This window comes from Vigna unguiculata, chromosome 9, assembly GCF_037176805.1.
Source record: "Vigna unguiculata cultivar grain cowpea cultivar isolate G323 ecotype 2 chromosome 9, ASM3717680v1, whole genome shotgun sequence".
Lineage (NCBI taxonomy): Eukaryota > Viridiplantae > Streptophyta > Magnoliopsida > Fabales > Fabaceae > Vigna > Vigna unguiculata.
The window spans coordinates 8,940,870-9,012,958 of record NC_140800.1 but is presented as its reverse complement, the minus strand read 5'-3'; the positions used below and the strand labels follow the sequence as shown (position 1 = coordinate 9,012,958).

Genomic DNA, 72,089 nt, shown 5'->3' with positions numbered 1-72,089 from the left:
AACATTTAATTTGACATTTGTATTTTCTCTACCAGGATAATGGTAGGTATTTGTGAGTATTGGCAATTCTTGTTTGCCATACTTTGTGTATTGTTCCACCACGAAGGGGGACTTTACTAATTTAGGGCCTGAAGGCCCTTTCTTTGTGTTTTGTATAAATTCCATTTTGGAATATTTGTACCTGCAATATAGAAGTAAACAGGTTAAGCAATAAAATGTGTAAGCCTTTGTAGGTGTTGCTCCAAAACCAAGATGTTGCCCTTGTACGAGGCAAGTGTAAAAGCATATTGGAAAGGATTGTGGGGGAATAATTCATTTCTTCTTCTCCTTAATTTGGTTAACTTTCTCTTAAACCTTTTTATTAGTTTAGATATTTCGATGGCAGGATTAGGACTAAAATTAGGACTAATTCCTCGTGGCCATAATGTTTGTATTCTGATCCTGACCCGGAATCCAGGAGGGATTTCAGGATCTTCGATGTGTAACATATTCATGTATATGATTGTATAGAAGACTCTTTGAGTCTTACTTTTATATGATGTACCTGGAAAGGATATCAGCAAACATATTGTCAGATCTCTTAATATGTTCAAAATTTATAATTTTTCCGGAATTTATATAGTCTCTAAAAAGTAACCATTGCCTGTGAGGTTTTTTGTCATTATTTATTTGGTTTTTCCCATAAGAAACGATTGCTTCACAATCAGTTCTAATGGTTATTTCTGGTTTGTTTATCAAAAATAATTTAAATGCTTCTAAGGCGTGTATAATTGCATTGACTTCATAATCAGTGCTGGTCTGATAAATTTGTGGTTTCACAGTATATTTTCCAGAAGCGTACCTGCATATTTGTTCATTTTCTTTTGACAGATATTTATTTTTCTTTCTTTTTAGGATGGCATCCTGATTCACATCCATCACATTCAAGTACTAAATAATCTGAATCTAATGATAATTGTAGGGTAGGTAATTTATTTACCTTTTGTTTTATGTTTTGAACTAATTTTATATCTTCAGAATTAAACTTTCTTTCTCCTTTTAAAGAAGTTTTATTGTATAAAGGAGCAGTGTATTTTCCCAAGTCTGGGATAAAACTCCTGGCATAATTTAAAAGTCCTAAAAAGGATCTTAGGGTTTTTATGTCTTCCATTTTATCAGGAAAGTCTAGAAGTGTATTGAATTATAATCTTTTTCTAAATATTTAATATTGAAAAAATGAAAATATCCATATTGAGTATTTAATAATATTACATTTATTTATCATAATTTTTTATTATTTTATAAAAATTAATTAATTAATATTGAAATAGTAAGAAAATAAATACAAATATAAATTCGTTATCCCGTAGAGACGTAGATGAAACAAAAATTTAATACCCTTTCGATTTAATTACAAAAATGAAAATGATATTTTTTCTAAAAATGAATATGAATCAGCGAAATTGTTTGCCATGTCTTTACACCTAAGGTAATGATCAATAATTTAGGTGCTCATGAATATTTTCATTTTCATAGTTGATATTCATAATGCCCACATAAGCAGGAATGGGTCCAATTCGATTCAAATTCAAACTCGAAAGGGGTTAACTCTTAAATTTCCAAATTATATTTTAGGAATCTTTATTCATGTTACAAATATTTAGCATAATTACAATGATTTTCCCGGCGCTGGCTGTTGTTATAGCATGTAAATGTCACCTAACCAGGGTCATAAGCATAAATCATTTAACATTTCACATTAATTCACATAAAGGATCACAAAATATACTCACTTTGACATTATCAAAATAATTAATACAGAAGAAAAATATTGTTTCTGTGGAAAAAATCTCCACCCTTCACAACATACAGTATGGAAACATTTATAGACACCAACAACAACATTCGATGCAGTATGGTTTGATTAACAAGTGTATAAGTAACATGACACAAACACAAAAATATGGCAAGTGACCAAGCAAAGAGAAATGCAGCCTATACAGAAGCAAGCTCAACAAAGAATCACAAAAATTCAGAAATGCAAACTGGAGATTGTTTACACCACTTCTGTCACGCTGATCTCTTCAGCACCCAGAGTTTGCTGCAAGATTAGAGAACAAAAAAAAAAAACCATGAGCTATATATTTTACTACATCAACAATTTTAAAGAAAACTAAAATTGCTACTTAGCAAGACATATATACCACATTTTCTTTGTTGCTCTTTGGTGCGGTAGCTGCAGCTGTGAGCAGAAAAATAATTATGGTAAGTGTTATGCTAAAAGAATTGCTACAATGGATCATAAATATTGCTTTGCACGTATGGGAACTTGCCTTCTTTGACATCGGATTTCTTTTCCTGCTTCTTGACCTTGTTTGATTCTTGCTTGCTTGGCTTATCACATTTTTTAACCAACCTATTATTCCTTTTGTCTAGAGAAGGCCTTGGAGTTGTGGTGTTGGTGCTGAAATTCCCTCTCAATCTGGATCCAGGATTACTCTTTTGACATGTCTCTTTCTTTGTTGACTCTGTTGAAGGTGTGAGTTTGGTAGAATTTAAGCTCCTGGGTCTCAATTTTCTACTCTCAGTGGTAGAAGACGAGCTATGGACATCATCATCAGAAGACCGAGTTCCCTCTTCGGGCACATGTGAAACAGTTTCAGACAACTGCAACTGCTCCATGCTTTCTGAGATGTTATAGCTCTCAAACAATGCTTTCACAGTTTCACCAAGGCCATCGTCAAGTTGATGTCTTCTCACATAAGATTTTAGCCCTTCTTGCATTGGCCCCAGAGGCTGTCATTCATAATCAAAGAAAAATAAATCATTAGAAAAATTTGCTGCATTTGCACACAAGTTTGCCAATATGTCATGTGTATTGATGATTTGATTTGTGCAGTACCTCACATCCTGCCTCCAAAGCTAGTTTGAAGAAGGCAAGTGAAATTGAGTGGTTGGTAGCAGTTTCAGAGAGCTTAATCTGGTTCAGCCAATATGAAGCCGAAGTTAAAAGATTTAACTTTGTTGTCTTGGAAATTTCAGAAATGGGTGTTTTGCTTCTGCTTTGACCTAAAGCACTCCTCCCAGTTCTAGTCTCTGAGATTGGGGTAATGTTGCCACCCAGCTTCGGTCTCGAAGTGGCTGGTGCTTTGGTAGGAATTGAGAGCCTTCTGGGTGGCTTGGTACTACTACCAGACTTGTCCTTGCCAGAAAAATCTACAACACTCACACTTTTACTTACACTTGAAGCACCCACACTTCTGACCCTGAAAACAAAACACATAAATATGGCAAAATTGACTCCTCCAATCATAATTTCTTATATTTCTGACATTTCTAGCGACAAAGAACATAACTTAAATTATCTGAAAACAGAACAATTACCTCTTTGATTCATAAGGATTGGAGCAATTGGGTGTATTATCTGGCTTCTCTTCCTTGGATTTATTGGCAGAGCGAAGCGCATACTTTTGAAGCTTGGGTCTGACAGTGTTCCCTGAACCATAACCCAAACAGAACACTACCCATTTCAGTTGTTACTGTATTGTGAAAAAATAGAAAGAAAGGTGTAAGAGAGTGAGAGGGTGTGTACCAGAGGAAGCAGTAGCAGCAGCAGAAGAGGACTGTTCCACGACGGGTTCTTCCATGTCTGATTCTGAACTGCGAGGATTGCAAGCAAGCAACTTGTTATTAGATTAGAAGTGTATGAGTGGTCATGCCATTTGGAATTATTTATAGTACAAGGTTGTGTTGTCTGGTTTGGGTTTGGGGCGGGAAGAACTCAAAATTTGGGACCTTGATCTTGACAATGCTGACATGGAAAACAGAGGCTCTGTTGATAAACGGTTATGAGGGAGGAAACAGAGAGGGGAGTGATGAAAAAATGAGACTGGTGGGGTTGGATGGACCCATTTGCAAGCAATACAGGGTTGGTTTTGTTGAACATGAGAGGCTCCCTCCGTTATTTGAAATTCAAATTTCAAAATTAAGCTTTCGTTACGTTTTGATTGAGAAAAGCAAGAGTGAACCGTTGTTTTTTCTTTTTTTCATTTTTCTGTTTGGTCGGAGTTTGAAAACTGGGTTATACGCACCCATGGCCAAATCAGTACCATTACCATACCAATACTTATTTTGCACTATTGCGTCCTTTGGCTGTAAAAATTTGTCAAAATAGGTTGAATATTTGTTGTTCCGAAGAGTAATCTTTTGTGTATAGTTTATCTTCTTCTGTAAGTATTTTTTAAGTTAAAAGTGAATTCTTATACCATGGTTATCTATATATAATTTTCAACTTAAGATTGGTTATGTTTAATCAATTCTAACATTTAGTATATAATTCAAAATTGATTCAAATAATAATCATTTAAATATTAACCAGTGAAAACATATTGTCATTTTTTATTGGAAAATAAATAGTAACTTATAAAGATTAAATAATAAATAATTATTTTAAGTTATAAAATAATTAAATTTAAATTCATAACTGTTTAAATGATAAAATTATAAATATAATCATTTTAATTTGAAATGTTGTTATTTAAAGAATAAAATTAGATAAGAAAATGTATACACCAAAATAATTTACGAATACTAATGAAAACACATTCGTGCATACTAGTTTATTTTGTTTATGCGTGTTTTTTTTTATAATAACAAATAATAAAATTATAATTTTGAAAATTGATATAAATATTTTTTACAATTTAATTATAGATCATATTTTACAAATTTATAATATTATTTTTAAATTAAAGAATTTCTTTTTATTATTATTAAACTCTCAAATTAAAATTTTGAAAATAATATATATGTATACTCATTCAATGAAAAGAAAGAAACATTGAAACACATCAAATTAAAAAGAGACAGGTACAGCGAATCATATAGGTTTAATTACCATTTTGGTCCCCTAACTTGTTAGGTTGGTTCATTTTGGTCCCCTTATTACTTTTTGGTTCAATTTGGTCATCTAATTCTTGAAGAAGTTTCAATTTAGTCTATGTCGTTAAGTCTACGTTAACACCGTCTTCGTACATGCCACGTGTCATTTTGTGGAATTTTCATTTTTTTTAATTTTTTTAATTATTTTTTTAAAATTAAACTGCCACGTGTCACCTTATGGTTGTGACACGTGTCAATTTGAGATTTTTTTATTTAAAAAATATATTGCCACGTGGTAGGTCACGATTGTGCCACGTGTAGCTAACATTGGTTGTTTTCAATTTAATCCCTTTATTTACAATTTTAATTCAATTTAGTCTCCCAATTTTTTAAAATGATTCAATTTTGTCCTCTCTAATTTGATACCAAATTAGTAATTAAGCTTAATTACAACTTATATAATATTAAAATATTTTTTATTATATTTATAGATTAAATTACTCCATCTAACTATTCAAATTATTTTTTTTTTTACATGTATAGAAAATTTCAAGTGTAAAAAATTACAAGTGAAAAATGTAAGAAATGAAATAACATGAGTATTTAAGGAGTGATTTGATGTATAAATGGTAAAAAATTATTTTAACATGAATATATAAATTGTAATTAAGCTTAATTATTAATTTGATCTCAAATTGGAGATGACAAAATTGAATCATTTTAAAAAATTAGGGACTAAATTGAATCAAAATTTCAAATAGAAGGACTAAATTGAAAACAACGAATGTTAGCTTGACACGTGGCACAATCGTGACCTGTCACGTGGCAGTATATTTTTTTAAAATAAAAAAATCTCAAATTGAAATGTGTCACAATCATAAAGTGACATGTGGCAGTTTAATTTTTTTTTAAAATAATTAAAAAATTAAAAAAAATTAAAATTTCCACAAAATGACACGTGACATGTATCGAGACGATGTTAACGTTGACTTAACGGCAGAGACCAAATTGAACCTTTTAAAGAATTAGAGGACCAAATTGAACCAAAAAATAATAAGGGGACCAAAATGAATTAATCCAACAAATTAGGGGACCAAAATGATACTTAAGCCAATCATATAATATAGAAGTAATCTTGTTCAATGCACAAAGATAATTTGTGTTAGAAATGTATATTTTTAAGTTCTAATATACCTATCAAGTTCTATTAATTGTGTTATTCATAAATGAGGCGGTTTTTGTCTTTTGGCAACCTCTATATAATTGTTTTTTGAAATACTTTATTTACTTGTTTCAAACCATTTATCAAGAATCAAAATCACCTAAGTCTTGAAATTGATTTCCACTGTCAAAATAATTTACTTTGAGCAAATTCTCGAGTCAAATTTTTCTCGAAAAATAAGTAGTATAACAACTTGTCATAAGTTTCATAAAATAACTCTTATAAAACGTTTTGAGACTCACTTTTTTCCAAATTTTATAATGATTTTTTTTCATGTTTAATCATCAATATGTCCACTTTCAAGTAATTCCCATATTATAACAACATGTCAAAGTATTGTCAATTTCATTTTGTATGTTCACATTCATTAACTTAATCTTGTGCTATTGTATAAATTATATTGTTAAATTTAATTAAATATTTTATTCATTATTTTGTCAGTACGATAGATTTACAAGTATAAATCTAAATTTTACGTAATGCTATACTTTAATATATTATTTTTCATAATAAATAAATCTAATTTTTTTTAATTATTATACTTGCAATAAGTCCTTTTTATGAGATAATTTCATATGCATGCGGACTCCAAGAAATGTGTAAGATGAGTTAGGAATATCATTCTAAAGTCTTAGGGCGTGTTCTCATTGAAAGATTTATTGTAGTGAAAGAACGGAGAGTGATAATTTAATATAGAAAATGTTGCTAATTTTGAGTGAAAGGAGCGATGATTTGCGAAATTACAACATATTTTCAATCTCGTTGTTTCAAAGAGATTTGTGTGATAGTTGTGCCAATTTACCATTCTACCCTCTTATTATATTGTAAAATACTTCGCTGCTGAAATTGTATGGGCTCAAGGTCTGGATAAAGAACCAGAATTTATGTATCCGGTTCTGTGTTTTTTTGTACCCAATTCCAGCTTGCTTGTATCCGATCCCAGCATGCTTGTATCCTATTCTGGTCGTTGCTCTTTTTCATTTTTTGATTGTGTTGATTAAAAATTAATCATTCTTTTGGTAATGAAAAAAATTAAAATATTTTATTTTTTCGATTCAAATACATTAAAATATTTGGTAATCTAATTTTTTCATACATTAAATTTTATTTTTTATTAGTCACATCACTCAAATCATACACAAATTTTCACAAAATTTACTCTTAAACCTACTTCACTATCACCTCCAAATCCCTTAAAAAAACAACACAAATTGCACCTTCAAATTCACTCAAATTAATTATCTCCCTCTTTCTCAAATCAATCCTTTAGGGTGTGTTCCTTTGAGGGGGTGGATATGGGGAGAGTGTGAAGATGGATTTATGTAGATTTTGGTGGATGGATTTTTGTGTTTTTTTGAGTGGATTTAGAGAGTAAAGTGAGTGGATTTGGAGATAAGTTTTATGAAAGTTAGTGAGAGATTTGATTCATATGATAGATAAAATTAATTGTAAAAATAGATTGAATTAGGAAGTTACCAAAATACCCTTGATGAAAAAAACGAATAATTTTGTAATTTGATGTTATAAAAATAATTATAATTAATTAATACAAATTAAAAAAATATTAAAATTGTATGAAATTTTAAAATAAAAAAAATTAAATTTTTATGAATGTAAAAAATATTATCCAATTAAATTTTTAAAAAATTATACAAAGTTAAAAAAAACACACACACACACACAACACTGGTGTCATAACCTGTGTCATCCCCTTCAATGTTAAGGCACCGGTTACGTAACCGGTGCCATCCACACAACACACACTTGCACACTTGCAGCACCGATGCATATCACCACCACGCCACCTAGCACAATTACAGCCACCACCTCCGTGCAACCACAACCCACCCCTTCATCCTCTTCCTCGTCTACCACGCTCAACCAACTCATCTTCTTCTCCCTCCATGGACTCAACAAGGGCATTTTCGTGATATGCCTAACTCCACTGCAATATCATCGTTGTTTTGAGGGGATGGATGAATTCATCCATCTCCCAAAAACACTCTCCCATATCCGCGAAAATCATTGGAAACGAACACGCTCATACATGAAAATTCGCTCTCTCAAATACCTTTAAACAGTACCATTCCCTGAAACGAACATTGCGTTAATAAGAATACACCCTTAGAGCCTTATGTATGTCAGCTCATCCTAATCTAATTTTAACATACCAAATATCGTATACAAAATAAATAAGGGTTAATTATGTTTTTAGTTTTAAACTATAACATGATTTTAGTTTTTAGTCCCTTTCTCAAACTTTAATCTTGTTAGATTTCTATAGTTAAGAAATAGACAATGATATTTGGACAATTAAATTTTCACAACTTTCTCTTACAACCTAAGTGACATTTGCTAAGTGGTTTTGAAATATAGAGAAATGAAAAAAATGAAAAAAAAAATAGAAAGCCACTTAGAAGATGTCACCTCATGCTGTAAGAGAAAGTTGTTAAAAATTCATTTTCCTTAAGAAAGACATATATGTATGCAGTCTTTTTTTATCCAACGACACGTTGACTTTATGCGATACATGACAAATCACATTAGATATAGTCTACAAGTTTCTCCCTCCTACCAACATCTTACAAGGTTCAGTGTGATTCCTGTTTGTCACGCCAAAAAACAGTTACACTTTTGGACAAGGAAAACTATATTGATGCATTTCTTGAGTATGAGGACCTAACATGATCAAAGTTTGAGATAGAAACGAAAACCAAAATTATGTTATGGTTTAAGGATAAAAACATAATGAATTCTGTTATAAAAGATGTCCTTTATTCAGCCTTGAAAAAAAGGAAAAATATGTTTTTAGTATCTGGCATTAATTTAAAAATTGTCAATGGTCAAAAATTGGTCACTAAGTGTTTGATCACTACACTTTCAAAATTATTATTTTTTATCTTTATTTCTGAACAGAGCTAAAAATAGCAAAAGACGTGTTACGTGTTATTTAATTTTTTATATTGAATAAAAAATAATGTCAGCTAAGACGACGTTTTTTTTACGATTAATTAAAATAAATTAAAAAGTTAAAATATTAGTATGTATTATTATATATTATTATTAATAATTATTATTATATATTAGTATTATTATTATAACAATGAATAATATATAATAGTTATAAATTATATTAAATTATTATATACTCTAATATTTTAACGTTTAATTTTTTTTAATTAATTGTGAAAAGCGTTGGTCTAGTCAAAGTTAGTTTTTTAATTTATAAAACAAATTAAATAACACATGACACATCGTTTGTTATTTTTAACGCCATCCAGAAAAAAAAAAGCGATAATTTTGTAAGTGCAAGGATCAAACAATGACCAAATTTTAACTAAGGACCATTTCCAAATTAAGGAAAAACTTTAGGGACTAAGAACATATTGAGACAGTGATGTGACTCTCTTTCGGTCCATTTCCTCTGGGTGACTATCTTTTGATCCATTTCCTCTGTTTACGATGTGAAACCACAATCTTTGTGTCTCTCTCCTCTCTTCTTATTCTCCTTTTAGTATTCTATTATGCGTGGAATAAAAAAATAAAGTTAAAAAAATGTTTTTAGTCCCTAAAATTTGATCTTATTTTGGAGATAGTCTTTGGTCGAAACTTTATCATTATTTGATTCTTACACTCTCAAAATTGTTTTTTGCCCTTATTTTTGAACGGTTAAACATAACAGACAACATACTTTGTATTACTTAATTTTTTCATGTAATAAAAAATTAGCGTCGTCCTAACTAACACTTTTTACAATTAACTTAAAGAAAATTAAAAAAGTTAAAATATTATTATATACTATTATTATTATTATTCTATATTATTAATAATAATAATAATAATAATAATAATAATAAATGTATATTATCATAATAATAAATAATAATAATAATAATATTATTATTATTATATAATCTTATTAATTACTAATATTATTAGTATTAATAATAAATAATATTATTAATAATACATAATAATAAAAATAATTATTATATAATAACAATAATTTTAATATATCAGTAATAATATCCATAATAGTTAATAATATTAATATATTAGTAATAATATTAATAATAATTATTAATATTATTATTTATTATTAATTGTTATTAACATTAGCAATTTTGGGTAATTAATAAAATTATATAATATTAATAATAATAATATTACTGATATATAATTATTAATAGTATTATTATATAATATTATTAATTATTATTAATATTATTACTGATATATCAATATATAATTATTTTTAGTTATTAATAATATTAATATTAATTATATATTAGAAGTATTATATATTATATAATAATAATTACTAATAAATAATAATATATTATTATTAATATATAATTAATTATATATTAATTACCATTATATTAATAATAATAATAATATATTATTATTATATATTAATTATATATTATTATATATTATAAATGAAATTAAAAGAAAACGTATGGTAAGCCGAGAGTAATATTTTAATTTTTTAATTTTTTTTAATTAATTGTGTAAAACGTTGATCTAGTCAACGCTAATTTTTTATTTTATAAAACAAATTAAATAATACATGATACTCCTTTTTGTTATTTTTAACGATTTTAAATAAATATGGACAAAAAATAAGAATTTTGAAAGTGTAAGAATTAAAGAGTGATTAAGTTTCATATGGGAACCATTTCGAAATTAAGAGAAAATCTTAGGGACTAAAACCTATTGAGACTGTGATGGGACTGTCTTTTGCCTATTTTCTTTCTCTATTTGACTCTCTTTCGGTCCATTTCCTCTATTTATGATATAATATCACAATCTTGGTGTCTCTTTCCTCTTTTCTTATTCTTCTTTCTCCTTTCTGTATTTTACTATGCATGAAATACCAAAATAAAGAAAAAATGTTCTTAGTATTTGAAATTTGACCTTAATTTAGAAATGATCCGTAAATGAAATTTGGTTACTATTTGCTCCATGCACTTTCAAAATTATTATTTTTTATCCTTATTTTTAGACAATATTAAAAATAGCAATAAACGTGCTACGCATTATTTAACTTTGTTATAAAATAAAAAACTAACATCGGTATAGCTTTTCACAATTATTTATAAAAATTTTAAAAAATTAAAATATTACTATATATTATTATTATTATTATTATTATTTATTATTAATAGTATTAATAATAATTATATATTAGTTTTATTACTATAATAATAAATAATAAATTATAAAAATATTAATATTAATATTATTATTTTATAATCTTATTAATTATTAATATTTCTAATATTAAAAAAAATAACAACAATATTATTATTAATAATATATAATAAAAATACTAATATTTATACTAATTATATAATACCAATGGTATTAATATATTGTTAGTAATTATATAATAATAATATTAATTTATCAGCAATAATATTAATAATAATTGATAATATTATTATATATTATTAATACTATTATTGATTATTAATTATTATTAATATTAGTAATATTAGTAATTAATAAGATTATATAATAATAATATTAATTTTATTAATAATTATAATAATATTATTGATATATAATTATTAATACTGGTATTATTAATATTAATAATATTATTATTAATTATTATTTGTATTAGTAATATTTGTAATTAATTAGATTATATAATAATAATAATATTAATGTTATTAATAATATAATAATATTATTGATATGTAATTATTAATATTAATGATAATATTTTTATTATTAGATAATATTATTAATATTATTATTGGTATAATAATACTAATATTAATAATGATATATTATTATTATTATTATATTACAGTATATAATAATAATACTATTAATAATTACATGATATTATTATTATTAATATATATATTGATAATATATTATTATATATTATAAATTAAATTAAAAAAAAGAGTGGGTTAGGGTGACATGAATATTTTAATTTTTTTATTTTTTTAATTAATCGTGAAAAGTGTTGACTAGTTCAAGTTAGTTTTTTATTTTATAAAAAAATAACACGTTGCATGTCATTTATTACTTTTGACGTCAAAAAACAATAATTTTAAAAGGTGTAGAGATCAAACAGTACTCAATTCAGGGATATTTTCAGATTAAAATTAAATTTCAGAGACTAAAAGTATATTATTTCCTGAAAAAAAATTAATTAAAATAACAAAACAAAATTGTTGAGACAAATATATATACACAATTTTTATTTATTTATTATTGTTTAAAAGATTATAGACCTAAACAGATATAAGATGAAATACTAATATTATTTAAAACTACTTTATACATTGGACCGAAATATATAAACAATTATCCTAATTATTCAATAGACATCTTCATAATATATTCAATGTATTATGCAGATACATAAATGATAAGTGAATGAAATTCTCAATCATCCCATAAATATAATTTATAAAATTAATAATTGAGTGATGAAAACTTAATTAGCCACATAAGCCTTGTTGATATCTCACAGGGACAAAACTACCATTTTATTAATAAATCCAAAAAGGTAAATGTGTTTATTCCAAAACCATTAAAACCATTAAACCGGTTATTTTCGTCATTCTGCCTCGGTTTTAGAACCGAGCATATTGGGAGAGGTCAAAATGGGTGTCTTTTGACTTCAGTTATCACCCGAGGCCATAAAAACACTTTTCTGCTTCGATTGCAGAGGGACCAGAGCCATAGATTTACAATATTTTTTTTTAATTAAAAATTTTGCAGAGCCTTTGGCCTCAGTTATGGTAAGAACCGAAGCCATATAGTCACATCTTCAACCCCCAACTCAGTTCGATGATGATAACCATTTTGACCAGCCCTAGCAACAGTGAAAGAAACACGGGCAGGGTGCCAGGCACCAATACAAGTAACCTTCCTCAGACCTCTGTGAGTCTTGCGAGGGAGTCGAGTAACACCCCAACGAGTCACAACACCTTCATAACCCTTACCCTTAGTCACACCAATGATATCAATCATCTCATCTTTCTGAAAAACTGCATCCACTGGGATTTTCTTCTCAAAGAAGTTGTATGCATAGTCCACCTTCTGTGCTACTGTCCTCACCCACACTCGCCAGAAACCTCCCATCCAAATTGAACCTTATCGTCCAAATCGACCCCTCGTGCCCCTAAAGCTCCTGACACAGATGCAATGCCGACACCTCCTTGTGCGACTTCCCGCTCTGCCGCACTCGCACCCACTGACCCTTCTCCGCCGCTGCCGTGGCGGCGGCCGCTGCGTTAGCCGTCGTAGCCTCTCTCTCCCCAATGAACCCACTCGCCACACCCTTTATGTTCTTCAGAAACGCAACCCCTCTTCTCTTGCTCATCCTTAAACTCCTCGAAATGTACGAACTCGAAGTCAGCTTCCGCGACAAACTCTCATTCCTCGTACCGCGTCGCATGTACTCGTTAACCACGCGCAATTTCCCCACTGACGTTTCAAACTCATCCATCGTTAACTGCTTCACTCAACCAAGCTTCCCAGTCACGACCTTGCAAGCTTCCCGGTTCGCTAGAGCCACTGGCGATGGCTCGCGGAGACGATGGCCAGAGCAGCGCAGTGGCAGCACAACGTGGTTGCAGAGCTTCGCGTGGTGGTGGTGGGTGGCTGAAGCAGCAGGTTGTAGATATATATATATATATATATATTATATATATATATATATATATAGAGAGAGAGAGAGAGAGAGAGAGAGAGAGAAAGAGGAGAAATGCAGCGTAGGGAAGAAGAGGGGTTCGCCAATTTTGAACCCTAATTAAACTATATGGCCTCGGTTCAATTAATAACCGAGGCATATAGCCTTATTTGGCCCCAGTTCAGTGACACCCGAGGCCAAAGACGTAATGGCTAGTGGCATTTTTGAAATATCCAGCCACATTTTTGGCTTCGGGTCTATGGAACCGAAGCATATAACTCTCTTTTGGCACCGATTTTTTTGAACCGAAGCATATAACCTTCTTTTGCTTCGGGTTTTCGTTGAACCGAGGCATAAAAGTTGCCTGGAATTGCAAAAATGCCACCGCGCCATTATATGTTTCGGTTCCTGACCAACTGAGACATATAAGACGAGGTAAAAAGCAAAATCTGTACTAGTGTAGAAGACACCTCATAACCATAAAATCCTAATATAGTTGAACTAGATAATATTATTAAATCTTATTCAAGAGCATCAGAAGCATCTTTTGCCCATTGAAAAGAAAGTGACTTTCTCAAATCTTTATCTAAGAAAAAACTAAGATAATTTAGAGAAAACTATTACAAAAAATTATAATTACTTTAAAAACTTTCCTTATTTTTAATTACATGGTCTGTACATACACTATTAGAATTCTTCTGGGATTTTTTTGTTGAAATTTGTTAAAAATATTTGCAAGAAAAAAAAATTCTACCATTTTTTCTAAGAATTTTAATTGGTATGTAATTTTCTCTTGGGTAATTATTTCCTACAAAATTATAAAATTCGCAAATATTTCTTACAAAATTTATTGCGAAAAGTGTTTTATACAAAATATTTTGCAAAGCAATTTTTTGCAAAAACTTTTCACAACAAAAATTGAAAAAAAATTCAAAATAAAATTGATAGAAAATATGAATTTTTTTAGTTGTGATACAATTAAATGGATTACGAAAATAAGGAAAACCTCTAGCCTCTCTTGAAAGAAGTAAAATTTTCCAATTTGGAAAATAGTGAATTAACTACATTCTAAAATGACAAAAGTCATTAGAAAAATAAATATATAAAATGTAAAAAAATATTTACTTTCAACATAATTATACTACTAAACTTCTTCATAATTAACAGTTCAAAATACAATCAAGAAGAAATTTCAAATATCAAAAAGTTTGAAAATCGTTACTGAAATCTTTTAAATTCTCGGAATTAAGAGATTTAAAAATAGGAGGAAATAACAATTCATTTCTAGGAAAAAAAAAAAGATGAGTTGACAAAAATTAACATAATATGTTTAAATAATAAATGAAAAAAATACTAATAAAATCTTTAGTAAAATCACTAGTTCTTCGATTTATTTGGAGATTTAAATTTTTTTAAAATAAAATAATATGTTTGGATGAAAAAATTAAAAATAAATTGAAATTGAAGATTTCTAATAAGGATGTATTTCAAACAGCTAAAATAATATAATTTGAATTTTATTACAAAAAGAATGAAATTGAAATTTCACAAGTTGTGAAATTTCACCTTGGTTAAGATAAAAAAAAGGTCAAGGTCGACTCAACCAACAATCGACCAGGATTGACTCGACCAAATTCAGTCAATTTTCAATTAGTCCCGACTTGGGCGAAATTTGGTTCGATCTGACTCGACTGAATTTCGCCAAATTTTGGTTAGGGTCGACTCAGCTGAGTTTGACCTAAATATTTGACTAGGACTAACTCCATCGAATTTGACTGGAGCCAACTCGATTCAAATTTGGTTATGACCACATTTTGGTTAGGGCTGACTTGACCTATTCGGTTGGGGCCTACTCGACCGAAATTTGACTAGGGCTGACTCGATCACATTCAGTCAAATTTGGCCTAGTTGATCCAACTGAAATTCAAGTCGGTCTCGTCCAAAATTGGGCTGCATTCGGTTGAGTTGACCTTGGATGATATTCATCCAAATTTGACAAAGTCAGCTCTAACAAAAATTTGGTCGAATGCAACCAAAGTTGGACTTGGTCGAATTTCGCTAAGTTGGACATGTTCAAAATTGGGTCAAGTTAACCCTGGCCGAATTGTGGTCGAATTCTTCAGATTCAACCTTGGTCGTATTCCATTGAATCAGCCTCAATAAAAATTTTGGCCAAATTTAACCTAGTCGGCCCAAAGAGAAATTCAGACAAATTTGGTCGAGACAGCCCTACCTGAAATTCTGCCAAATTTGGTTGAGTGGACACCAGTCAAAATTTGGCCGAATTTGGTCGAGTTAACCTTGACCAAAATTCGTCCCAAATAGTGCCATCCAAAATTCGATTGAATTAACCCTAGTTGAAATTTAGCAAAATTTAGTTGAGTTAGCCCGAATCGAAATTTGGTCGAGTCGACATCGACCTAAATTCGACTGAGTTGACTCTGGCAGAAAATAGGTCGAATTCGATTGAGTCGTCCCCAACCAAAATTGGTTGAATGTGGCAGAGTTGGCCCTAGTCGAAATTTGATGAAATTCAATCGAGATAGATCCATCATAATTTTGGACAAATTTGGTCGAGGCGACCCAACCAAATTTGGCCTTATCGACCCTGGACAAATTTGGTCGAGTCGACCTTAGACAAATTTGGCTAAGTCGACCCAGTTGAATTCGATCGAATTGACCTCAACCTAAATTTGGCCAAATCGACCTTTTGTGACCGAATTTAAATAGTTTAAGTTGACAAATAAATTTTTTAAATTTAATTTCTATTATATATATATATATATATATATATTAAAATAAATATTGTTAAAATAAAATTTTATCAGGTATGGAAAATTCAATTATTTTACACAAACAAGAAACTGAAATGTAAAATATTTCAATTCAAACAAATTATTTAGAAAATAAAAAAAATTTAATTATAAAAAATTCAAATACAGTAAATTTTAATTTTTTATAATTGTTGAAATGTTTTATTCAAACACAAACTAAAGGTTTCTTTGATTTGAGTGACGAAAATGCCAAAAGATTTGGTGTGCACAAAGAAAGCACATAAATCAATGGGAATTTACCCAACAATCAAAGTAAAACTTGCATATTCACTTTCCTTGTTATGCAACAAAAAATTGAACAATCAAAGTAAAACTAGCATTTCACTTTCCTTTTTATGCAGCAAAAATTTGAAAGGAAACCGATATTAATTAAATAAAACAATATTTATGTATTAAAATATAATATTTATATGCATTAAAAGTTTATAATACTTTTTTAATTTATCAAATACATCACATCATTTTTTAACTTTCATTTCAAATATCTTCTTCTTTTTTTTCACAATTTTTTCCTTAATCTAATCAATCTCACTCTCATCTCCATTTTCTCTCAAATTTATTGAAATACACTCCCCCAAATTCATCCCCAAAATAAACACACCCTAAGACACTTTAAATAAAATAACTCAAAATAGAAAGATCAGAATGGTATCATTCTACTTCTAAAAATTTCTATAGAAAATCAATCCGTGCATATATTCAATGATAACCTCAACAAGTTTTTGTCTCCCAAAGTTTTGTGTATCTTGAATGATAACCTACTATTTCATTTATAGAACTCCAATTCGAAATTGGATTAAGAAAATAAAAAATCACATTAAAAATGTTTAGAATAATCGATTGTTATAAATTTGAAATTAGGTTAAGAAAATAAAAAATTAATCTAAAAAATGTTTAGAATAATCAATTGTTATAAGCAATAATTAATTATTCTTGTAATATTATAGAAAACAAAATTTTCCTTAGATAATTAATTATTACTAAAAATAATTGATTATTTCATAAAAATTTTTTCATAAATAATTTTTCATTGAAATAATTAATTATCATTAAGAATAACAGATTATTCTAATGTTTATTACAAAAATTACAAAAATAAAACTCTCAAAAGCTTCTCATTACAGTGATGCTTAGGTTCTACCTTTTCACATGTGACATTATATTTTTACTATTAAATACATATATTACATGACTTCAACAACTAAATATATCAACTTTTGAATTCAAACATTTTTTAACTTTTCAACGATTCTCATAAATCCCTTTACCTCTTCGACTAATTCCATAAATCATTATCATCGTTAAATCTTAAATTTTTCTTCATTTATTATCATATCAAAACTTTTTTTGGTCTTTAAGAGTAAGAATAAAATATTCTTCTTCTTCTTTAATCAACATAAATTCTTTTTGACGTAATAATGATTAAATTTACAACCCAATTCGCATCTATACATTAACATGAATTATATTCTTATGGGCTTGTCATTATCTTTAACATTTTATGGTAAAATAAAAATCAAACAAAATGATTATTGAATATAACGAAAAACTACTTAATAAATGTTGTCTGATTAAATTTGAATAAAGCAATTTTTGATAGCTTTTAGATTAGATAATATTTGATACTAATTATTTTATTAAACTCTTAAAACACGTAGCTTTTGTGAAATTATATTTTGTAAATCATTATTTCAAATCGGGGATGTAGCTCAAATGGTAGAGCGCCCGCTTTGCATGCGGGAGGTACAGGGTTCGATCCCCTACATCTCCAAAAGAGTTTTTTTGCTGTTGCTTGAATGTTTATAGTAATTTAAGTGAACTTTTCGTTTCACAGCTCTCAACCCCTAAATTAAATCATATGAAAATTTTCGTTCAATAATTAATATTTTATAACACTGTAGTTTATTTCTATGATACTACTAAATATCGTCAATGATATCCCAGAACTTAAAACAAAATTGAATCTCAAATAAAATTTAATTAGTTATGAATCTCAAACTGAAACATTTCAAAACTTTTCTTCCTCTCCTCTATATTTCTCTCACCATTAAACCTTCACATGAGTTAATACTTTGTATTTTCAGTTCTCAAGACTTTTATTTAAAGGTCACTTTTACTTCTTTCATAGATAATGAATTTCTACCCAAAATTACTATATCTACAATTTGTATGTTTTTTTGAGTTCTTAGCAAAGAACTAACGAAAGGAATAATTCAGTCCTTGTCATCCACGTTAACATAAATACTTTTTAGATTAAGAATAAGATAGTTGAATTTATTAATATGTTTATAAATGTACTCACCTTCCTCCATTTGATTGTATATATATAATAATTCCTAATATAGTTGAATTAGAAAATATTATTAAATCTTATTCAGGAGCAACAGAAGCATCTTTTGCTCCATTGAAAAGAAACTGGCTTTCTCAAATAATTATAATTACTTTAAAAACACCCCTTATTTTAATTACCTGGTATGTACATACGATTAAATGGATTTAGAAAATATGGAAAACCTCTAACCTCTTTTAGAAGAAGTAAAATTTTCCAATTTGGAAAACAGTGAATTAACTCCATTTTAAAATGACAAAAGGCATTAGAAAAAAAAAATAAAAATATACAAAAATATTTACTTTCAACTTAATTATACTAGTAAACTACTTCATAGTTAACAATTCAAAATACAATAAAGAAAAAAATTCAAATACCCAAAAAGTTAGAAAATCGTTATTGAAATATTTTAAATTTTTGGAATCTCTGAAATCTTTTAAATTCTCAGGAATAAACAGATGTAAAAATAGGAAGAGATAACAATTCATTCCTAGAAAAGAAAAAAAGATTAGTTGACCAAAATTAACATAACATGTTTAAATAATAAATGGGAAAAAAAATACTAATAAAACCTTTAGCAGAATCACTTTAAGGATTTGTTTGATTTGAGAAGAAATGTGAAGATTCAATGTGCAAAAGCACATAAAGCAATGAAAATTTACACAACAATCAAGCCAAAACTTGTATATTCATTTTCTTTTTTGTTTTGAAAGCAAAGATTTAGAAGGAAATCAATATTAGTTAAATAAAACAATATTTATGCATTAAAATATGATATTTTCATAGATTAAAAATTTATAATAAATTTTAATTTATTAAATGCAACACATCATTTATTAATTTTCATAAACTTTCATCTTAAATATCTTCATTTCTTATTATTCTTTTTCTTAATTCTCTTATTTTTATTTATTCTCAAATTCATTTAAATACACTTTTCCAAATCCATCTTCTAAAACAAACACACTTTAAATAAAATAACTCAAAAAAACTAGAATTGTCTCATCTACTTCTAGAAATTTGTATAGAAGATCAATAGTTCCATATATTGAATTTAAAATGAGAATTAGGACATCCATCACCAATGGAAATTGAATAAGTGTTATATTAATAACACTGTGATCGAAATCAAATACTAAAAAGGAAAAAAATAGCGAAATGATTATAGCTATTGTTGGGTATGGAGTAAAAGATTGAGAATAATAAACTACAAAATTAATAATAGTAGCTTTTACTAACATATCCTAAAAGGATGGTGCGCTACTATCTGTATCTATATTACTAACAAATTCTTCTATACAGTCACTTTCTTTAAAAAATGAAGAAAACCAAACAACACTGATAATGCTACAAACCTTAATCAATAACTGGAAAATGATAAATAATGATTAAATTTAGTAACGGAAAACTGTTGTCTCTATCCATGATGATTTTTTTTTCTACCGAAATTTTAGTAATAAAAAATAAGTCATCAAATTCATTATTATAATTAGTAACTGAAATTATCATTTAATTAGCTATTAGTATCAGTTTTTAAATTAGTCAATAATTTTGGTTTCTGGATCAACCACTGATTTTAATTTTTAGCCTTTGGATCAGTAATCAAATCAATTATATACTTACTATGTAAGATTTAAGAGGAATATAGGAGAAAATGAATATTAAAAAAATAAATACAACAAAGATAAAGAAAAGAATAAAAATATTTAAAGGAAGATGTAAAAAAGAAAAGTTAAAAGAAGTTTGAAGACATAAAGAAAAGCAAGATAATTTGTAAATTTTAGATATTGGTTAGATATAAAAAGAAGCATATGTGTATTATAAGTAGTTACTTTTATATGTCACTTTTAAGTATATACATATATATATATATATATATTCTTTGGTTATTTTTATAAATTATTTTTAAGTACGTGAATGTGATGATTGTAACTATTTGACATGTACCTTCCATATGTTTGGATGAAATTTTGTACGGTTAGAAGACACAAAAATGATTTCTATCTTTTACATGTCATTTCTAAAGTATATGTATATGTGAAGGTTATAGTTAATTCAAGTATCTCTTCCTCCTTTACGAGACACTCATATGATTACACATGTCAAAGTGAGCTATTCTGGCTCACATAAATTGAATTGGCTCACCACGAGTCGAGTTAAAGAAGAAAAAGGAGAAGAAAGAGAAGAAGAAAGAGAAGAAGGAGAATGAGTGAATCCAACCCGACTCACTTTATGGTAAACTAGAAATTTTGCAACCCAGCTCAACTCACCACGAATTGGTGGGTTAAGTGGGTTGGCGCCAACCCATATAAAAAAAATATTTATGTATTTATTTTTAAGTATTCAAATATTTAAATAATTTTTTAAACAATCCATAAGATGATAATCACAATAAAATCAAGAACCAATGTTTTCATGCTCACCACCAATATATGAAGAATTATTTCCAAGAAATTGTCCATATAGTTCGAGAAAACATAACTAATATTACACATTTTCTGTCATGCTTTTCAATAAAATATAAATAAAAAAACTACACATCTTTGTGATACTAATTTAGAAAAATTTGTTTATAAGACGGTTGCCTGAGTAATTTACTATAAAGATTATAGTTAAAGATGAAAGTATCAACGTATATAACTTGATAATCAAATTAATTAAACATTAAAATTATTCAAATATTATTGAGCAATATTCTAACATTTAAAAATATGAAATTGTGAACCTATATAATTAGAAGTAGTAAATAATTATTATAAAAAATATAAAAAAACATTATAAAAAATGTTGGTGGGTTAAGTGAATCAACTCACCACCCTCAACCCAGCTCGAACTCGTGGGTTAAGTAAACCTAGTTGAGTTCAACCCACTTTTAAAAAAATTGAATTTTTCTTAGCCTAACCTGACTCGAACCCGTGATAAGTCAAGTTAACTTGAAACTCATTTTCACATCTCTACTTATGACTCATGTAACTACTTGTATGGAGTTCTCTTCAAATGAAAAAGGTGTCCATTTATTTCACCTAAAATCAATGAACCATTCATGTACTAATTTAATTTTGAAATTAGTGAAGTGTGATCATTATTTTAATTAGTCTTATGTTCACACTTTATATTTCTTTCTTTAGGACGGATGATTGGAACTCTTCATGCTCCCGGGTTGAACATTCCTTGTAAAAAATAAGTTTTAAGCCTCTTGTAAAAATTATTTTTGAAGATCGATTAAAATCACACTTGTGAGACAATTTTAAGAGTAAGTTTTATTATGGTTGTGATTCTTATCCAGAAAAGCTTTTTCAAGTGATGAACTCTCTTTGCACTTATCCTTTGAAAGTTCAATTGTGTTCCCCTTCTTATTTCTTTACTTTTCTATTTCTTTTTTCCACATTCTCACATTTCTGTAAATTTTTGTTGAAGACAATCTAACTCTGTAACACTGAGGTAACAGGAACCAAAACTGCTGCACCGAGTCAACGAAGTCTCCTTGGTACCAAGGTAGCAATAATGCGACACTAATGTTTTATCTTTGTTCTGAACTCTAATCATAACATATCTTTTTTTTGTCAAAAAGAAAAAGACTCGTCTACAAGGCAACTATTGTGTTGTCCCATATAAGTCAAAGGCACTCATTTCACAGTTTGATGCTCAGATGCATTTGCGTCTTGGATTTTATACAGCCTGCAATCAATTCATTAATGAATGATGTGTTGCTTCACTGAGGGACTTTAATCACATGTTATTACTAGTTTTTACGTGTAAATGGTGGGGACAATGTCTTATCTTTAATCTTTGATATTATTAAATTATAATATTATTATATTTTTTTATATTTTACATGTTATTTAACTTTTTTACATATATTTATATATTTATGTATTAGATGAAATACTTATTGTATTTAAAAATATATATAGATTTAAGTTTAAAATTAGATTTATAAGAAATCTAAATTATTTTAGAAAGTATGGATTTCCAATTCAGAATTTTTTTTTAAATGGATTCGGGTAAAAGCTAATCCAAATATTAATTGCTTTTATAAAAAATAAATTTGTATTCAAAATATGATCTAAATATTTAGATTTGGACTGAATTTGAATTAGATTTTCTAAAATTTAGTCTATGATCACCATCATGCTAACAATGTGAAGTTCTAACACAATATTATTCGGAACTTAATCATTTATTGTTAGATAATTCAAGCATTGTTTGAACACTCAATAACTATTGACTAACCGTCACTCATGGCTAAACAACTCAAACTTTATTTGAGAAACAACCATTCTTAACTAAGATTTTAATATTATTTAGAATGCAACCACTCTTAGATAAAAGAGTTTTATAAAGAAAAGGATCTAAAGGATTATAAGATTTCCTTACTGGACAAAGATAACATCTTTCAACAAATACAAGGGTTATACACTCTTCTAATTTGCTAAAATGAACATAAACAATGTTCTTCTTCAGCTTAGGGCACATAAAGGTCTAAGCGAGAATATTGACAAGATTTCACAAGTATATATCATTTCTATATCTTCTTCAATTGGAAAGGATTGTTTTATATCAATAAAGGTCCATTTCACTAACAATTTTGAAAATTGTGCAAACTTATCTTAACATGTGAAGATGGTAACTTTTCAAAGTTGCACATCATTATTACTCTAATAGTTGATGATCAGAGAGTCCTATATATTTTTATTGGTCTTCAAATTGCAAATCTTTTCATACTCATTTTTGGATAAGTCACAAATAAAAGTTGACATTGTTTTATTGTTCTATTGTATCTGGTTGAACTCTTCCTCTTCATAGTCCTCTTCAGGGGATGAGATCTACCACGAGTGATGATTTGCCATAACTGATAATGCATGGGCTTTATGTACATCTCCATTCTTTCATTCTAATAAGGAAATTATTCTCCTAAGAATATAGGAGGACTGAAGAGGGAAACTTATTCAACGTTGAGATATGGTTCCATACTTTCCATATTGGATCTTTTCCTCTAGATGTAGTAAGGTGTTCAACCTTAGAGAGGTTGAACTCTAATACCAACTATGAAATTCGGGTAAAACACAAGAAAAGAGTGTTAAATTTGTTCTTTTATGGATTTTTACAAGTATCATCTGAAAAATGTGCAATCGAATGACAAGTTCGTATTATTTAGACGAACTAACAAAGATGTTCACAAACTGAGTTCAAAAACTTCTCCTTCTTAAGTTAGTGAAGCGACTCAAGATGTTTTATATTGGTTCATCTAATAGCACAAATTACTTCCCATTCTCAATCAACTAATTGGGGTCCATTATGTAGACTACCATTACAAGATACATATGAGTATTCTTTTGTCTTGTAGCCACCCTTAACTAACTTGTATGAGTATTCTTTTGCAACGTAACCACTTTTGGCCAACTTGTCAAGTATTTTTTAACAACTAGTCACTTTTAGCTAAAACTTGATTATTCTTTAATAAAAAGTTACTCCTAAATAAGAAAAAAATTGTTTAAAGTTGTAATCAAAAGATCACAAGGTTTCTCAATAGATAAGGGTTGCATCTTTCGACATTTACAAGATTGAACACTCTCTTCTAGTTTGTTAAACAAACATAACAATGTTCTTAAAAAGCTATTTTAGGTCTCAAAAAGATTTTGATAGCATTTTATAATTTTTACAAATTTAACTTCTTTACTTTTCTTCTTGGTGAAAGGCTTTATATAAGTCGCTAAGCAATTTCACACTCTCTTCCTTGCATCTAATGCTTTTGAACGCGGAAGATGTAGTAAATGTGCTCCATGCATACATTAAATGATATTCTCTTTGTGAAGTCCTATTATTTATGGTTTTTAAGTAAATCTTTTTTTTCACAAGAGTGTTCACTGCATTTTATTTTTTTATACCAATATGGGTTTGTTAACATACATAAATATTGTCTTCTCTTTCTAGGGTTGCAAATTCGTTCTACAGTGAATTGTAAAATTCTTCATTTTTCTGTTGGCAATAGTCAACATACCAAATTCAATAATTGGCATTGTCCTGATAGTTGGATGTACTTATCTCTCCTTAGACAATTTGCCTTTACAACATAGTGTTTTTACTTGAAATTGTTAAAAACGTAGAGTTATACGAAGCAAATAGACTTCTCTAGATTGATAAAGAATTCACTTGGGAGTTGCTAAAGCAAAACAACTTTAACTTAGGTTCCAAGAGATCATTGATGTGATGTAAGCTTTTTTGAATCTTCTTGGTTAGACGTAAGAAACATATGGATATTCATGAAATACTATGTTAGTTTTAGTCTATGCACATATCATCTAAGCATCACGATGCTTATTAGACAAAAATACAAGACTATTGTCTAATAAACAAAACACTTGAACAAACACTTGCATCTTACAAATGAAGCATGAACATCTTTTATGCTTTGTTGTTTTTAACACTTAATAAAAATCATGAATATTAGACTTTTCTTTCGAACAACAATAATAGAGGGTGATTGTAGATGATATGATAAGGTCAATAAACTTTATGGATAATGATATTTTGACCTACTTTTAACCTACCACTTCAATCACTCTTAGATCATCACATCACGTTACTAAAAAAAATTAAAACAGATAATTAAAGGGTGGGTTAAAAGCGGGTCAAAATATCATTATCCTAAATCTTATAGTGCAAAAATAGCTTAGTAAGGTTTAAATTTACCTATATATATATATATATATATATATATATATATATATATATATATATATATATATATATATATATATATATATATATATATATATTATAATTTGATCATATCTCTAGTGGAATCTTCAATACAACCCCTCATGCAAAGAACATTAAAAAAACAGAGTCCCGTAATAGGTGAAACAATAGGTCCACAAACTCGATAAAATAGACTATTTATATACTTTAATATCATATTGTAAAAGTCACTTTAAATTTATGTTAATATCGTAAAATGATATTTGTACCATGTATATATTATAATTTAAATATACTATGCATAACTCCATCACATCTATATCACCAAAGGCGGAGCTTAGACTGTGTACTTTTGCATTCATTTACTATTTAAAGAGATTATCAGGCACTGATTTGTGATGTGAGATGTGTTCTTTTGGACCGAGTTGGAAGCAATGTGAAACACATAATTGCAGGATTAATGTCTTAAGGAGATACCACTAGGTTAAAGAGCTTTCAGAGTGGACAAAGTCATTTTACACAAGTAGCCTTGCTTTATTTTCATATTATCACGCATGATGCAGCCACCATGGACATAATGCTTTGGGGGAATCAAATTTGTTTTTTGGGAACAGATTCTATTGTGGTTGAAGAGAGATAGAATCAGTTTTGTTGTGGTTGGAACCGATTCCAATATTTTTATTTTTTTTTCATTTTTAGTGTTTAAAATTAAAATATTTAATTTTTTATGTCAAATATATTTCCTTCTTTTTATTTTGATTAATAATTTTTTTAACTATTATTGAAAAATAATTTTATTAAAATATTTCTAACTCATAATATCACTTTATTTTAATTTTATCGTTAAGAACAATTTGATAATCTTATATTTTAATCTATTAATTTTTTTTAATCTGTCACATCAATCAACTTTCCTACAAATTTTTATAAATTTTACTCGCAAATTCACTTTGTCATCACCTCCAAATCCCTTAGAAAAACAAGAGACATCTCAACTCATATCCAACCAAATTCATCTAATCTTCTTCCTTAAATCCTTCCTTTTAGAAAAACACGACATTAGTGTTGTATAAAAGACCTTTATCTATAAAATAGAATTATAAATAAAAATGTTTTTTAATTTTAGTATATTTTATATATTTGGTATCCAAAATATTTGTATATATATAAAAAAAAGATAAATATTAATTTATTGATATATTTTACTTTTAGTATAATAAAATAATTACATTTTTAATATAACAATTTACTAAAAAATTTAACACTCCAAAATCTTCGAAGATCAGCATAACGTATTCAAGTGTTTCTGCTGACAAAACATGACTAGTATTTATGGAGGGCTAGCCAATAGAAAAATGTAATTGAGATACACACAAAGGGCTGATTCTGTCTTATCACCGACACCCATTGCAAAGTCAAAGACAAATGAGACACAAAAAACGCGGTTTCATTTTCATTTTCCAATGTTCATGCACACATCCAATACAGCTGTGATCATCAATAATATCAATTATATATTCTAATCTAAGGAACCTTTATACTTTTTTATTCAACATAAATTAAGTGTAAATTAATGTAGATCTATGCTACAGTCTTCACATTTTACTTGTCGTAATCTTAGATCCTCAGATGTCAAACAAAAAAAAATAAACATCCTCTTCTTCCTATGTCTTTGTGAACTCAAGTTTTAGTTTTTGTTTTGGTTCCAAGATTTTTTCTCTCCACTTCTTCTGGGAAGGTTCTTGGGTGCACCTGTCCTACGGATCCCTAAGAAAAGACCAGGTTTCTAAATTTAGATAGTGTCTAGAGATATCATTGGTATTGGATAAGTTTCTAGAAATGGAAAGTTCCAAGAACAACAGAGTGGAGAAAAGAGGGCACGAGCTAGTTGATGAGGATGACGATTCACAGCACCGTCTTACACATCCAAAGAAACCAAAACTACCCGGTTTAGCCAGGTATATTCAGTTTACTAATATTTCATCGCTCATCATCAGTTGCATTCTTTTAATTAGGTTATTTTGCTTCAAACTCCTGTTTCTTGTTTGAATTGATTTCCATTTGGGTGGTATCGTTAAGATTATTACTAGATCTTCGATATCATGATATCAGTTCCCAGATTAATGTTTTGCGCCTCTTAATTGCGAAACTAATTAATGTAAGATTTGTCATTGAGACTTTGAGAGGAATATCGAACTTTTATTGGAAGTGAAGATGACATTGGATGTAGCATTTTAGTGTTTCGACTAATTTGATGAATTTCCCAATCTGTTTCTCAATGTTGGTTATCTTCGATTTGCCGTACGCTAGTTGGTAGTTACTTTTTCTGCCTTTAAATACAAATTAAGTGACACTCACACCAATATATTACTCGAATCGTGTTTAGTGTGATTGTGGAAGCATTAAAGGTGGACAGTCTGCAGAGACTATGCTCATCTTTGGAACCTCTTCTCAGAAAAATTGTGAGTTACTTTTGCTTTCCTTATATTACATACAGCACAATTTTAACGTTTCTTTCTTTTTACCTGCAATGATGAAGCACTTTTCTGTACAATAGTGGACCCTTGAGCACTTCTTCAATGAAGAAGCGACGTTAAACTAGTGTGTGATATGTAATTTAGTTGCAGCCTTTGATTTAGATTTTCTTGCGTGAAAAAGAAAAGAAAAAGATATCATGATATGTACCTGAATTAGTAAAGATCCTATTAACCAAGATATATAAATGTGTTATAAGGTTAATATGTTAATCCTTCAAACACCATGACCTTGTAGGTCAGTGAAGAAGTGGAGCGTGCTTTGGCAAAATTGGGCCATGATAAATTGGCTGAAAGGTGTGTTTCCCTGTCAAATTGGATCTTGGAAAGTCTTGATTTCCAGTTATAAGTGTCTGTTTAGCAGGATACTGATAGCTGATGACTGATATTGAATTGAAAAATACCATACCTTATCCATGATTTAATCAATTACGTTGTGATTGTCAGATCTCAGCCACCGAGATTAGAAGGACCAGTGCCGAAGAATCTGCAGCTTCAGTTCAGAACAAAAATGCCGCCTCATTTGTTCACTGGGGGAAAGGTTGAGGGAGAGCAAGGATCTGCAATCCATGTTGTGTTAATGGATCCCAACAGTGGCAGTGTGGTTCATGTTGGACCAGAATCTGTTGCGAAATTGAATGTGGTGGTACTTGAAGGTGACTTCAATGAGGAAGTGGATGATGATTGGACAAAAGAGCACTTTGAAGGGCATGAAGTAAAGGAGCGTGATGGGAAAAGGCCACTTCTAACTGGAGATTTGCAGGTTACTCTGAAGGAAGGGGTAGGAACCTTAGGTGATCTTACTTTCACTGACAATTCTAGCTGGATAAGAAGCAGAAAATTCCGGCTTGGTGTTAAGGTTGCTCCTGGTTATTGCGAGGAGATTCGTATTCGTGAGGGAAAGACTGAAGCCTTTGCAGTTAAAGATCACAGAGGAGAACGTGAGTTTTCTACTAGTTCATGTTTTTTGCTTATGACTATTCAAACTTTGATATTTTAGCCAGATAACATGTTCATGAATGTTAACCTTCTGTATCCAGCTAAATACATAATGAACATATAAAATTTGTCTCTGTATAGGTTGTTTGTTTCCTTGCATAGTTTTTTAAGGCAACTAAACAAATTGTTTTCTTCAACTTGCAGTATACAAGAAACATTATCCACCTGCTTTGAATGATGAAGTTTGGAGATTGGATCGGATAGCTAAGGATGGGGCACTTCACAAAAAGTTGATTCAAGCAAAAATAGTAACTGTAGAAGATTTCCTACGACTTCTTGTCCGCGAGCCACAGAAGTTAAGAAGTGTAAGAACTCAATATCATTGTTCTCTTGTCCAAAATTTCCAAGTACTCATTTCTACAAACTTCACTATTTTCCATCTTTGTTGCAGATACTCGGTAGTGGAATGTCCAACAGAATGTGGGAGAGTACTGTGGAGCATGCCAAGACATGTGTCTTGGGTGGCAAGCTCTTTGTTTACTACACCGACGAAACCAATGCCGCTGGCATTGTATTCGACCATATATACCAGCTGAGAGGCCTCATTGCAGATGGCCAATTCTTCTCTTTGGAATCACTCACTCCAAATCAGAAGGTTAATTTTTCGTTAACTGAAAACACAATTTCTAGTATGTGATTGACATGTCTTGTAACTACATCAGCTCATTCATTCAGAGTTTGATTTACAGATGTCTGTGGATTCCCTGGTGAAGAAAGCATATGACAATTGGGAGCAAGTTGTAGAATATGATGGAAAAGTTTTAAATTCGCTCACTAATTCAAAAAAGGGATCAAGAGCTTTAGCCACTCAGATAATGAACCATAACAGTTTCCCAGAGCAGCAGTATTCCTCAGCAAAGAACAAGGTCTCATATGTCTCCTCTGAACCAAACCAACACTCGCAGATAACAAATAACTACTCAGCAAGTCCCGGTTTGGCAGACTATCTATTCGGGAGATCTGACAATCAGATGGTAGGCACATCTTTAACTGACTCTCAGATATCATTGAATGGCAGCATGAACTACATAACAGGTGAAAATCATGACAATGGTGGTGCTTATTTCGCTGGAGATTGGTCCCGACCAAGAAGTGGACAAGGGTTGGAAGACATTGTGGCAGAAGAACTCCGTCTGAGGAGTTCAGAGATGTTGGAGAGTGATGATATGCAGAGGTTACTTAAGACAATCAATGGTGGTCATTCTAATGAGGGTTGTTACACCTATAGCCTTCAGTATGAGCCTCAGATGTATCATTCATTCGGTGAGGATCAGGGAAAGCCTTCAGGGAAAGCTGTAGTGGGGTGGCTTAAGCTCAAAGCTGCTTTAAGGTGGGGCATTTTTATCAGAAAAAAAGCTGCAGAAAGGAGAGCACAACTCACTGAACTGAATTGAGTTATATGCTTCAAACTGCAACATTTTTAACTCATTTCATTTCTATCTGACAGACAATTGCTAGCTGATATTGCTTTTGGAATGTGACAAATTACAATGCATAGAACAATTTGAGAAAACAAATAAAAAAGGTTAAATAAGTTGTACAGATGTGGCATTCAAGGTTTGAATAGCAGTAACAAATAATTGGAAAACGCAACCTAAGACTTGCTTCAGCCGTAACAGACCATACAGCTTGTGAGATTATTATAGATATCAGGCAGCACTGTCATGTAACAGGCTCTCTTATTGTGGCATTTTGTTTGTTTTTCTATTTTTATTGTGTAATTTAGTTATGAATTCATTTTCGTTTCTTACTTTTTCATTAACTGATCAAGAGTCTGTATCTAATGGTTCTTGTTTTTTCATTATTTTCTGATATTGTACCATGACTTGTTTGTGAGCACTTACCAAATGTAATAAAATGAATTCTACTGAAGAATATTTGACAATTTATGTTTGCAAGACATTATTTTACTTCAAAAATCATCTTTTAATCTTTATAAAGAGTGGTACACTATTAAGAATCTTGTTAAAGGAAAATAAGTTTGACCAAAATAAGTGCACAAATGATCAAAATATTTGAATATAGTTAGATATTTGTGCAAATTATAATGTTACTTGTACCCTCTGTAATTTGTGCGTCTTTACTTCATTGCTTCATGCGTGGACACGAACCATGAAAAGGAATGGAAAATATGAGAAACCATATAAATATAATAGTAATAAAAGTAAGATGATAAGACCGATCTAATTTTTCACTTAAATGTGAAAAAAAGTAAAGAAAAAAAAAGTTACATAACATTTATATCTTTTATCATAATTTATGTTATAAATATTTTGGTAATATTTAAATTACATAATTGAAAATATAATCAATTATATTATATTATTATTTTCAATTATGTTTTTAACATAATTGAAAATAAAATGTGTATTTTATTACAATAAAAAATAAAAATAAAAAAATAAAAAATATTAATAATATATATATATATATATATATATATATATATATATATATGTGTGTGTGTGTGTGTATGTGTGTGTGTGTGTATTTTGTATATATTTTCATTTTTTTTCTATATATTTGTTTTCATTTACCGGCATCACTTTTTATCTTCTAAAAATGTAGGCAAAAAATACAATTTTCTTGATCCAATCCACTTAAAATTCATTTTATTGGATTTAGATTTCAATTTGATCTACATTTTACATATTTTATGAATTTGATATCTATTCTCTAAATCCAGATTTCAAATATGGATAATCCGAAAAATTCATTCCAAATTTTCAATCTAAATTTTTCAATCGGAACGAAATTTGGCCATTTTGGTATAGCCGACTTGCAACTGGAATTTAGTAGTATTCAGTCGAGTAGGCTTTCATTGAAATTTGGCCAAAGTTAGTCGAGTAGGCCCTGACTGAAATTTGGCCAAGTCGAAACTAGCCCAAATTTGGCTATATTCAGTCGAGTTAACCCTAGACAAAATTTGGCTGTATTCGGCCAAGTCAGTTGAGACTGAAATTTGGCCATATTTAGTTGTGTCGACCTCAGTCGAAATTCAATCACATTGGCCCCGACCAAAATTTAGCCAAGTCGGTCTTGACCTAAATTTGGCCATATTTGGTCGAGTCAGCCCCGAAATTGATATTTGGTTGTATTCAACGAAATTAGTCGTGACAAAAATTTGGTCGAGTAGCCCCTGACGCAAATTTGCCATATTTGGTCTAGTCAGGTTTGGCCAAAATTTGGTCATATTAGGTTAAATCGGCCGTGCCAGAAATTCTGCCAAATCCAGTCAAGTCGATCCCAACCGAAATTTTTTCGAGTTGGCCCTAATCCAAATTTGATCGTATTCGACCACACCATCCTCGATCGAAATTTTTAGAACATTCAATTTAAATTTCTTTTATAAAAAATGGATTATGAATTTTGAAATTGATCCAAATATTTAAATTTTGATTCAAATATTTGGATTTTAAAAAATCCAAACTAGTTCTCTTGAAAAAAATAGATTTGGATCAAAAATCTAATTTAATTATTTAAATCTAAAATGGACGTGAATTAGATTATTAAAAATTAATCCATAATCACCCGTATTCTCAACACAACAATACAGTGTGATGAGCTTTATCATAGCAACACAGGTAAAAAAATCAAAGATATCTTGATTGCTCCTCTTAAATACCAACCAAGTGAAAGTAAGAGAAAGAAAAAATGAGCATGTCACGGGGTAAATCAACTTTGAAAATGCGTACTCAATTGTTCATAGACATAGGGAAATATTTATAAGATACTTAATTACTAATTTAGTTCATATATTAAAATTTATGATTTATTTTAATTTTTATATTTTTTCTAATATTTATTAAAAGAGTTAATGTAACTTTTTTATTAAATTGGTCTTAATGTAGGTTGAAAGGTGAAAAAATCAAGGAATTTGATGAAAAATATCAGACAAATATTTAATTATCTCCTCATAAAGTGAAAATTTTAACTTAATTAAATTTTAATTGCATCACAAATTTTGATACATTCAATTGTGTCTTTAATAAATTTTTACAGTATATAAAATACTAACAAATTTTATATTTTTCAATAATTGAGTCTTTATATTTGAGTTTTCTATTAATCAGAAGTAACTATTATTTTGTCCTTTCAGTTTACAATAGTTGTTAAAGGAAGATGACGATGTCCCGTAATAGTTAATAGAAAAATTAATCCTGAAAACTAAAGTTAATATAATTTTTAATACTTAATAGACGATGAATTTATTATGAATTCAATTGAACATGTTTAAATTTATCAAACACTTAAAATTTAATTAAACCATTAAAATTTTTATACAAATACCTTAATTATTTTTTCTCATAGTTCTAAAATTAAAATATGATCATACCTGTTATATAGTCGATTATTTGCCCTACTTTTAATTAAAAAAAATGTATTTCAAAATGAACAAGATGATAAATGAATTAAACGGTTACTAAAGACCAACAGGTTGGAAATAAACTCCAAAGTGTAAAAGAGCGACTTTAGAAAGTAGCAAATCTTTGAGAGGAAAACGTTCTTCTCAAGAAAGTCATCTTACCTACTTCAACCATAAAAAGTGAAGTCTATGAAATGAAACCACCAAACTTTTAAGTTATCATATCATTTTTTTTCTTGAATTAAATATCATACCATGTCATTTTCACTAAATTAGTTCACTAAAGCAACACCATTATTATTTCAGTGCCAAACACTTTCGAAATCAATCTTGAAATGTATGTCATCATTTTTCTAATAGATTAAGGATTCTGGGATATTAAGAGCATTTAACCTTTTGTTAGCCCCCCCTAATTACATGAACTAAAGAGTTCAAAAGACATTCAAGACAAAATCATTGAACAATAAAACTCTAGTATTATAATATTATATGTCTGAACCTGATGTTCCTTGTTTTATATTTGTTTGGCTTTTTAAGGCAAAAGATAAAAAATGCAACAAACAAGGAAAGAAGTAATTGAACAATAATATATGTCTTAGAATGATGTTTCCTGTTTATATATTTGCTTGACATGAAGGAGGGAAAAGATCCAAAATACAACAAACAAATAAGTAGAAGTCATTGCATCCCCAATACAGGAGAGAATGAATTTGATTCCAATAAGCAACTTGAACATACATATGGGTTCCTTTTCTATTCTTCTAACATAATCTCATATACTATGAAGTGTCTATGACGACATTTACAAGAGGATACTATAGTTCATAGAAACCTCATCCAAAAGTCCATGAACTTAACTTTGGAATTAGTTATGTACTTGGCTAAATATTAAGTGGGATTTACTGGAAGGAAATCTCTTTCCCCTTGGCTTTCTACAAATCTTTCCCCAGCTTATGTACCCCATTTTCTCAATGGCAATTTCAGTGTCAATATCTAGTTCCTTCAAGTTCAAAAGCAAGTCTGTGATGTTAGAGGATGAACCACAAGACCTTCTCTTACCCCGTGCTACTACATTTCTGCCTGCACTTCTAAGACAGCCTGATGCTGAGGGAGTTCTTCTGGCAGCTTCCACGAGACCTCCAATGGTTTGAAGATCTTCGGTCACCTCATACCGAGACAAAGAAGCAAGGCTTGGGAGAATGTCACTTTGGAAGTCATTCCCCCGCCTCCTCCTGTTTGTTCGGCACTTTCTTGGTTGACTTGGTGAAGTAGATACACCTTCTTGCTCATTTTGGCCACTACTCTTGTAGTGGCAATAATCTAGGTCCTTGGTGTCAGACAAATTTAAGGACATGAACTCAAAGTAATCAAAGTCAGCAGGCAGAAAGTCCTCAAGATCCTTAATGGCACAATTCAAATCCTCCTTAACCTCATACTCTGGATGATTGACTACTGTAGAAACAATTCCAGCAAACCAGTGGAGAGAACCAGTTATAGAAGGTTCAGATGATGGGCAATTTGTTATTTGGATACCATCATAGGTCAAAGCTTCTGATATGGAAATCAAAGCCTTGGCTGCAATTCTGGTTTGCTCTTCTCGTGCTTCTGGAACCTCCTGCTCCTGCCCTGCCAATGGCAACATCTCAAACTGGTTTTCATCAGATTCTCCTCTGGGTGGAGAACATTCCTTGTTTTCCGGACTTGAAGGAGCTTGTAAATCAATATCAATTGGCATATTTTCATCTTCATTTGTGCATGAATTTAGGTCAAGAATACCTGATGAATGCTTGTGCTTCTTTTCATTCTTCATGTATTCACTGACAGATGCTTGTTCGCCCATGTCAGGATAACCATCAGAAGGAAAATTTACATTGGATATCTTATTAATTTCTTCAATCCTATGATCTGTGGACAGGCTCTGGACGACTTTGGGTGTCTGAGGTTTTCCATTAAGGTCAAATGCAAGAGTCCTGTCTCTAAACAGGTCACTTTTCTGAACCTTATTCAACTCCAAAGGATTCAGAAAGGAAGAATCAATAAGGGTTGAGGCTTGACATTCATCAGTGGGGTTGACCTTGGGTACAGGCTTTTCTTTAAGCCAAGACAACCTTGAATCCTGAAATTTATCATATTCACCTGTAATCCGAATGCTTTGAAATTCTGCAGTTTTTGTTTCAGAAGAACCAACAGGCATAACATTCAGGTTTATGCCGACAGTCTCCGCATATTCTGAATCCTTAACATACTTCCAAAGCTCCTGGCCAGCTGACGATGGACCACGATTATCACAGTAGTTTGGATCATCAGCATTAATTGATGGTGGACCCAACAGATTGGACCTGTTGCAAAATTTGCTGTGAAGACAGTTTTGAGAATCTGAATTAGAGCCAGATGCAATACTTTTCCATAAGACTGATGGTGAAATCCTAGAACTTTTCAGGTCAGACTCAGAAACAAGCTGATGTGAAGAACATGGGCATGAAGAATAGCTTGGTCCAAGCCAGACACCACTGGTGGGATTATGCGTTCCAGTAAAGCTATCCCTATCCGTTCTCAGTCCCGGGACAATTTGATGTGTGGAATGAAAACATGAAGAGTTGTTAACTTGTTTCAGCTTCTTACTTATGGATTCAATTGAAACAAATTGGCTTTCTGTATCATTAAATATAGCAAGGGAACCCAAGTCACTACAGTTTTTCCCTGTAAAATTAACAATTAATTATATCAGAAAAATGTATATCAAAACAAGATATGTATTACAATAATTACAAGGCAATCTCAGAGACAAGTTCTCACCAGAACCAGTACCCAAGGTCAGCCGTCCATGTTTTGTCCCCTGGTTTAGTAGTGGGGGATCTGAACAAGCTTGGAGATCCTGTTTTCTTTCCAAATTCTGGATCACATCATTGGGAAAACTATGAGAACCCGGTCTAATTCTCCTGGTCATATCATGAAAGGTATAGTTTTTGTGATGGATTGACGCACCAAAATCATCAGACTTCACACCTGTCTCTTCTTCAAGCTTAAATGGCACATTTAAGTCAGAAAAACCATTAAAGTTAAATGGTTTCTCAACAGTGTTATAAACAGCCTTAGAAATTCCATTTAAAGTATAAGTTGACAGTGCAAGCTCTTTGATAACCCTTTCATTTTCACAAGATTCACTATCAATGTATACATCAGCTGGAAGTTGAAGATCCAATATTTTCTTACCAACTTTTCTGTAAGCTGATACTGACAGTGTAGGATCTTTCGGAGATTCTATGATTGCAGCTGGGGCAGGAGCAGAAAGAGGAGTAGGACGTAATTGCCTGCTCTTTTCTTGCATAGAAGCCAATGGTAACTGGATGCCTTCAGCATTTAAAATAGATGATTGACTAGTGAACCCATGCAAGTTTTGTGAGTAATATAAAGAGGAACTTGACGATGATGTCTCCAACCTTATAGTATGTTTATGTAACTCGATCCTTTTAATTTCATCCATTAATTCTCTTTGTTTCTGGTAAATACGGTGAAGCTCATGAATCTGAACAGCAAGGCACAGGCCAGAGTTATTAAAAAATACAGCTAAATCTTTATGAATATCCAAGAATATTCAAGAACAGTTTACCACAAACAACAAACCTCCACAATGTTATCTTTATTTTGGATGAAATAAGGATGGAAGTAAAATCTTTTATAAATATACATGGTGAAATGAATGAATTTGACAAAATTTTTAGAATAATTTGCTTTTCCAAATAAGATTCTTATTTTGCTCCCCACTTTTATCAATAAAAAAACAAATATGATTAACATTCTTCTCATAGAACCTAATACTGACCCAAACATGTTACAAATTACAATGGAACCTCTTACTGCCATTTCAAAACGCCTCAGAGTCTAGCTAGAGTTACACAACTTCAGGACTTCAGGTACCAGCAGATGATAAATGTTTAATCTTGTGTTTGACGAAGACTGAAATAGGAAAGCTTATGAAAATTATTAATTTGTGTAGATAATGGGTCATACTTTCTCACATGAAGATGTTTGCCCTTCAACACTAATTATACTTATAATAAAAATACAAAAAAATTATTTTTGGCAGCTATATGCAGAAAAGATAAACACAATGAAACCATGAAGCTAACATACTTGGTCCCTGAATATGGCCTCATGCTTGAGTATTGTCTGTTTCAGAAGTTCCTTGTTGTAACCTAAAAGATGACATGTTGATGACAACGGCGAGGATCCAAGTCCATAACAGTCATCCTCACGTTCACCAGTATAATTAGATGAGGTCCATGTGCTGCCTTCTGCACTGAAGACAAGATCCCTCGGGGAATGATATCCTTGGATAAAACCATTGTTTTGCCTGTTTGCACTCATGCCCAAAAGTGCCATAGATGACAATGCAGAGATTTCAATGACACAAGATATTATAAAGTATCCTCATTTTTAAGGGAATGAAAACCTGCAATCAAAACAAAAATAAATTGATTATTACTTAAATAATAATTTAAGAGAAATATTTGATAAATAATAAAAAAATACAGTTTAAGCCCAGACACCTTCTTTACTCTGCCTTATATAGGTTTTTATTTATTGAGAATACAAGATTGTTCACTAAGGAGAAAACTGATTGCTCCAACTAATATATATGTAATGTGCACCCAAAAATAGAATAATTAGATTTAATTGGACTGTTTTGTAAACTGCTCACATGACCCACAAGGGAATTCCATTCTACAGATAAATTTATCTGACAAAAAATTGTGAAGACGGAATAATTCTAGATCATGACATTTCCATATGATGTCATAGTAATGAAGACCTGCAAAGAAATGTGAGTCCATCTGCACAACAAGAAAATAAAAATTACCACAAGCCAACTTTAATCATAGTCTTCTACACTATTTTTCACTTTGACATCAAATTTTAAGCACTCGTGAGGAATATACATTGCACACATTTAAGCTAATATAGTATTATTTTACATAAATCTATCGACAACAGATTACTAAACGTCACCAAAAGAAATCAATCTCGTCAAGCAGTATATATTGTCAGAGAATAATTTGGCCCCAAACAATCCTCTCCACCTAAAAATGAAAATATATAGGTTACATGACAAACAGGTGAATAATAGACAAGAGTCTATAACCGTCTTCACAAAGAGAAATGGTGAACACATGTAATACTATGCAAGAGGGGCAGAAATTAAATTTCTTTCATCATGTCCCTCAAAAAGAAAACGTTTGAACTGTTAAGAAAGAATTTGGTTCCGGTAAAAGCATTTTCTAAACGGACAACAGAAAGAAATACAAAACTACCTTGCTTGGAGAAGCATTTAAAATTGAAGTTGATAAGCACAAGACCCAGAAACAAATAACCAATTTTGTCACAATTGGCTCAAAAAGGGAATTGGTACTTTTAAGTTATGATAGATATCAAATGTTTTTACGTCAACAATCCACAAAAGAGTGCAAATGTTTCCTAACCAGAAATTAAAAAAACCTGAAATCAACACTCACAAGTATCATTGAACAGGGGAAGAAGAGCACTGTGCCTACACTATTAATGATAATCAAAAAGAACATATAATGATAAGCACAGCATAAACTACAGGACAAGCACAGAAGCACCAAGAGCGATCAAAAGATTTTTCTGAACGAGATAGAGTTAGGCCAAATGTTATGGTATCAAGTCAATCAGAAAATTCTGAGACAAATCTCACAGGCAAATCATCTTTTGCAATCAGAATCAGATGCTCCAGACAAGGGTATCAAATCCATCCATCAGATGACCCAGCCAACGACACAAAAAAAAACAAACAAAACGAAATAAAATAAACAAGTATTTATTCTCAAAAACTGAAAGAAGTCCATCAAAACATTTCATGTACGAAAAAAGTAACAGGAAGAATACTTAAGAGTAACCCATTCACAAAAAAACACAAAAAACTTGCAAGGAAGGTAGACAACTTAACCCGATTACATTAATCACTAAAACACATAGCTCAGTGTGAAAAGAACAAAAAATACAGTCAAATTCAACACTTGAAGGAAGAAGCCACTGAAAAGTAGTACAGAGAAGAAAATTTTATAACAAAACAAATGGGAAATTGAAGAAGAAAATGTTGAAGAAACATGACATCATTATAGAGAAAAAAAAATGAAGTGACTCACTCACCCGATGAGTCATTGTTTGAAGGTAGTGGAAACGTTGGAGAAAAAGATGAAGGAGAAGAAAGGCATTAATGTTGAAGCGAAAAGAGAGCGACCCAGAAGAGGTTGGGAATCAAAAAGTGATCTTTTGCTTTTTGAGATGCCTTAGAAAAGCAGAAAAGAATGGGGATTTGGATCCGCAGTGCTGGGCCATTCTCTCAATGAAGATTTTGCTTTCACTCAGAGAGAGAGAGAAAGAGGAAAAACCTCAAAATGAAACCCACAAAACAAACGAAATTTACATCAAATTGGAAATTAAAGTTGTCAATAACTTGTCTCTCTCTTCTCCGTCTCTTTCTCATTAATGTTTTTGCTTATTACAAGTTGTTTTTCTTTAATACTCCCTCCATTTTTTATTTATTTGAGTTTAAAGTCTTTAGATTAAGAAAAACAATTACTCCAACATAATAATAACATCTTTTATGGTCAATTTTATTAACATAGTTCTATTCTATTTCATAATTCTTATTAATATGTCACTAACTATTATGAGAGAATAATATTTATTTGGGAACAAAATTGAAATATAAATTATGAAAAACTGAAAAATCAATGAAAAGATAAATATTAAAACAACCATTATAAAAATTTAAAGAGTAGATAGTAAAGAATGTGTTGTTTCTATCCAAACAACTCACGAAAAAACATTTATCAGATGTAGTTTTATCTAAATGATTGGACATTTTTTTTAATTAATCAGTGATCACAATATTTTGAAAATATTTTACTTTTTAGTGTTCAACGCAATATGATACGAGAAAAGAATAAACCAACAAGTTTGGATGTCGTTTAACAAATTATTTACATAAAACCGTTATTACTAAATAAAAACATAAAAAGTTTATTATTTATCTATAACTATATATAAAGGGGATTCCCTGTCCACATTTTATAATTTCAACTTTACCCTTTATAATTTAATTATTTATTAAATTTTTAAAAATTAATGGTTATTTGTACAAGTTTTTATAAAATTATTTACTTATCTCCTTTTTCTTTTTTTCTCTTACTATTCATCAACAGTTATTTTTCTCTTATTTTTTCCGTACATTTTATTTTATTTTTTATAAATATACTTTTATTTTATTTATTAACTTAATAACATTACAACATCATCAATTATTAATATAATTCAAAAAAATTTGTACACACAGGCGCGATAGCGCCTGTGTTTACACTAGTTCTTAATAAAAAGGATGAAAACCATCAAAATGAAGTTAAATTTAATTGAAAGACGTGTGTTGTCGTGATAAAAATATGCAAATATTAATGATAGATGTTATCTATTTTGTGGAAAATAATAATTTTTTCATCAATTTTACAGACATTTTTAAGCATAATTAGAACCTTTTTATAAATGATAATTTTCTTTAAATTTTGTTAATAAAGATTGTTTGTTTAAAATAAGGTAAATTAAATTTAAGCGTGATAATAATAGAAAAAGGTAATAGCATTATTTAAAGTTGTTTTGTAGAGTCCTAGTTATTGCAAGAAGGAATGATTGAGAAACAATGTTTCTAAAACTACCTTGATGTTTCCAATTCAATATTTTAATTGAGTTTGGATTGTTACATTCTGTTTGGAATATTGTTATTTTGATGTGTGGGAAGTGCAGGAGTGAGGAGTGGGTCCCTTATACTAATTTTGATGTTTGGAATATAACCGCCTATTATAAACGCTCCTACACTTCCAACCATTATTGCAACCATATTCTTTCTCCCTCACGCCATCAAAATCAAATAACCTTCTTCTCTTTCTCGTAAAATATTAAAAATCTTTTTTTTTTCATTTTTTAAATAACATTTAGTATTTTTAAATTTTTTTAACTAGATTCTTTATGTAGATATAATAATTTAATTCCTTGGATGTTTTAAAATAAAAAATTATCCAAATAATTTAAATTTAGAAACTAATTTAGAACCAAATAGTTAAAACTTTAACTAATGCTATATATTAATTTAAACTCTAATTTACATACCAATTATAATTTTTTGTTGATAATGGAGACTACTTTAGATATTAATAATTTTTAATTTATAAAATAACATTTAACTTAATTATACAGTAATTAATTATTTTAGTCTAAAATTGATTATTAATTAATATTTTTCTTATAGTTTAAGAGAAAATATTTCTTAGATATGCAAAAAAAAGATATTTATATATATATATATATATATATATATATATATATATATATATATATATATTATATTTGTAGATTTCTTTTTATAATAAATTACATAGGTTTTTGAATTAAAAAAGTAATTCTAATCATTTAAATGTAATTTATTTTAAGAAAATAATAAATTATATGATATATTTGATTATGTTATTTTTTTTATAAATAAAATAAAATTTATTATAAAAACTATTTGTTATTTGCTGTATTTAAACTTTATTCGGGTTGTATATCATTATTTTTGTTATTAATGTGAAATTACTTTTGTTGTTAATATAAATAATTGTTGTGTATCATTATTTTTGTTATTAATGTGAAATTAAAAAAAATTAAAAAAAAAATCAAGAGTTGACACATAGCATATACTGTTCAGAAAAATTAATTATTTAAATACTGTTAGTTAAAAGGACCAAATTAACCAAAATTTGACGAAAATAAATATCTAATTGAACACAAAATGAAAATGAAAACTAAATTGAATAAAAACAACAAAAATAGGACCAAATATATATTTAAGCCTAGAAATTGTTGTTTAGGGTGATATGAATGTGTAAAGCAAAGTTGAGAGATGAAAAAGTTGGCTTGTAAAAGGGCATAAACAATCCATACCAAAAATCACGTAAGCTCCTTCAATGAGAAGGAGATAGAAGAAAATATGTAAAGTATGTGTTTGGATAGAAATCAAAATATTAGGACAAAGATAGAGTCGTCAAAATGAGTTATAACTCGTGAGCTAACCTGGCTCATCACGGGTTCGGATCGGGTTGAGTTAAAAAAAAATTACAAATTTCAGTACAGGTTAAAAATGAACCCAACCCACTAAGAACCTGGCTCATTCGGGTTGAACCCGTGATGAGCCGGGTTGGCTCACCAACCTCAATAAATTTTAAATATTAAATTTATATATATATATATATATATATATGCATATATTATATATATTATATATATTATATATGTATATTATATATATATATATATATTATATTATAATATATATATATATATATATATTATATATAGATTATATATGTATATATTATATTATATATATATATATATATACATATATATTATATTATAATATATATTATATATATATATAGATTATATATGTATATATTATATTATATATATATATATATATTATATATAGGTATATTATATTATATTATATATTATATATATATATATATATTTTTTTTTTGTTAGTGAGTCTGTTTTTAGTTTTGGTTCTCATGCGCTAACTAAATATTGTTTTTTTATTTTTTTAGAGAATGTTGAGACACTCATTTTAACACAAAATTGATTGTATGGTTTTGAACTAACAGGTAACATTATTGTTAATGTTGTAAAATTAATTTAATTATTTAATACTTAATCTTTTAATATTATTAGTTAATATTATTTTTGTCTTGTTTTATTATAGATGGGGATAAAGAAGATGCTTCAAGAGATGAAAATGTTGTGGATTTATTCATTCAAGATTCTAATATTGTAGTTTGATAAGTGACAATAATGATTTGATGTTAGATGGTAATTTATATTTTTGTGATTTTTGGTTTGTATTTGGAGTTTAACATAATTTGGGATTTTATTTGGATTGTATTGAAGTTTATTTAGATTTTAATCGGAATTATAATTTAGTTTTCTTAAGATTGAAGAAAAAAAATTGTGTTTTTTTTTAATTAAGCGAGTGAGCCAACCCGTTTAACCCGCCAACCCGTGGTGGGTCGGGTCGGGTTCTAATTTTGTTGACTTGCTAATAAGTGAGCCGGGTTGGGTTGACCCACTAAGTAACCAACCCGTCGCGGGCCGAGCCAGATTAGGTCGGGTGATCCGTTTTGACAGTTCTAGACAAAGATAAGAACATTGGATTTGTTTTCCATTACCAACCATGATTCAAATTTTAACACACGATAAATTTAAATTAAATTTAAATTTTGAAGTGTGACTTTTAAAACGATGTTAAGGTTTAATGGAAGGAAACACGTTAAATTAAAAAAAAACTCAATTAAATAAATATATATATATATATATATATATATATATATATAAATAAATCAAATCAATCAATCTATAGAAAACAAATTTCTAATCAAATCATATATTTAAATAAATTAGATTGGGATAAGAATAACAAGGCAAACTCTATCACACTAGTCCCCTACCAAATAAACATAAATGAATCATAATTTTATTCTATTAATTCATCTGATTAATCTAATAGGACAACTAGCCACTCTATGGATTAGTTCTACCACTCCATCTTTTAAAAGAATTAAAAGTAAAAAGATTATAATAAATATTTAAGTTTAAAGTTTTTTCTTTTGATATTTCTGAGATTTTCATATTTTTAAAAATCAAAATATTTGCTTATTATTATTGGTAATAATAAATTAAAAGAAGAAAACAAAATTCATATATTCAGCGATCAAAGTTGTATCGATTCACCACTAAATAATTAAAAAGTATGTTAATTGATGGAATGGAAGGTGACCCATTATAATCAAACCCTCAATTAAATATAAAATCACTGTTCCAAGTTAATTCTGTCTTATCATACTCAGATATGGTTGTTGGATTCTATATTAAGTCGCTTTGGGTTTGAAACACCACCATTTTTATTACAAAACCCAATTAATTTGAAACCTTTACGATTTATATTCTAATATTTCAAAATTTGAATTTCATAGGGGATTTGAGACTTAAAAAAAAAATAAAGAAAGAAAAGTGAAAAATGATATTGTTTAAATTATGAGTGTCTTTGGACTATGGAATACAAGTGAGATGGCTAGAGATTAAGAGAAAAATGTTCGAAACTGAATTAATACAAGAGAAATTTATAATTGATTTTATTGATCTTGATATATTTTTTATAATATTTAGGAATACATATTGTATAATTGTTTTTTAAAACAAAAATGGAATAAGATTTTTGAGTAAATGTATAAAATAAATAAAAATTTATGGTTTTTTTTTAAATTTATTTGCTAATCTCGATTTCATAATTAGTTCTAATTATTTTTAGTTTATTTCAAAAATATTCTTAATTATTTGATAATCTCGATTTCATAGTTTTTAAATCATTTGTAAAAACAAGAAGGTTGAATAAACTATCACGATAGAGTTAGTGAACATAATATTACAAGAGACATCTTGTTGCGGTCATATTTGATCATGTGTTTTAATATATGAAAATGTCAATTAATTGAAATGTTACTTTTTATGACCCATAACATAAATTTTTTTGTATGTGATAATTATGCAAAATTGCAGGCGCACATGCACATAATGTTAAATTTTTTTTATTAATATTCAAACTACTTGTATTTCTAAGATCGTGATCCTAAATTTGAGGATCATGGTAATACTATAACTCTTCACAAATATCGAAATTTGATAATTTTTATCACTTAAATTTTATATTATACTAGAAATAACTTTTTTAACTATCGACGATCGAAAAAAAGTAGGTTGTTATTTGCGACTGAAATAGTTATCAAATGACAAATATGTCACTGAAATAATACCTGATTACTTTTTAGTGACAATAATATGGTTAGCGACGGAAGTAGGGATCAAAAATTTCAGTAGCAGAAATATAGTTGTTAAATCAGTTGCTATTTTTTCAATTAGCGACCAAATTAGTGACCGATATGTGTCTTGTATTACTGAATATTTGATGGTCATTAAATATGTACAAAATCCTTATTAGCGATCGAAATCATTTGGTCCCTAAATGTAATGTTTTTAACAATCGAATTAGTGACCGAATTAAATATTTTACTAACAGCCGAAAAATGGTGGCCGCAAAATATGCATGATGTGGTAATTAGCGACTAAACATTTTTAGTCGCTAAATATAGTATTTTTAATATGATAATATAATTAGAAATTAGATTTATAGTAATTAATTAATGATCATAAAAAATATTTATTTAAAATTTACTTCACTTTTATTTAACTTAATCAACTTTAATCCAAAAATTTTAAATATTGATATATTATTTTAATAATTTTGAAGATAGTTATTTTTTAAAATACATAAAACTATTTAAAATTTAATAAATGTATAAAAAACTTTAAATGTATTTTTTTAAAATATTAAACTTATTATTATTATATTTAAATTAAAATTAAAGAAATGTAATCATCAAATATATATATAAAAAATTAATCACTAAATTAATATCTACATAATAATTATTTATTACTAAATTATTTTTTAAATTCCTCTTTTTTTTTATTTTTTTCAAACCCTTTCTTGCCTTGAAAAAAATTAAACAATCACTAGTTAACTCTCCCTCTCATCTCTGAAACCTTCTCATTTCCCCATCCCTTTGTCTCGCCTTCCTTCCGAAAAACTCTCCAATCTTGTCTACCCCATCTCCAAATGTGTTTCCCTACCCTTGTCAACATTCTCTTTTCTTCCTCCTCATTTTCATTTAATTCCCTTGGTTTAGGTTTTATCTTTCTCTTCTCTTAATCTCCCTCCCCGAATGCCCTCTCCGTAACCCTAAATTCCCTTTAGACAACTTAAATCTCCACTTTGAGGGTACAACATCTCTCGATGTTGGAGGCGCTCTCGGAAAGGCTCAATTGCGGTACAAGAACATCATTGTTGCGCTTCAGACCATTCTCACTGCCATTCCTATACTCCCTTGCATTGTCAAATTGTTTCGGACTCGCGGTTGGATTTTCGTGATTGGGTTCAATCGGAATTGGTAGCCAACCTTTGAGAATTCGAATCGAAATTGGTTTCGGAGTGAATGTAAGTTTAATAAAAAAATCTCTTATTTAGGGTTTTTATTTTTCTTAAAAACTCAGAATCGAAAGTCTTGATGTTAACATGATAGTGTGTCTGTAATCTCAAAGGTTATTCAAGTGTTTGTGTGCTGTTAGGTTAAGAGGAAGAAGTCTAGCAAAAGGTGACCTTATTTGGCTGAACAACCTCCATTTCGCTTGAACGAAAAGAGGAAAGGGTTTTGATGTTTAAAGAGAAATATTAATACTAAGGTTTTTATTTTTCATATCCTGTCCAAATTTTTCTCTGAATTTGATAATGCAAAACATGTTTTTTAGCTATTTGCGACCGGAATAGCTACCGAATGACAAATATGTCACTGAAATAATAATTGATTACCTTTTAGTGACAGTAATATGGTTAGCGACGGAAATAGGGACCAAAAATTTTAGTAGCGAAAATATAGTCGTTAAATCGGTTGCTATTTATTCAATTTGGAAGTAATATTTTTAGCGACCAAATTAGCAATCAATATGTGTTTTGTATTAGCGACTGAATATTTGGTGGTCACTAAATATGTACAAAATCCTTATTAGCGACCGAAATCGTTTGGTCACTAAATGTAATGTTTTTAGCAGCCGAATTAGCGGCCGAATTAAATATTTTACTAGCAACCGAAAACCGGTGGTTACAAAATATGCATGATGTGGTAATTAGTGACCAAACATTTTTAATCGCTAAATATAGTATTTTTAGTGACCGAATTAGCGACCAAAAGGTTTTAGTCGCTAATTTCAAGTTTTAATTAGTAACTAAACAAATGTGTAATGATATTAATTTGTGTAACAACTGAAACAAAAATCGATAATATTACTAACAAAAATATCTACTCCGGTGACTATATAATTCAAAATAAAAGTTTTGTTTCCAAATTATAAAATACTAAAATCTTTTTTTTATTCAAAAATAAAATTGTAATTTGAGAATTTCTAATTGTTCAATATGGAATTAAGTTTTTATTTTATCAATCTTAAGAGGTTGATTATTGTTATTGTCATGAAAAAAATAGTCATAACAAGTGTCGTAACAATTATAATAATGTTTGAAAAATATTTATGATTAAGTATTAATTTTAACATTAATATATTTATGTAAGTTGCTCTCTTTATGTATATTTATTATCAGATTGCTTATTTAAAATTGTTTTTATTATTAATATGATAATAATTAGAAATCAGATTTATAGTAATTAATTAATGATCATAAAAAATATTTATTTAAAATTTACTTAAATTTTATTTAACTTCAATCAAATTTAATCCAAAAATTTTAAATATTGATATATTATTTTAATAATTTTGAAGATAATTATTTTTTTAAATACATAAAACTATTTAAAATTTGATAAATGTATAAAAAAACTTTAAATGCATTTTTTTAAATATTAAATTTATTATTATTATTATTATATTTAAATTACAATTAAAGAAATGTAATCACCAAATATATATAAAAAATTAATCATTAAATTAATTTCTACAATAATTATTTATTATTAAATTAATTTCTAAATCTCTCTCTTTTTTATTTTTCCAAACCCTTTCCCGCCTTGAAAAAAAATAAAAAATCACTAGTTAACTCTCCCTCTCATCTCTGAAACCTTCTCATTTTCCCATCCCTCTGTCTCACCTTCCTTCCGTAAAACTCTCCAATCCTGTCTACCCCATCTCCAAATGTGTTTCCCTACCCTTGTCAACCTCCTCTTTTCTTCCTCCTCATTTTCGTTTCACTCCCTTGGTTTAGGTTTTATCTTTCTCTTCTCTTAATGCCCTCCCCGAATGCCCCTTTCGTAACCCTAAATTCCCTTTAGACAACTTAAATCTCCACTTTGAGGGTACAACATCTCTCGACGTTGGAGACCCTCTCGGAAAGGCTCAATTGTGGTACAAGAACATTGTTGTTGCACTTCAGACCATTCTCACTGCCATTCCTATATTCCCTTGCATTGTTAAATTGTTTCAGACTCGCGGTTGGATTTTCGTGATTGGGTTCAATCGAAATTGGTAGCCAACCTTTCAGAAGCCGAATCGAAATTGGTTTCAGAGTGAATGTAAGTTTAATAAAAAAATCTCTTATTTAGGGTTTTTATTTTTCTTAAAAACTCTGTAATCGAAAGTCTTGATGTTAACATGATAGTGTGTCTGTAATCTCAAAGGTTATTCAAGTGTTTGTGTGTTGTTAGATTAAGATGAAGAAGTCTAGCAAAAGGTGGCCCTATTTGGTTGAACAACCTCTGTTTTGCTTGAACGAAAACAGGAAAGGGTTTTGATGTTTAAGGAGAAATATTAATACTAAGGTTTGATTTTTCTTATCCCTATCCAATTTTTTTTTTGAATTTGATAACGCAACAAATGTTGTTTTAACTATATTTGACATGAAAGAAACACTTTCATCTTAGAGTATTTGAGTTGCTAAAAGCCATTCACCCGTAGCCAAATCCCTTTGACATGAAGAGAGATTCAATAATTCCAACATGATAATACAGAGCGGTAAGAACGACCTCTCTTGAAGCTTAATTAGTTTCATGCCATATCAATTATAATATTGAATCTGTGTATGCCTTCCCAAGCTTAATTAGTTTTAGTGCCCTTTACGGATTTTTCTTATAAGAATGATTTAACTTGTTTAAAGATAACTGAATGTACTTGTTTCTAGTGATATTTTACTTCATAGTAGCTTCCAACCAACTAGTTATTTGTTTTGCGATAATCAAACTACAGTGCATATTGCTTTTAATGCATGTTTTATATGCAGGGTCAAAGATTGATCCAAACCTTACGTTAGCTATTTTTCTTCCTGCTCTTATTTTTGAAAGCACATTCTTAATGTTTACCAAATTAAGGTTTATTTTCTTGGATTCTTCCATGAGTTCAATTTAATAATGATTTATAAGTGATGGTTTCTCTCTGTTACGATGATTTCGTATCTTATATATGTAAGAAAGTTGATATATAAATATTATTAGAAAAGGTATATAAACTAAAGGAGATAAACTTATAAGCTAAGTTAGAAGCTAATTAATACTAAAATCAATTACTCTTTGATTTTTTATTGTTTATATTATCACCAAGTTTTTGTGTAGGTCTCTAGTTTTTGGATGAGTATATTGGTATTACAGTTTGTTAAATATATTTATGCTCTTTATGTTTGAATCAACCACGGTGAAAATGTTAAGAAAAAGAGGCTCTTGGATGGAAACTTATTCACTTTTTCGTTGTGTTTATTCATGCCATCAACAATACAATTTATAAGCTTACAATTTTTGTCTGTTGTACTCCCAACGACTATAAACGACTAGTACATTAACTACCCAACAACTAGTGCATTAACTATCCAACTACTAGTACATTAACCACCCAAGGGCTAGTTTCTTACAATAGTTAGTTACCCACAACGACTAGTACATTTAAGTTTACTAAAACCCAACAAAACTCCCCCGTAAATTTAAATGTTTCTTTTATCCTCCATCTCGATCAGTTTCTTGCAGTTATTGAACAACACAGTGGGTAGTGGCTTTGTAAACAAATCTGCAACTTGATCTCGGCTTCCCACGTGCACCAGCTCCACATTGCCTTCCTTTACCTATTCTCGGATGAAATGAAAGCGCACATCAATGTGCTTGCTCCTTTCATGGTTGACCGGATTCTTTGCCAACTCAATGGTCGACTTGTTGTCCATTCGTATCACAATACCTTCTTCTTGTTTCATCTCTAATTTGCTTAGAAGATTTCTAAGCCATATCGCACGACATACACACCATGATGCTGCAACATACTCGGCTTCACACGTTGACAATGTTACAATGGGTTGCTTCTTTGAGAGCCAAGTGAACGTTCTGTGGCCCATGAAAAATACATACCCGAATATGCTTTTCCAGTTATCTACATCTCCGCACCAATCACTATCTGAGTACCCTACTAGTTAGTAGTTGTCCGACTTAGTATAGTATAGTCCGAGTGATATCGTTCCCCAAATATATCTTAGTATTCGCTTTAAAACCTTCCAACGACTGTAGCTCGGCTCCTCCATATACCAACTTACTATTCCAACACTTAGTAGTAAGTCTGGCCTTGTACTCGTCAGATAGCGAAGGCTTCCAACCAAGCTTCGGTACTTGTTGGCATCAACTCGGTCTCCTCCATCAAACTTCGAGAGTTTTGTATCCGGTTCCATTGGGGTTAAAACCGAGTTACAGTTTGTCATCTTGAACTTGTTCAAGATCTCCTCGACATATCTTTCTTGGGACACAAAAATGCCTTTCTCACCCTGTTTGACTTCCAAGCCAAGGAAGTACTCCATCAATCCCATGTTTGTCATCTGAAACTCCTTTATCATTATGTCCTTGAATTCTTGAATCATCTCAGCATTGTTCCCCATGAATATAAGGTCATCTACATAAAGAGCAACAAACATTACATCACCTTTACTTTTCTTTATGTACAGAGCATGTTCATATGGACATTGCTCATATCTTTTCTTCTTGAAGTACTTGTCAATGCAGTAATTCCAATCCTGAGGAGCTTGCTTCAACCCATAAAGCGTTTTCTTCAATCTTAGTATTTTATTCTCTTCTCCTCTTCTCATGTATCCCAGTGGTTGTTCAACATAAACTTCTTCCTCTAGGATTCCATTTAGAAATGCCAACTTCACGTCCATCTGATAGATCAACCATTTGTGCTGAGCTGCCATTGAAATTAGTAGTCAAACTGTCTCCATTCTAGTAATTGGCGCAAACACCTCAGCATAGTCAATTCCCTCCTTTTGTTTATAGCCCTTAGCAACAAGTCGGGCTTTGTGACGCTCTATTTCACCTTGAACATTCATCTTCTTCTTGTATACCTATTTCACACCAATAGGTCGAGCTCCTGTTGGGGGATTGGACAACTCCCACGTGTTATTACGCTCAATTGCATCGATCTCCTCATCCATTGCAAGTCTCCAATTCTCATCTTGCACCGTTTCCTCAAAGGTTATATTTTCAAAATCTGCCAAAAGACAAACAACATGTACTTGTTCAGTAGTCCACACGTGGGAATAACATTGCCACAACATCTCACAGTGACACCAAGTGGAGCTCCCCGAACAAACATAAAGTTTGTAGCTATTCCAGACTACCAAAACTCTATCAAAATCACTCTGAAGAGGGCAATCACCCGAACCTCGCCGTACGAGCCACAACTCGCACACTCCACTGGACTTCCTAAACCACCAGGCTACAACCTAGAGTGGTCACGTGTCACCCTAATACAAGATACACTCGTAACTGGGCCCTTAGCCAAAGCATCGTATCATGATCATCCCTTAAAGCGGTGTAGAAAACTTTCCTCGCGCATCATCACTGGACCAAAACCGCCTAGCGCGCATCACACGCCGCTAGGCGGAACTTAGCTCCAAATCGCTTCGCGGGCATCACACGCTGCCAGGCGCCACGCGCCTGCAGTACCCTCTCAGTACTGCCACCGCCTGGCGGACACCACGACACCGCCAGGCGCCCTGCCTCGTCGTCACCGCCTGGCGCATCCATCGCCCACCACCAGGCGCTCTGCTCCCGCTGTGACCACTATCATTGATTTATTTTCCCGTCCGTATGGCGGCTCGCTCACGCCGCTAGGCGCTATAACAGTAGCACAATGCTACTGGTTTTTGAGCACCTAAACAGATCCCAAAGGATCTCCAAACAAACCAATCACCCAAGTATAACACAATTATGATTTACTAGACATATATCTATACCAAATTACATCACACTCATTTAGACATGCCAACCAATCCAATATTATCATGCATCCATACTCACCCCCGTTTACCCCTTTTAAATATGTCTCATACATTCCGCATACTCCCAATCATAAAACCATACATTCTGCAATTTATATAAAGCATGACACCACACTTTAATCCATATTACATATGTACCATACCAACAGTTCACAACCACAAAACATGCCTAAGGAAAAATTACACCAACCATACCATTTCATATACCCCCATCTCACTCTTATTATCAAATTAACATACCATCTGAATCTGTCTTACCACCTACACCCACACGTTTAAAAGAACATTACTATTTATATCATACTTCACATCTTCATTTATCTAAATCTCCCCTCAGTCCCATTTAACTCAAATTTTTCCTTTTCTATTAAATTTTCTTTAAATCATATCCTTATAACTTGCTTGTTAAACCCCAATGACATGACGCCCATTTAGAACTGTACAACGCCCACTACACTGCCAGACCGCTTGGCGACAGATCACGTACCGCCAGGCGGTGCATACATATCTGGAAATCTCCAGATTATTTTCCTGCACAGAAACGCACCCAAACCTGCCTATCCAATTTTCCCCTTCATATAGACATAATTTTATATCAAAGCATCATCCCGAATTCATACATCAAATATATTAATCTCAATTCTACAAAGCCAACCCCACCAAGCATTTACATGATTTATGTTGTTTATCACTGAGGCCATCATAATCCTAACCCCCAATTTCATATAAAGTTCATGCATTCCAATGCAACCACAATATACACAATCAATTATATCGTAAAATTTCACTTTCAACATATAAACATTACGACGACATCATAGGTATCCCAAACAAGTCCAAAACAACCAAAAAAAACGTCACAATGCTTGTGCCGCCTGGCGATTCATCCTCTGGCGCCAGGCAGTTCATGGAGAAAACCGAGAAACAAGTGAAATCGCATGTGCCGCCTGGCGGCGTATGAACTCCCGCCAGGCGATTTTTGGAAAAATCCAGAAAACGCGATCCAAAGCAGAATTGAGATATTTCATAGTTCAAGCATGCTCAGAACACAATTTTCATATGATTCAAAATAAAACATGCATAAGGAACTCCCCTAACCTGGATTCCTTGCTCAATTTGTTAAATGTGCTACTTCTTCCTTGTTTGCCAATCTCCCTCTTGCCCTTCTACCAATTCAGACTCAAATCTCTCCCAACACTCCCAATCACTCTCTTTTCGTGCTCTCTTTTTGGTATATACTCAGCCTTGGCAAAACCCTTCTTAATACTCCACTTTCATCTTTTAAACAATTCTTAAATTTAGGTTAATGAGGCAAAAACGGGTTTCTTCCTTAATTAATGGTTAATGGCCATTCATGACCCCTTTGTTTTTCAGCCTTCCTTGGCTGCTAGATTAGTTAGGGTTTCCCCTAACCCTTCCCATTCCGTCCACATCTACCAAAAAAAAAATAATAAGTTTAATTTAGGTGTTCCCCAAGGCTAGAACCCATAACCATGAAATCGCCAAATCAATATCAAACCATCATGCCAATTCATGTTTCATGCCAACTAGTATAACTCAATTGCCATCTTCTTACTCACACGCAGAATACATATTAGAAAAAGAAATAAACAGAATTAAATAAATAGAATTAAATCCTGCACAAATGGCATACATAGGACTTGAACCCAAGTCCTCTCACACAACCAAAGTACTCTCAACCACTTGAGCAAGTACTTTTCCACGTCATGACGGTTAGCATTTAATGCCATAAAGGCTTCTCTCACTCACTTTAATTAAATAATTGATTATTTAATTATTTAAATTTAACGGTTCTTACATTCCCCCCATCTTATAAAATTTTCGTCCTCGAAAATTATAACTTACCAGGAAGTAGGTGTGGATAGGACCGCCTCATCATGTCCTCCATCTCCCAGGTCATCTCCTGTGTAGCCTCGTCCCAAAGGACTTTCACAGTTCTAATCTCCTTGCCCCTTAACTGTTTGATATGGAAATCTAAGATTCGTACAAGTCCAGCCTCCATCGTCAGATCCTCCCGAACCTGGATGTCGTCCGCTTCCAACACATGTGACGGATCTGCAATGTACTTTCTTAACTGTGACACATGGAATACATTATGCATATTCGTCAAATGGGGTGGCAACGCAATCTCATATGCCACCGGACCTATCCTCCGAGTGATCTGATACGACCCAATGAATCTGGGAGTCAATTTCCTTGACTTGAGAACCCTTCCAACACCAGTGGTTGGAGTCACACGAAGGAACACATGATCTCTAACCTCAAACTCCAATGGTCGTCGTCTTTTGTCAGCATAAGACTTCTGCCGACTCTGGGTAGCTCGCATCCTCTCGTGGATTATCTTCACTTTCTCTGTGGTCATCTGTAAAAATTCAGGACCAAGCACCACTATTTCACCATCCTGATTCCAGCACAATGGAGTCCGACATCTCCGCCCATATAGTGCCTCATAAGGAGCCATCCCTATACTGGAGTGATAACTATTGTTATAAGTAAACTCTACCAGAGGAAGTACCTCACTCCAGCTCTCCAGATGATCCAACACACAAGCTCGCAAGAGGTCCTCCAAGGACTGAATAGTCCTTTCTGACTGTCCGTTAGTCTGGGGATGATAGGCTGAACTCATCCTTAATTGCGTACCTAGGGATGTCAAAAAAATCTGTACCCGCGGGTATCCGTGGATAAAACCCGCAACGGGTAGGAAACAGATATTAAAAATGGATACCCGCTATCCGCGGGTATGAATATTTTTGATACCCGCATGTTAACGGGGCGAGTATGGGTATCATAGTATCCGTACCCGTGGATACCCGTACTCGCTAAACTTTAATTTAGAAAAATACCCTTATATATATATATTAGTAAAAAACATTATGAGTCTTCATTCAATAATGGTGGTCAGATTCTTACCCCACAACCGAGTAAATTACTTTCAGATATTGTGGAGGCATTGATGTGTCTCCAAGACTGGTTATGGACCAACATGGAAGGTAATGAAATTAACACTTTTATTTAGATATTTTAATTAAGTGATTGTTAGAAATTTTTAATGAACTTCTTATGTTTTCAGGCTCTTCTAGATTAAAATTGGACAACATGAAACTTTTTAAAATGTTGCAAGAGGTGTACCTTGATGAAGTTAGTAATTTCTTTAATATTTTATTCAAAAATAAACTACAATATAAATTGGTCATGATTTTTTATTTGTTTGTTTTTCAAGAATCAATCGAGAAAAGAGACTTCTTGATCCAAGCACTAATTATGGTTAAATATTTATTTTTTAAAATATTTTTTTAAATACCCGCGGTTACCCGTGGATACCCGCAAATATGAAAAAAATAGACGGGTACCCGCATAACGGATACCCGACGGATATGGGTACGGGTACGGGGCGAATATTTATTCAGTGGGTAGGGTACGGGGGAGCTACTACCCGTACCCTACCCGCCCCGTTGACATCCTTATGCGTACCCAGTGCTATTTGCAGTGACTGTCAAAACCTCGATGTAAACCTCGGATCCCGATCTGACACTATACTGGCTGGCACCCCATGCAGTCTAACCACCTCCCTCACATATAATGCTGCCAATTTATCCATTGACAGTTTTTGATTTATCGGCAAGAAGTGAGCGCATTTCGTCAGTCGATCCACAATCATCCAGATCGCATCATAACCCCTGGTAGACTTAGGTAAGTGGATTACGAAATCCATCGCTACACTGTCCCACTTCCACTGAGGAATATCTAAGGGTTCCAAGGTACCCCCGGCCTCTGGTGTTCTATCTTTGCTTTTTGGCATACCAGACATGATGTTACAAAATCCGCCACGTCCGTCTTCATGCCCGCCCACCAGAATCTTGCTTTCAAATCTTTATACATCTTAGTCATACCCGGATGTATGCTAAGACGACTCTTATGCCCTTCCTCCAAAAGCATCTTCCTGAGTACCCGACTCCTGGGTACACAGACCCTCTCCTTAAACCGTAGGATGCCTTCATTACCCATCCTGAACTCTTTCCTCTTCTTAGTGCCTAACTCACTGATTATCTGCTGCAGCTCTGAATCCTTCCCCTGTTCCACCCTAACCTCATCCAGAAACTCATTAGTGATTTGTAGCATACTGCACTGTATATAATCCACCCCGGTGTGTAACCCCAAGTTCATGTCCCGCAACTGCTCAATAAGCTCTAGCTCTTTTATCATCATGGCTGATACGTGCACCCTCTTTCTGCTCAAAGCATCCGCAACCAATTTGCTTTACCAGGATGATACATCAGCTCAAAGTCATAATCTTTTAGATACTCCATCCAACTGCGTTGCCTCATGTTCAATTCTTTCTAATCGAACAAGTACTTCAAGCTCTTGTGGTCGCTGAAAACTTGAAACTGGAAACCATACAAATAGTGTCGCCAAGTTTTCAGAGCGAACACTATTGCAGCTAGCTCCAGGTCATGCGTCGGGTAGTTCTTCTCATGCACTTTCAACTGTCGAGACACATAAGTCATGGGCGCTTCTCTTGCATCAATACACAACCCAACCCCTGATATGAAGCATCACAGTATACTTCGAAAGTCTTAGCTGTATCAGGAATGGCCAAGACAGGAGTTATGGTCAACCTTACCTTCATTTCTTCAAAACACCTCTCACAACTGTCTGTCCAGGCGAAAGGCTGATCTTTACGTGTGAGTTGCGTCATAGGATTCACCTGTTTCAAAAATCCCTCCACGAATCTCCGATAATACCCAGCCAACCCTAGAAAGCTCCTCATCTCTAATACTGTTTGAGGTCTCTCCCAATTCATCACTGTCTCTACCTTTGCCGGGTCCACCGCAATACCCTGCGCCGAGATCACATGGCCAAGGAACTGCACCTCTTTCATCCAAAACTCACATTTGGACAATTTCCCATACAGTTGATGCTCCCTGAGCACATCTAACACTACACGCAGATGATGTTCATGGTCCTCTAGGTTCTTGGAGTAAATAAGAATGTCGTCTATGAATACAACGACAAACTTATCTAACCAAGGTCTGAAAATCCTATTCATGTAATCCATGAATATCGCAGGGGCATTGGTCACTCCAAAGGGCATCACTACATATTCATAATGCCCATAACGCGACCTGAACGCAGTCTTCTGAACATCTTCTAGTTTAACCAGGATTTGATGATACCTAGATCGCAGATCAATCTTGGAAAATACCCCTGCTCCTCTCAACTGGTCCAGTAAGTCATCAATTCTGGGCAACGAATATTTATTTTTAATCGTCAATTTATTCAGTTGACGATAGTCCACACAAAGTCGGGAGCTCTTATCCTTTTTCTTAACTAGCAGCACTAGGGCCCCCCACAGGGATGCGCTCGGTCGTATGAACTTCTTTTCCAATAAATCCTCAATCTGCCTCTTCAATTCAGCTAACTTCGCCAGGGCCATTCTATATGGAGCCATTGATACTGGCCCAGCTCCAAGGACGAGATCTATAGCAAAATCTACATCCCTGCTGGGTGGTAATCTAGGCACCTCATCTGGAAACAAATCGGCGTATTCTCCCACTATCGGTATGCTTCTGACTAGATCAATTGCACTTCACTTCTCCGGCTGCACCATTATCACATAACAAGAAGCTCCACCAGTCGCCTCATGTACCACCTCACGGATGGAGATTAAAGGTAGCCCATCATTCTCAAGAAATACCACATTGCGCCGTTCGCAATCAATCATGACGCAATTGTCCGACAGCCAGTCCATCCCGAGTATCACGTCCAGTCCCTCCAATGGCAAGCAAATGAGGTTCACCTTGAACTTGTGCCCTGCCACCTCAATAACACAACCGGGACATGCCAGATTGGTGGATACTTGCCCTGATGCAGGTGTCGAGACTGCCAGCTCACAACCCAAATCACGAGCTACAAGTCCAAGCCTACTCACACACTCTTGAGAGATGAATGAGTGAGTAGCACCTGAATCGAACAGGACCAAAACACTGTTATTAAACAATATACAACGGTCCAGGATAAGGTTACCTGACTGAGTGGCCTCAGTATTGGTAAGTGCAAACACTCTCCCCGCAGCTTGGGGTCGATCGGCTAACGCCTTATGGGGTTTCTGCTGTGGTGTGGCCCCTCCAGCGATCTTCTTAGTGGGACACTGACTGGCATAGTGGCCCATCTTCTCACATTTGTAACATTTCACGTGCTCCGTACTAGCACCCGAACTCCTGCCGCCTTCGTGCAGTTCCTACGAAGGTGTGGGCCACCATAATTATAACTTCGCAGCCCTGAGGAGGAAGGCTGCGGCCTGCTGTATGGTGTCTTCTGCTGTCAAGCCTTAGGAGTATTTTTCTGTGCTCTCCCGACCCGACTAGGTCCCATCTCTAGCTTCTCCACGGTCCTGGCCTGCTCCACCAGAATTGGAAACTCCCGGATCCGCAACGGCACCAAGACTCTGCGCAGCTCATGCCTCAAGCCTTCCTCAAACTTGCGACAGCGCCATTCCTCTATGCTCGCCTGCGAGTAAAACCTCGCCAAGTACTCAAAGCGGTCGATATAGGTCTGCACTAGTTGATTCCCCTGCTGTAATGTGAGAAACTCCGCCTCTAGTGCATGCTTAACTGAATCTGGAAAATACTTTTCCAGAAATCTGGTTCCGAAACTCGTCCAGCTCACCTCCTCCTGACGGGTCTGCATCTGCTGCTGCATTCCCGTCCACCAGTACTCCGCATCACCCACCAACAGGAACGTGGCAAAGCTCAGCTGTTGTGCTTCAGTACACGCAAGCACTCTAAATATTTTCTCGCACTCCCTGAGCCAAGCATCGGCCTCATCCGGAGTAGTTTTGCCGTTGAACTTTGACGGCTTATGTTTTAGGACATCTTCCATGGTCACCGCTCTAGTAGGTGGCACCAAAGCTCTCGGCTGTGCCGCAACCGGCTGCATGGCATCTACCATCCTGTGGATTGCCTGTGCAATCTCATCAGCGCCCGCATCGCTTCTCCTCCTCCTATTAGCCATAGCCTGGATGCGCCCCATATTAACTGGTAAATCAAACCATTTATATTTCAATTCCATAACAAAACAAACAACATATATATATATATATATATATACACACACACACACGTCACGCTAGGCTCACTCCCCAAAAGTCCCATGAAATCATTGAAATCACGGCTCTGATACCAAATGTAACGTCCTAGTCGGAAATTACTTTTTTAAAATAAATAAGAAAGATAAATATGTCACAACCTCATTTATTAACCTCGATTTCCCAAAAACACGCGGGAAAAATTTAAATATCGATGTTCAACGCGCTAACATGAATAAAAATAGTCGTAAAATGCGTAATACGATTAAAATTGTTTGTGCAATTATTACAAAGAAAACCATGGTCCAACATGAAAACTAGTGATAACAAAATCCCTGGAAGATCCCCACTCCGTCTCTAAGTGCCAGTCTGCTCACCTGCACCAACATCTGCTCCCATGTAACAAGTCACATGATCATCGCCACACACACAAAAATAGGGTGAGCTCATTTAAATAAAAACAACAATATCATATTAAATACCATACTAACAAAAGTAAACCCAGTTTAATACACTTTTCCTTTTTTCCCTTTCACATCCATCACTTGCCTTTAGATGTCTATCAATTCTATACCCTTTAAGTGAGAACAATGATCGATCTTCGTTACACGAGTCTCCACACGCCCCTCCAACTACAGGCCACCACCTGATAGTCCACACGTGGGAATAACATTGCCACAACATCTCACCGTGACACCAAGTGGATCTCCCCGAACAAACATAAAGTTTGTAGCTGTTCCAGACTACCAAAACTCTATCAGAATCACTCTAAAGAGGGCAATCACCCGAACCTCACCGTACGAGCCACAACTCGCACACTCCACTAGACTTCCTAAACCACCAGGCTTCAACCTAGAGTGGTCACGTGTTACCCCAATACAAGATACACTCGTAACTGGGCCCCTAGTCAAAGCATCGCATCATGATCATCCCTTAAAGCGGTGTAGAAAACTTTCCTCGCGCATCATCACTAGACCAAAATCGCCTAGCGCGCATCACACGTCGCTAGGCAGAACTTAGCTCCAGACCGCCTGGCGGTCATCACACGTCGCCAGTCACCACGCGCCTACAGTACCCTCTCAGTACTACCACCGCCTGGCAGACACCACCACATCGCCAGGCGCCCTGCCTCGTCGTCACCGCCTGGCGCATCCATCGCCCACCGCCAGGCGCTCTGCTCCCGCTGTGACCACTGTCATTGGTTTATTTTCCTGTCCGCCTGGCGGCTTGCTCATGCCGCCAAGCGCTATACCAATAACACAATGCTACTGGTTTTTGAGCACCTAAACAGATCCCAAAGGATCTCCAAACAAACCAATCACCCAAGTATAACACAATTATGATTTACCAGACATATATCTATACCAAATTACATCACACTCATTTAGACATGCCAACCAATCCAATATTATCATGCATCCATACTCACCCCCGTTTACCCCTTTCAAATATGTCTCATACATTCTGCATACTCCCAATCATAAAACCATACATTCTGGAATTTATATAAAGCATGACACCACACTTTAATCCATATTACATATGTACCATACCAACAGTTCACAACCACAAAACATGCCTAAGGAAAAATTACACCAACCATACCATTTCATATACCCCTATCTCACTCTTATTATCAAATTAACATACCATCTGAATCTGTCTTACCACATACAGCCACACGTTTAAAAGAACATTACTATTTATATCATACTTCACATCTTCATTTATCTAAATCTCCCCTCAGTCCCATTTAACTCAAATTTTTCCTTTTCTATTAAATTTTCTTTAAATAATATCCTTATAACTTGCCTCTTAAACCCCAATGAAATGACGCCCATTTAGAACTGTACAATGCCCACTGCACTGCCAGACCGCCTGGCGGCAGATCACGTACCGCCAGGTGGTGCATACATATCTGGAAATCTCCAGATTATTTTCCTGCACCGAAACACACCCAAACGTGCCTATCCAATTTTCCCCTTCATACAGACATAATTTTATATCAAAGCATCATCCCGAATTCATACATCAAATATGTTAATCTCAATTATGCAAAGCCAACCCCACCAAGCATTTACATGATGTATGTTGTTTATCACTGAGGCCATCATAATCCTAACCCCCAATTTTAGATAAAGTTCATGCATTCCAACGTAACCACAATATTCACAGTCGATTATATTCGTAAAATTTCACTTTCAACATATAAACATTACGACGACATCATAGGTATCCCAAATAGGTCCAAAACAACCAAAAACAGCGTCACAGCGCATGTACCGCCTAGCGGTTCATCCTCTGCCGCCAGGCGGTTCATCCTCTGCCGCCAGGTGGTTCATGGAGAAAACCTCGAAAACGCGATCCAAATCAGAATTGAGATATTTCACAGTTCAAGCATGCTCAGAACACAATTTTCATACGATTGAAAATAAAACATGCATAAGGAACTCCCCTAACCCTAGGGTTTCCCCTAACCCTTCCCATTCCGTCCACATCTACCAAAAAAATATAATAAGTTTAATTTAGGTGTTCCCCAAGGCTAGAACCCATAACCATGAAATCGCAAAATCAATATCAAACCATCATGCCAATTCATGTTTCATGCCAACTAGTATAACTCAATTGCCATCTTCTTACTCACACGCACAATACATATTAGAAAAAGAAATAAATAGAATTAAATCCTGCACAAATGGCATACATAGGACTTGAACCCAAGTCCTCTCACACAACCAAAGTACTCTCAACCACTTGAACTAGTACTTTTCCACGTCATGAAGGTTAACATTTAATGCCATAAAGGCTTCTCTCCCTCACTTTAATTAAATAATTGATTATTTAATTATTTAAATTTAGCGGGTCTTACAATTTGCAGGTTTCGCAACCAAAATCATGATGAGACCACGAACCAAAAAGCAAACAGGTTTGAAAAGAGATTTTGGAGTCCACCATAGTTTATTATGGAAAACTATGGAAAACCCTGAAGATAAGACAAGTATGTGGAAATCTAGATTTTGGGTCTGGGAGTCAGTTACATGTAGGGAAGATATTAGCACCCCACAGCATCCGCTCGGACGTAGTACCTTTAATTAGAAATGTGAAATTGATGTGGTTTTCAAAATGTTAATTTCCCTAAAAATAAGAAGAAGAAAGAATATACAAAAGAAACAAAATATTTTTATTTTATTTTTTTAGCCCGATAAGGATTGACCTTGGTCCTACGTATTCTCATTCAAAATAAGAAATCAGAGTCACATAGTTCTTTAGAAATTGTTTGTCAGAAAGTGTTGATATTTTTATATATTGAGAATTTTGTATTTTTTTTTATTTTTGAATTACTTGAAAATAGGTGTCACACGACGTGAGTGGCCTAACAATCACTAAAAGTGAAACAAAACTATTGATATTTTTTTGAAAATGAGTGTCACACGATGTGGATGACCGAACAGACACAATAAAGTGAAAGAGAAAATTATTTTTGATTTTATTTTATTAAATTTATTTAGGAAAAAAAGAGGGCAATGAGTGGTGTAGTGAGTAATTAGTGGGAGGTGTCTATATTGAATGTGGGGGTGCAGGAGTAACACAACAAACAAGCCCAAGCAAATAATAATATGAAAGTGCGGGATTATCGCATGTGGACATGCGTGAAGTAAACAGGTGGGGTGCGTGAAGTGAGACATAGGTGTAAGAAATAAAATGGTATGGGTGTGCAGCAAGTAGATATAACTGACCCAGTGCGATGAACTCGTGGGAGTGTAAAAATTAACATTGTGGGTGCTGAAAGTGGAAATGGACCTGGGAGCTTGCCATCCCAAACCCAACTTCTTCCCTTTTCAAATTAGAGAACCCTAAAGGGTTTATTCCTCTTCCTCTTGTGGTTTCTCTGTTTTCTGCCTTGGGTGTGAAAGGTACGAGTGGTGTTGGTTCGATGTTGGTTCAATGCTATTATGGATTTAACAGAAAATGAAGAGTGATGGTGAAACATGACTGCTTGATTTTTTTGAGTGCAGGTTGAAGGTGATGGTTTTATGAATAGGGATTGAAGGTCAATGAATGTGGGGTTTAAGGTTTAGTATGAATGGTGCTAGTACCATGGCTCGACGAGTGTGGTTTTGGGTGTTGAAATTGTGAGGGTGAAGGTGCTGATTTTGGGTCTCTGTGTTTTCTTTGGCTTTTATGCAGGTGAACGATGAAGATGTTGATGAACAAAAAATGCAAATGAAAAAAGATAATCGATGACAAATGCAGGGGCTAAAGATGAAGGTTGACAATAATGAAAACTGGTGGTTGGGATTTTGGGGGTGTACAGTGACACTGGATCGAGATTATGGGTGGTTTTGCTAGTGAAGATGGAAGATGGAGAGACAGTGAAGGTTATTTATGATAGTTGTTGTGGTTGAGTTTTGTTTCTTTGTTTTTTATTCAGGTGTAAGGCACAAGTAGTATGAGCACATGTTAATGGAGATGGTAACAACTCCCACAAAATCATGAATCAACAACCAATAGAACATAGCACAATAGAACATTATATTCGTTATAGCATTTAACAAGCACAACAAGTCACACACACTTCAGATCATATTCACATAATATTCACGCAAGTACTCAAAGACTCAAGGCACGACACTTACCTCTTGGAGCTCCCTTATCTTATGCTGCTCACTTCCTTTTTCTTTTCTTTGCTCTTCCTTCCTCTATTTCTCTCCCTTCTGTTGTATGTGTATTTTGAAACTGCAAATTTCTTTCTCCTACCGAGTGAGCTGCCCTTCTTGGCTTCCTCTAATGGGTTCTTCTCCTTCCTCTGATTTTTTGTGCCTCCGTTCCTGTCCTTCTACTGGATGTATATTTGGAATCTCCATTTTTTCTCTGGCAAAGAGCGTATGAGAACTTGTGCCAAGAAGTTGTGTGTTTGTTCTTTTGGTTGTTCTCCCATCTCCTGACTTTTTTTATTTTGTATTATGCTTACTTGCCTAAGCTCCTCGTTCCCTCCACCTTCTATTCCCGTATTCCCTCCTGTCTCTAATCCATTTCCTCTTTCATTCATATTCCATTTAAACTTTTTTGAAAGTCACCAAAAGCAAGTTGTAGTTGCCTCACTCTATCGTTGTTGCGATTGTCGTTGTTGTGTCTGTCATAGGTGCAGCAAATGACTGCTCCCCAAAGGTGTATTGTAGTTCTTCATTTAGGTTCATCCTTAAACTTTAATGATGTATATTTCATCGGACTTGACATATTGTCCTTACCATATGGCATGTGACATGTTCAACACCTCACAATTATTCCACCAACTCATAGTGTCAATGGGATTAATCCTCCATTTAAATGAAAATGGTTCGGTCTAGAATTTGGATATCATAGATAGATTACATATAAGTTGAATCAAGAACAATTAAAATACACCATTGCAATTTCAATTTGAAATGCATGTTTACTTCTGAAAAACACCACCACCATGTTTTTCCTCTCTCTTTACTACCAAAATGCAGAAAATTATAAACATGTAGTACTCCAATCGGAACACATACTTTATACGAAGTAAATAGAACACACATAATCTCAAATGGGAGAGAAATTGTGTGAAGTTTACCATTTTCTAAAATAAATGATAAGGGAGGAAATCTAAAGAAAGAAGAAGCACCCCTACTTAAAGTACAATTCTAAGTATGTTTTGCAACCTCTAATTCTTTAATTTGTGTAACATCCCGACCAGATATTACGGATTTAAAAATATAATATAAAATAAGAAAATAAAATCACATTTATTATAAATCCATTTCCCAAAAATGCAGGAATTTCAAAGAATTTATTTCATAATAAATATAACTCTAAGTTTAAATCTTCTCAAAATTTAATAAAATACCAAAACAGTCTCATAATAGATTACATCTTTATTCCAAAACCATAAATGATAAAACTCTATAAAAATGTTCCCATGAGTTTTCCCCGCTTCGCTGCTAAGCCTCACCAGATCATACAATCATACATTCATATTCCTCAAATACAAGTATATATATGTAATACCTCAAGTCATCAAATCATCAACAAACAATCAAGGCAAGCACTCATGTGTTTAGGTGTTGGAGTTTAAGCACACATTCTTCCTAAATACTAATATGTCACCTTGACAGTTTAAATAACAACCACTTCATCTAAACACCTTTTCATGCCAGCAATCAAGACACCCGTGTAGCCACACCAAATGCATCATACAAAAATACTCATCCCAAGTTTTTCTCATGCCTCCTTAACTAGAGTTCATACATAATCCCAACCCTATTTTGATAATTCTAACCTCACACAAGTACCCTCCTTTTATACTAACAATCATCCTAACACCCATCGCTTAAATCTTTGATTCCCCTATGTGCACACCACCCACTGGACATGCCAAAACGCTGCTGGCAGCTCGGGATCGCCTGGCGGTATATCAGGTGTCGCCGGGCGGCGTGACAGTGATTCCAGAACCATTTAGGTTCCTTCACGTCTGTAGAAAGCTATTATTCCCAATTTTCCCAATTCATCTTCTCCTCACGGATTCAGTCACAGGTATTCATACATTTAACACACAGAGATCAATTCCACACCAACTGTTTGAGGCTTATTATTAACATATTGCCCATTCCATACATCACATATAGCAATCGCAAGTAACTCATAAAGGTTTACGAGTCTGTACTCAACCCCATAATTATCAGATTTCTACACACCCGCTAATCATCATCCAATCACGTCAAATGAAAGTATCATCAATATTATATAAGTGCATTAGTTTAACCATATCACAAAATATCCAAAAACACGTCAATTTACGCAGTCCCAGTTGTTAAGACTTTGGCAAGTGTACCAAGTCGTGCAAGTAGTAACCGGTAAGACCGGAATATCGTTTCCCAAGAGACTCGTGTATACTAATTAATTGCGTAATTAGTGACTAATTTAAACTAATGAATAAATCCATATTTTGAGTTTCAACGTATGAAGTTAAACTTTGCATAAATAATTAAAATTGAACTTTGGAAGTTAAAGGCACTTAGTGAATGGAAAAGATTAGAAATGATATGACTTGATATTGCCGGGGTTAGAATTCACCAACTATGCTCTCATGCAACTACAATTTAACATCCTCTTCATTAATATGCTAATGCTAACCCACAATATTACTCAAACCCTAATTCCTTAATGAATTGAGCCTAAATTTCCTTATTAAAGGTCAATTCCTTGAACTCTTAATAAGCAAATTTGCTTTATGCACGAAGGTTTTAATGCAACCAATGGGTCAAGCCCCATTCCTAGGTACAAGCTCCATTGAGTTTTCTTATTTCAAATCTAGGTTTCAAAAGATATTTCCACACCCAATGAACCAAAAATCATGCAAGAGATGGCTAAATCAATGCAAGCTTTAAGTGAAGAAATAAGAAGACTAGCAATTAATGAAAGAGTCATATATAAAATCAAAACATTTGCATTTACACAAGAGTTTCGTGGCTACATCTAACCCCAACAAAAAATGGGTTTAGCTCTCCATTGCCATGGAGAGCTCAAGCTTAAAAATGGAAGAGATGGAAGAGAAAGAGATACAAAGAGGAAGATGGAGCTGTTCCCACAAGCCCTAGCACTCCTCCAAGCTCTCCAAATGTGTTCTTCGTGCCTCCAAAATGCCAAAGATCCATTTCCCCTCGCGAAAACAGAAGAAAAAGAGCCAACTTGCCACATCAGCGAACATTGGCGCCTGGCGGAAGGGTCTCACCGCCAGGCGGTATCGAGCAAACAGGGGGCAAAACTGGCAGCTACCGCCCGGCGGTGTCCAGTTACCGCCAGGCGGTTCATAACAGGGGCGCCTGGCTGGCGCTTGGTTGGCGCTTGACTGGCGGTCTGTTCCGCCTGGCGCTTGCTTCGTGTCGCCAGGCGCTTCCTGTTGACATTTTTCTCCTTCTCCTTGCTATTTCGGGTCACTCATTAATCTGGATTTTTGGACAAAGCTTTCCATCTACAAAAAGGACACAAAAAATGGGGATTAGTGGTATATTTAGATAAATGTAACCCAAAATGTATTTATTTACAAAAGTAAGGTAAAATTGAGGATTAAGTAGGTTAAAAGCTTTGGAAGAGATGATTTTGCTAATGAAATATAGTTTGGATAATGGTAAAAATTAACATTATCAACTCCCCCAAACTTAAAACCTTGCTTGTCCTCAAGCAAAAAGGTAACTTGGCCTAGATGAACAACACAAGTGCAATGATCTAGCAAATCAAGAAAACATATGTCAATTGTGCTTGCTCTTATTTGAAAGATTGTGTGGCACATGTGTTTCATTAGCAAGGCAAACTAAAGCTATGGTGTTCACAAAATAAAAATATCACAAGTGCATGCAAGAGTTTATAAGGGATCAACAATCATGGCAAAATGTTTCCTTGATCAATGGAAACCACTTCTCACAAGAACAAGTGTTTCACTCAAGCCCACTAGTATATGGATATAAACAACATTCTCTCTACCATCACAATGTCACACAATTTAACTTTGCTTTTTGTTCAAAATGTCTAAGACTTTCACAAGCATGCTATCATCACAAGGTCTTTTATGGTTTGTATCGTGGCTAGGCTAAGAAGGAAATTTGGTTTTTCAGGATAACAAAAGTACCTTGAGCTAAGAGAGCAACTAATCAAATCATGAAAGTATTTTTCTCCCTTCTCTATTGAACCAATGAAACCAATTCCCAACTTGCTTGCACCAATTTTCTTTTCTTTTCTTTTTTTTTTTTTTGAATTGAATTGAACCAAAAACTTTACAAATTTTCCCATGCTCCCTTGTATTAGCAATAATTCCCCCAAACTTGAACCATACTCATGACTAACAATCATTTGCTCTCTCAAGCTCAAAGTAAGGTAGTCAAAATCTTCACTATGCTCAAGGTTCAAGGAATGGCACATATTATCTTTAAGGCTCAAAGAAGACTCAAAGGATTTGCACAAAAAATCAACTTAAAAAGGATTGGCTCAATTATGTAACAAGAAAAAGAAAGATGGCCTTGATCACCTGTAGCATGCAAGTAAATGAATAACAATTGAACTCAAGCAAAGTCAATTATGAGTCCACAGTGATAGCATTCACACAAATCAACTCTGGGGCACAACCTCTCACAGGGTATTTGGGTTCCACAATTGTCAACATATGCCAAAATCATTGATCATAATTAAACTCAAGCATCACTATATCAAAATGAGAACAACCACAAGTTCATGCTCACAAGCTAATTCAACATCATTTCATAACAAGCACAAAAGATGATCATGAAAAGTACTAATTCAATGCACAAGATTAGTTCACCACAACCAAGTTATAAAGTTCTACACTAAGCTAAAAAGTTCAATACTATCAAAAGAAAGTTAAAAAAAAACTGAAATCTAAAAGTATAAAATAAATAAGGACTATCAACAAAACAAGTCCTGCAAAAAGTGAATCATTCTCTCCAAGTGCTCAGGCGTCATCCTCGCCCTCTTCGTCTAGCTCCTCCTCGTCATCATCACCAGCAGCTGAGGCTCCACCTCCCCCAGTAGTAGTGGCCTGGGCCCCAGGCCAAGCAACAGTGGCAGCAAATTCCTCAGCTGATGGGGTGTACAACTCAGGAATAGTTAGGGAGATGCCCCTAAGCATGTCAACATTGGCCATCCCCATCCGGTATAAGGCTTGCATCTGGGGTTCCAGGAGCTGAAGGTGGTCGAGCTTGGCCTCCAAAGCCTGCAACCGCATGTCAATGGTGGGTGTTGCCTCGGGCTCGGGCTCTGGCGCAGGTTCTGGCTGTGGCTGATGGCGCCTCCTGGGTCTGGGAGCAACTGAGCAGAACCTCTGAAAATATGAAAAGTCCAGGTCCTGCGTTGCTTTCTCCAACGGGGGTACAGAAATATCCACCCCTGCCAGGCTGCAAAGATGGGTGATGAGAGAGGGATGGCCAAGAGCGGCCTTGCCAGCGGCGTTGGCACACCGGTGGATCTCATTTGCAATAAACTGCCCTACATCCATCACCCGACCTGTCAGGATGGTATATAGAATGGTGGCGCATCCCTCCGTAAGGTCAGACACATGGGAGCACGGGGAGATGTTGGCGTGCACAAATGCTGACCAGAAGCGGGCCAAGGGGTGAAAGGAACCTCTCTGAATCGTACCCTTGTGAAATCCTTCACCCGCCAAGCAGAGTGCTTGGAGCAGCTCTCCAGGCGCCACGCCCTCATCATCCAACACTGAAAACTGGCACTCCACATCATCAGCCAGCTGGGTGCCCAAGAACTCGTTGATCGTGTCAGCATCAAAGGGCACCCTTTTCCCCCGCACATAGCTGAGAAAAGTGGGGGCTGCTGAGGTGGTAACCTTGGCATTAGCATAGAATTCCTTCACCAAGGTTACACTAAAAGTGCTAGGATAGCTACCTAGCCTTTCCCAGCCACGCCTGATCAACTCCAGCTGAAATTCGTTGACCTCCCCAGGCTTGAGAATCACTTTCCTCTCTGCCACCAACTTCCGTTGCATGACCACTTGGAAGCGGTCCTCATTATCCTTTGTGAGGAAGTAGTGAGAGTAAATTCTCTCCTTTCGCTTTTGCCCTTTTGAAGGGTTGCCAACGATGGTCTTCATTCTTTTGGGATTTGAAGAGGATGCCATCTGCAAAATAAACATTGGTACAAAGAGGCAATTTAAAGTTAGCATTGGAGTGAGAGATTCAATCAAAAAGAGAGTTAATTGCATCTAAAGACTAAACTAGACAACAAAACATAGATTCATTCAGATGCCAAAAACTATTGCAGCTCTAAAGTTTGACAATCTAAAAAGCAATTGAATGAAAATGGGAAAAAGAGAGCAAAAACAGGGGCCACCGCCTGGCCCCTCCAAAACAGCCGCCAGGCGCCAGCTTGCAGCAGTGGGCACTGCTAGGCGCCACCGCCTGGCGGTAAAACAGGCCAAAATGGCCACCGCCAGGCGGTACATAACAGGACAGCGAAGGATTGTGGTCTACGAGCACAAAACAGCATGGGATTAACATAAAGACACCCCAGAAACAACAGACACGAGTTTATCATCAGAAAAGGCATTAGAAAAATCATGTATATGAAAGCAACGTAAACCCTAAGCTAATCAATCAACAATGGAGTAACAAAACAAACATCAAAGATACTAAAATGAAAATAGCACAAGGAAGAAGTTTACTTGAGTTGAATGCACAAGAGGAATGCAAGAGTTGTTGGTTGGATGAGAGTGAAGAGTGGTTGGTGCGTGGAAAGGGCGAAGAGCAGGGTTTCGCCTGGCGAGAGTGTGAGTGAGTGTGAGTAAGGGCACAAGAATGGGTTACAATTGGAGGCTAGGATTTTGGAATTAGGAAAGGAATTAGGAATTAGAGAGTTAGGGATTTGAGAGAGAAAATGGGGGCTAGGGTTTTTGCAAAGTGAGAGTGTGAGGGCAGCGGCGCCAGGCGTGAGTGGAAGTTAAGGTGAGGGGTTGGGCCAGTTGAAAAACACGTTAAAAAGGCCCAACAGCGCTGACGCCGTGGTACCGCCTGGCGGGAGGTCACGAGCCGCCAGGCGGCATATCAGTGAAATGCATCTGCACTAATTTTTCTGGTGTGGCGCCAGGCGGGCGCTAGGGGGCCGCCAGGCGGCTAGCTCCTGGAATGCTCCCAAGGGCTGAATTTGCAGACTGCGCCTGGCGGGAGAGTGTGCACCGCCAGGCGGTTAAGCTGCAGGGTTGTTTTTTTTTTTTGGGCTATGGTTGGGTTAGTTTTGACTTTATTGTGCTCCCACCAACCTTTCACTCTTGCAACATACTTTTTCAAGCTTTTCAACTTCAAACTAAACATTCACACTCAAGCAAAACATTCAATTCACTTAACACATGCACACTTAACTTAAAACACAAATTCACTACACAAGCTATGCTACTATTATTCTCATAAACAACCAATTTTACACTACCACATTCTATGATGCACAAAGGCTAAACTCAATTCAAAATGCTACAACTAGCACATGCTAACACCATCCTAAAACTAAACATGCTTAACAACATTCTAGGCTATGCTTCCACAAATTCACAAATGCATGCAACAAAATTAGCACAAAGTTCAAACATCAAATTAAACACAACAATCTATGCTAACACACTTCACACATGCATAAAAACACAAAGCTATCTTAAAAACGAAAATTAAAAGCTAGAATGAGTTTAGAGCACTGGGTTGCCTCCCAGGAAGTGCTTGTTTAACGTCACGAGCCTGACGGGTAAGGACTTTAGGCTTCACTGAGGTGCATGACGGTGGTCATCCTCAAAACTTCACCACCCAAATAAGGCTTGAGCCTTTGGCCATTCACTACCCAACTCCTTTGTGAGGAAGGGTCTTCAATTTCAATTGCCCCATAAGCTTTCACCTCTTTGATGGTAAATGGGCCTGACCACTTGGATTTCAACTTTCCTGGGAATAATTTGAATCTTGAGTTGAACAGAAGCACTTGT

The 72,089-nt window shown here is 33.0% G+C and overlaps 6 protein-coding genes and 1 non-coding gene across 15 annotated transcripts in view; 2 read left to right on the top strand and 5 right to left on the bottom strand.

Moving 5' to 3' along the window:
* Positions 1 to 1,753: 1,753 nt before the first annotated feature.
* Positions 1,754 to 3,814, bottom strand: LOC114162310 (uncharacterized). 2 transcript variants are annotated; one of them, XM_028046155.2, is made up of 6 exons: positions 3,572 to 3,814; positions 3,364 to 3,475; positions 2,882 to 3,245; positions 2,313 to 2,775; positions 2,184 to 2,221; positions 1,754 to 2,080 (listed from the first exon to the last, which is right to left on the bottom strand). In XM_028046155.2, the coding sequence occupies exons 1-6, from the start codon at positions 3,624 to 3,626 to the stop codon at positions 2,036 to 2,038; spliced, it is 1,077 nt and encodes a 358-aa protein (XP_027901956.1). In that variant the 5' UTR covers positions 3,627 to 3,814; the 3' UTR covers positions 1,754 to 2,035. The 2 variants fall into 2 exon arrangements, with proteins under 2 accessions (XP_027901956.1, XP_085522481.1); XM_085666355.1 differs by having other exon boundaries at positions 2,187 to 2,221.
* A 14,463-nt stretch (positions 3,815 to 18,277) lies between these two features.
* TRNAA-UGC (transfer RNA alanine (anticodon UGC)) lies at positions 18,278 to 18,350 on the top strand. Its single transcript has one exon. It is a non-coding gene; the product is annotated as a tRNA-Ala (tRNA).
* Positions 18,351 to 27,159: 8,809 nt separating this feature from the next.
* On the top strand, positions 27,160 to 31,028 carry LOC114163398 (calmodulin-binding protein 60 E-like). 3 transcript variants are annotated; one of them, XM_085666965.1, is made up of 8 exons: positions 27,160 to 27,568; positions 27,997 to 28,072; positions 28,383 to 28,441; positions 28,592 to 29,085; positions 29,288 to 29,448; positions 29,535 to 29,738; positions 29,833 to 30,473; positions 30,591 to 31,028. In XM_085666965.1, exons 1-8 carry the CDS (start codon positions 27,450 to 27,452, stop codon positions 30,622 to 30,624), a joined length of 1,788 nt encoding a protein of 595 aa, XP_085523091.1. In that variant the 5' UTR covers positions 27,160 to 27,449; the 3' UTR covers positions 30,625 to 31,028. The 3 variants fall into 3 exon arrangements, with proteins under 3 accessions (XP_085523091.1, XP_027903512.1, XP_027903514.1); XM_028047711.2 differs by having other exon boundaries at positions 27,161 to 27,568; positions 29,833 to 31,028; XM_028047713.2 differs by lacking the exons at positions 27,160 to 27,568; positions 28,383 to 28,441 and having other exon boundaries at positions 27,991 to 28,072; positions 29,833 to 31,028.
* A 3,072-nt stretch (positions 31,029 to 34,100) lies between these two features.
* Positions 34,101 to 39,948, bottom strand: LOC114163289 (uncharacterized). Of its 6 annotated transcripts, XM_028047512.2 has the most exons (5): positions 39,681 to 39,943; positions 38,212 to 38,344; positions 37,644 to 37,962; positions 36,306 to 37,035; positions 34,101 to 36,209 (listed from the first exon to the last, which is right to left on the bottom strand). In XM_028047512.2, the coding sequence occupies exons 3-5, from the start codon at positions 37,890 to 37,892 to the stop codon at positions 34,375 to 34,377; spliced, it is 2,814 nt and encodes a 937-aa protein (XP_027903313.2). In that variant the 5' UTR covers positions 37,893 to 37,962; positions 38,212 to 38,344; positions 39,681 to 39,943; the 3' UTR covers positions 34,101 to 34,374. The 6 variants fall into 6 exon arrangements, with proteins under 6 accessions (XP_027903313.2, XP_027903312.2, XP_085523157.1 ...); XM_028047511.2 differs by lacking the exon at positions 38,212 to 38,344 and having other exon boundaries at positions 39,681 to 39,948; XM_085667031.1 differs by lacking the exons at positions 38,212 to 38,344; positions 39,681 to 39,943 and adding an exon at positions 39,023 to 39,630.
* An 18,142-nt stretch (positions 39,949 to 58,090) lies between these two features.
* Positions 58,091 to 58,672, bottom strand: LOC114163415 (uncharacterized). The gene is made up of 2 exons (XM_028047734.2): positions 58,528 to 58,672; positions 58,091 to 58,464 (listed from the first exon to the last, which is right to left on the bottom strand). The coding sequence occupies exons 1-2, from the start codon at positions 58,670 to 58,672 to the stop codon at positions 58,091 to 58,093; spliced, it is 519 nt and encodes a 172-aa protein (XP_027903535.2).
* A 152-nt stretch (positions 58,673 to 58,824) lies between these two features.
* Positions 58,825 to 59,532, bottom strand: LOC114163414 (uncharacterized). Its single transcript, XM_028047733.2, has one exon. The coding sequence runs from the start codon at positions 59,530 to 59,532 to the stop codon at positions 58,825 to 58,827; it is 708 nt and encodes a 235-aa protein (XP_027903534.1).
* A 12,334-nt stretch (positions 59,533 to 71,866) lies between these two features.
* LOC114163413 (uncharacterized) overlaps positions 71,867 to 72,089 on the bottom strand; it is a 5,420-nt gene continuing 5,197 nt past the window's right edge. The window contains exon 2 of the mRNA XM_085666592.1: positions 71,867 to 72,089. This exon is cut by the window's right edge and continues 222 nt beyond it. Coding sequence (XP_085522718.1) covers positions 71,867 to 72,089 — 223 coding nt within the window.

Coding starts and splice junctions, on each gene's coding strand:
- LOC114162310 (XM_028046155.2), bottom strand. CDS start 3,626: ATGGAAGAACCCGTCGTGGAACAGTCCTCTTCTGCTGCTGCTACTGCT. Junction 2,776..2,881: donor CTTTGGAGGCAGGATGTGAG/GTACTGCACAAA, acceptor TATGAATGACAG/CCTCTGGGGCCAATGCAAGA. Junction 2,222..2,312: donor GAAATCCGATGTCAAAGAAG/GCAAGTTCCCAT, acceptor TTCTGCTCACAG/CTGCAGCTACCGCACCAAAG.
- LOC114163398 (XM_028047711.2), top strand. CDS start 27,450: ATGGAAAGTTCCAAGAACAACAGAGTGGAGAAAAGAGGGCACGAGCTA. Junction 27,569..27,996: donor AAACTACCCGGTTTAGCCAG/GTATATTCAGTT, acceptor AATCGTGTTTAG/TGTGATTGTGGAAGCATTAA. Junction 28,442..28,591: donor CATGATAAATTGGCTGAAAG/GTGTGTTTCCCT, acceptor TGTGATTGTCAG/ATCTCAGCCACCGAGATTAG.
- LOC114163289 (XM_028047511.2), bottom strand. CDS start 37,892: ATGGCACTTTTGGGCATGAGTGCAAACAGGCAAAACAATGGTTTTATC. Junction 37,036..37,643: donor AGGCCATATTCAGGGACCAA/GTATGTTAGCTT, acceptor CTTGCTGTTCAG/ATTCATGAGCTTCACCGTAT. Junction 36,210..36,305: donor GACCTTGGGTACTGGTTCTG/GTGAGAACTTGT, acceptor TTAATTTTACAG/GGAAAAACTGTAGTGACTTG.
- LOC114163415 (XM_028047734.2), bottom strand. CDS start 58,672: ATGGGCCACTATGCCAGTCAGTGTCCCACTAAGAAGATCGCTGGAGGG. Junction 58,465..58,527: donor TACTGAGGCCACTCAGTCAG/GTAACCTTATCC, acceptor TGTTCGATTCAG/GTGCTACTCACTCATTCATC.
- LOC114163414 (XM_028047733.2), bottom strand. CDS start 59,532: ATGGGGCGCATCCAGGCTATGGCTAATAGGAGGAGGAGAAGCGATGCG.